The 72,089-nt window shown below is 41.8% G+C and overlaps 1 protein-coding gene across 1 annotated transcript; it reads right to left on the reverse strand.

Moving 5' to 3' along the window:
- Positions 1-6,863: 6,863 nt before the first annotated feature.
- Positions 6,864-51,181, reverse strand: LOC124286186 (melanotransferrin-like). Its single transcript, XM_046722531.1, is given in 10 exon segments — positions 6,864-7,196; positions 7,198-7,796; positions 8,899-9,017; positions 9,987-10,230; positions 10,951-10,983; positions 10,986-11,408; positions 13,079-13,342; positions 14,502-14,637; positions 33,094-33,191; positions 50,819-51,181. Coding segments are annotated over 10 exon segments (2,187 nt in total). The 5' UTR covers positions 50,889-51,181; the 3' UTR covers positions 6,864-6,995.
- Between the last annotated feature and the right edge of the window lie 20,908 nt (positions 51,182-72,089).

Here is a 72,089-nt window from a genome sequence, read left to right on the forward strand (position 1 = left end):
TTTGACTTTGATGATACCATGTTTGATCAAATCGGACTAGGTGAAGATGAGAGTCGTCCCTATGAGTTTAGTCTAAGGAAACAGCGCACATTTGCAAAACATGCAGCTGTTGAAAAAGTGTACAAAGTCAGATTCAATGATCAATGGAGAGGTCAAAATTTAGCTGACCTTCACGGTCGGTTGCATGACATGTTTGATTATGTGCTAAGTCAAGCCAGAGGGAATCTACAGGGGAATGATCTTGGGAGGGTTGTCTTACATCACCAAAAGTTAGAAAATCCAATTGTGGTCCCACTCCAACCACTGGACCAACTTGACTTGATGCAAATGTCATCTTAAGTCATGAAAAGTCACCATTATTTGTAATGGACGATTCATTTGATATCGATGTAGGTATGATTGATATGCCTATAGGAGGAGGTATAAATCATAACATTATCAATGTTCCAGAGAGAGTCAAACTAAAACATAGTATTGTGGAAATCAACAATGCAGATCACCTGTGTCTGGCTCGTGCTCTCTCTGTGTGTTTTGCTAAAGTTCATCAAGTATCTAAGGCTGAATGGCAGGATCTCATCAAGGCTTATCCCTTAGATCAATGTCAGTGTCGGTTTCTGTCAACATCTACCAATGACAAGACAAACACTCATATGACACATCTGGGTTTTGAGCACAAGAAATGTTCCCCACACTGTACAAAAACATGAAAGATTCCAAAAGTAAACAACAAACCCTCTTTGCCAGTCTCCTCTGTGATAAAGCAGGACTGTGTAAAGAAAGAATGGCGAATTTGACCGATATACCTAAATTGGAGGCTGTTTTGGGTTGTCAATTATTTGTGATCAAAGCATCACTGGGAAATAAATTCATCACTAAAGGGATGAAAGATGACAGAAAACAACTGTTTGTATACTTGGTCAATGATAATTATTTTCATGCTATACCAAACATTTCTGGCTTTTTCAGCCAAAGTTATTTTTGTCACCATTGTCTGACCCCATTCCAAAACAAACATGAACATACATGCGACAATTACTGTAGGGTCTGTAAGAGGAAATCGTGTAAGACCAAGGACACTGCAAGAATCTGTCCTGATTGTCACATGCAGTGCCGATCGGAAGCGTGTTTTGTCGCTCATAAACAGCCTAAAAAGTCCAAGAATGGGGACCTCCCATCAGAGTGTGACACTTATTGGCGCTGCAATAAATGCTTCAAAGTGCTGAACATTTGGCAAAATAAAGATGGTCAACATGATTGTGACACTTACATGTGTCAACCTTGTGGTAAGAGGGTGCCCTTAAATCATAATTGCTACCATATGCCATTACCTGTGGATGACAAACCCCAAGTCAAGAAGTTCATCATGTTTGACTTTGAATGTTCCCAAGATGAGGTGTCTACTTGTGCAGAAGGTTATCTACCTTCCCCTTGTTCCGAGTGTGGACCTGAAGAGGATTGTACACATCACACCATGTGTGACAACTGTCACCAATCTTGGTGTGGGCATCAGGAACATAAACCTAACTTTGTCATAGCCCAGTCTGTCTGTGATGTCTGCAAAAATGACCCGTTCACACCTGAGGCCATGTGTAATCATTGTGGTGCTCGTTGTGATGTATGCAACCAATGGCACAAGACATTCAATTGTTTCAAGATGCCTCCATGCCCAAACATTGTGGTCATCGAAAAGTCAAGTTCAAAGGCAAGAACACAGCTGCACTATTCTGTAAATGGCTTTTCACAAAAGCTCACAAAACCTTTTTATGTATATGCATATTCCCCGGGGTTTGAACATTCGACTTTTGGACAGTTTGTCCTTTTTCAACACTAAACTGGCCAATCTTCCCAAGATGCTTCATCTGGAAGAGTTGAAGAAAGGCTATTTCCCTCATTACTTCAACACCTCTGTCAACCAACAGTATGTAGGGCCTTATCCTTATAAGACTACCAGACAGGCGGCAGGGTACACCACCAGACAGACGGCAGGGTACACCAACAGACAGACGGCAGGGTACACCAACAGACAGACGGCAGGGTACACTACCAGACAGACGACAGGGTACACTACCAGACAGACGACAGGGTACACTACCAGACAGACGGCAGGATACACTACCAGACAGACGACAGGGTACACACCAGGCAGACGGCAGGGTAGGTACACCACCAGACAGACGACAGGGTACACCAACAGGCAGACGGCAGGGTAGGTACACCACCAGACAGACGACAGGGTACATCACCAGACAGACGACAGGGTACCCCACAAGACAGAGGTCAGGATACAAGACCAGCCAGACGACAGGGCACAACACCCAACAGACGACAGGATTCAACACCAAGCAGACGACATGATTCAACATTACACGGAAACTATCACTGGTGGATGTAAACACATCCTTGTCATCGTGACTTTCTATCGTTTACAGAATGTACTCATTTCATCTCATTCCAGGTATGTTTCTGTCGGTTGGGATGCTGATACATCACCGTCGACAACGGAAAAAGCATTGAATGTGACTGAACTACTTCTGGTTGAAGAGGTGCTAAATAATCGCATGCATATCTATTTATATCGGTGACGTCACCATCTAGCTGACGGAATGTACTCACGTTACTACAGGCAACAACGCTGTATCCATCTGGCTGAAGTAAGATGATCTTGATACACTTAACAGAAGGAATTTGCAAGCTTGTAAATAGCCTAGATATATTGTGCTGCCTATAGCTCCTTCTATACAGATTGAGTGCGAAATGTACGCTGGTCCTGTTGTCCCTGGCTAGTGAAAACTCATCAGGACCACTAAATGATAGGTTTGCAGTGGTCCTGGTGGCCAGTGAATTTTGTATTGACAGTTAAGTAAATCTACAAATGTTATTTTGGACCAGGGAAGTACAGACAGGACCACTAATTATTGTCCACTCACTGGTCCAGTGGGAAAATTTGAAAGGTTTCTTTTCCGCCACCTAAATTCAGAACTTACTAGTCTGGCGCGTGATGCCTGATGATATGGGACGGTATCTGATTTACTCTTATGGTAAAACTCTCAGAAGCGAGGTGCTTAAAACGTCTAAGGCTGAGTGCAACGACAAGTATGATTATATATACTGACAGAAACAAATACAAAAAGAAACGCAGGAAAATTCAAGTGTTCCTTAAATATTTTCCAGTTTTCATCACCAGCTTTGAATAGCACTGTGGGAGGAAATCTGAGAAAAAATAGAGGAACACTGCCATGAAGTGGTGTTCCCTTATTTGTTTCCCTCAGTATATGTGGATCTGGAAATGGTTGTATAAATGGTAACTGACAGACACATGCACTTTGGTGAAAACAGAACACACAGACTGGCAAACTGTGATAAAACCAGACAACAATGTCAATCGCTTATGTAACTTCTCATACCTTAATTGAAATCAAAATGCTTAAATGTGGATGTGATCATCTTATCAGCCATGAGGTGATGTTCCTCACTTAAGGCAGTATGTTGAAGGTGCATCGACAGTCCCACTTATATTTAGAATATGTAAAACGTTTTCAACATATCCTTCTCCAGCGGCTGTAAGAGTCGACTAACGGGTGGTCAGGCTACATACCCAGCCATATGAAATGCATGCTAGCACGCTTCCATACAAGTAATAGACACATATTGTTTCGTTACAAAGCTCTTCCTCTCATTATACATACTTACTGAAGAAGGGAAGATCCTGGTTAGAAACCCATTTTTGTTGTCTCAGGGGTCTAACGGGATCGGGTGGCCAGGCTCCCTGACTTGGTTGACACATGTCATCGTATCCCAATTGTGTAGATCGATGCTCATGATGTCAATCACTGGATGTTCTGGTCCAGACTCGATTACGACATACCGCCGTTATATAGCTGGAATATTGCTGAGCGCGGCGTTGAAAAACAAACAGACAATCAATATTTCGAGGAAGAGGAGCCAACCTGTTATTTTACCCAAATCCTGACGAGGTGTTTAACATTTACCATATGTGGAAAAAAATACATGAATATGTATATGGATAAGGTTGTACACACATTTATTTATTATAAAAACGAATATACAATGGAATGGTTTAAAACACATGGTAAAGTTTTGCAAAAATTGTCGTGAAATGTATCTAAAGATATATTTGTAAACACGAAACACCAAGCTCTTGAATAACAGTCTCTACTAGTAAGCTTCTAATGTGACCCGTTATGATATCGGTAGAATATGGCTTAAAGCGGCGTAAAGCTATACTTACTCACTCTGAAGAGAAGGAAAAGCATGTCAAGTGATCTGATTTCTATTTAGCCAACGTTTGCTTGGATACACCCCTATGTGATGGGCAATTCCCCCAACATCAAACGGATTGTCATAAAATTCCTTTCATTAAAGCCATCAAGTTTTTGTAACGAATCTTTATTCAAAATTTGGGAAACAACCTGTCTCTTTTACTCACCACTAGTGCATATAGATGTAGCAGGGCGTGGAGTCATCCTATAGATGACATCCTCACCTTGTCAGCTTGCTGACGGGGTTTAACCTCTTTGGTCATGTGGACAAGGCGTCCGACTTCGGATCAGGAGGTCTGTGTTTCGAAGCACGGGACACGGAAATATTATGGCCGCTACATAGACAGAAAACATAACTGGCAGACACTACACTATAATACATAACGTTTCAGGGTGTTTCATCCATGATCCGTCCAGCATCAGATCGCGACCTAATCAGGATCTAACAGAGCTCCAGATAAGCCTTTGGCCATGCTTGCTTTGTTTACAGGACATGTACACAGGAAACAGCAATTTCATTGGTCGCTATTTATAGATTGGCAAGTCAGTGAAGGGTTCACAAACCATGACTGGTATTCTATCTGCGCATCTTAATTGCGTTTAGAATTATTCAATAATATTTGAATCACGAATATTTGGAGATGGAAATGTTTGTTTCGATTGGCTGGAATTGATACGAAACGCACCATATAGTTGATGTATTAAGTAAATACGCATTCTTATTTTGACATAGCGTATAGGTAAATATGTAGTGTTTTTTCATACGCTGGCATTTATTTTTCTTGCGTATTTCAACTTTTCTATAGCGTATTATACGCAAATACGCAGCTTATCTGGAGCTCTGTAGACTATTGTCCAGGTCTCGATCGGACGGTCTTCGTTGTCAAAAGCGAACACTTTAACCACTATCGTCCCGATCGAGAGGAGGTTAAGTTTGAAGTATGTAGTTCTTGTTTTACACATTTAGTTCGAACCTTCGACTTAGGGGTAGAAGTCTGGATAATCGAACATAGGGTATCTAGTACCAACCATTAAAGGACAGACGTTTGACAAAACGAATCAGAGGTATCTAGTACTAGTACCCGTGAAGATCCGGGTTGAATTGATCTTCAGTAACCCATGCTTGTCGTAAGAGGCGACTAACGTGATCGGGTGGTCAGGCACGCTGACTTGGTTGACACATGTCATCGTATTGATGTTCCTGCTGTTGATAACTGGATTGTCTGGTCCAGATCCGATTATTTACAGACCGAAGCCATATATCTGGAATATTGCTCAGTGCAGCGTAAACCTAACCCACTCACTCACCTAGTATTAGTCCTTGAAGGGAAAGTGTTCGGATTATTGGGTTTCGAGAGAACCATAGTTTCACTGTGTAGTATTAATGCACCAAGCAAAGCTGACAAGTGAGTCTTGACGGATATGCTTCTGCTGAAAGTTTTAAAACTTATTTGGGCTCGATTCCCATATTCGTTCCGATTATAAACCATGGTCTTGTCAACACTAATCCTGACATGCTGTGATAAGACTCAAATACTGTTAGTTAGAAATACGGGGCGGTGGGCTAACCTAGTGGTTAAATCATTCACTCGTCACGCCGAAGACCCGGGTTCGATTCCCCACATGGGTACAATGTGTGAAGCCCATTTCTGATGTCCCCCACCGTGATATTGCTGGAATATTGCTAAAAGCGGCGTTAAACCATACTCACTCACTCACTCACACGTAAGACTGACTGACTGACTGAGTTTGGTTTTACGCCGCTTTTAGCAATATTCCAGCAACATCACGGCGGGGGACACCAGAAATGGGGGATTTGAACCCGGGTCTTCGGCGTGACGAACCAACGCTTTAACCACTAGACTACCCCACCGCCCACTCACACGTAAGAAATACATATGAAATATGTAGACAGATTGGACCAGTGGTCAGCGTCTTCGATGACTTCCGACGTCTTATCGGTACACTAAGAACACAATATTCCATTTCTTGTCGATCGATCATGTTATAAACTATAAAGCGACACTTTCTGCAAAAGCACTAAATGAAGCAAGTCTAGATTTCGTCAGGTTCAAGTCTGAATCTTAGAGACCAGTGGGGCACCTTTTCAATAACCCCAGCGTTAGATGGTTCTATCAGAGTTATACATTATATTATTATAGTATACCCTAAGCGTGTAAGACTACATTAACTTGCACCTCATGTGATAATAAAGGTGGAGCCCATCGTTGGGCTGATACGTGCATGGCATAGTAAGAAAGGCCCAAACTTGTTCCAGTCTTACACACGGCTCTTATAGTCTATTGACCTCAAGGCTTAAAAGTTAACATGTGATTAAGTATTATCTCAAACCGAAAAATATGATTTCTTTCCAAAGGTTTAAATATACTCATGCCAATAATGGTTGTCAGCCCCCCATTCACCTCACACCCCTCGCCAATTCAAAAAATTGAAGGGGTGACAACCATTATTGGCATGGGTATATTGTTACAAAGTATTTGTAATATTTATCAAATAATTTATCTTATTAAAACAGATTCCGGATGGGGCCTCAAGGCTCAAACCGAACAAAATGATTTCTTTCCAAAGGTTGTAATATTGTATTTGTAATATTTATCAAATAACTAACTTTAATAAAACAAATTCTGGAAGGGGACTTCATTTGGACCATGTTGTCGACTATATACAGATAACGGTAACATTGTATGTATGTGACTATATGAGATTAAACAACACAAACAGAAACATGATGATATGGGCAGATGCGATAACTCCTTCTCCGCCACTGGTGCACGGCTTCTTGTCCAGCGCTTTCAGAGCCCCAAGGTACTCTTGACCCAGCCACTGGGTGTAGTCTTGTTTGGCTTCCGGTACGGAAGACAGTTTCGAGGTTGCGTCATCAAAGATGGCGTCCTTTGCCTTCGTATGTCGCGAACATTTTAAACACGTCACTGTCCTTCCCAAACTTGAGCTGAGCCTTTCTTAAGATGGTGGTGTAGTGACGTCGTTCCGTCGTTGTCTTCTTGACGCTTGTGACGACGGTGTGGGAGGGGACTTTAGCCAGGTTGCACTCTCGCCATCTATCTACTGACTTCCGAGACCCGTCAGGGCAAAGCAGTTCAAAATCCGCGGAGTTCAGAGTTCGCGCCCAGTCCTCGTTCAGCTTCCCATCGGTGTAGCTTTGAACCGTGGAATGTTTAACAAAAGCAACGTCAGCGTTTTTCTCAACCAAGCATCGGAAGGCTCCCTTGTAGCTGTAATATTTGTTGGAACTGTCTCTCTGACAGAACTGTTTTCCCCCGCACAGTTCACAGAGACTACTGGGGTTCTTTCCGGATGGGTTGTACTTGGAATCCAAGGCACCGGGGACACAGCTCTTGGAGAAGAACGTCCCCACGGCGTTAATGATGCCACACTGTGTGGACGATGACGTTATTGACCCCTCCTCAATCAAGGTTCCAACTGGAATGTTCCAGCCTGAAGTCTTCATGATGCCAGTATGACAGGAGGTCTTCCCTGAAACACACACAACACATTATAGACAAACCCCGTTAATCTGGACAGTCGCTTCCAGTGAAATAGTATAGCTTTACATACTTGCGGATTAACGAATAGTGGGTATGCAGTATTTGTGGTAAATAACGGTAATGACCAGAAACATGGGGTTTTCGGAATCAAGGGGTTTTTATTATACGTGTTACAAATTAGATCAAATCCCTTTGTAACATCACAGATCAAGTCCTACATGGTTGTGTGACAAAACCTATTATAAGTATAAGTATAACCTTATATAAGTAACGTTGAACGGATTGGAAACAAATGTAGGTTTGTGACGTGTGTATATGTTGTTTATGTTCCGTGAGAACAGAGTGAGGGGTTTGTTCGACAAATGTATCGTCAGACTTAGTATGGAGACATAGAGTAGTATCATAAAACTAGTAACAAAAAGATTATGGCCAGAAAATGTACATTTAAATAAATCATGAATCAAACCAAATCAAAGAAAATTAAATTTGTAAAATTCCTTAATAGTTAACAGCAATGTGACGCTACGGACTGACATTCTGACCAGTACACGAGGAGAATGGTTCGAAATAAATCTGGGGCGGTGGGATAGCTTGAAGCGTTGGCTCGTCACGCCGAAGGCCAGGGTTCAATTCCCCACATGGGTGCAAGGTGTGAAGCCCATTTCTGGTGACTCTCAACGTCATATTGCTGGAATATTGTTAAAGGCGGCGTAAAACTAAACTCACTCACACACAACTGAAAGATAGTGACAGGATGAACGCTGTCCGATTGTGGGATTGAGAGCATCTTTGAAGCGCCGTACAATCCCATCCACGTGGCCCTGATCAAGGTGGTTAGGTTTATATGTTGTTTAACCCCGCACTCAGCAATATTCCAGGTATATGGCGGTCTATAAATTAATTGAGTCTGGACCAAAAACAGCATGATCTACGCAATTGGGATACGATGCCATGTGTCAACCAAGTCAGCGAGCCTGACCACCTGATCCCGTTAGTCGCCTCTTACGACAAGCATGGGTTGCTGAATAATAATTCTAACATGGATCTTCACGGATGATAGATACAAGTACCCAAGAAGATCTGAAGGTTACCTTTCAGGTTGGTGAAGCTGACGCCGGTGTTGGACTTCTTGGCGACAGCTACGGCCCAGTAGCTGGCGTCGCTGGTGTCAGGGAAGTTCTCCGCCATCACGGGAACAAGCTTGTGATACCTGAAACAATTGATTGACTGTTGTTTAACGCCGCACTCAGCAATATTCCAGCTATATGGAGGCGGTCATTAAATAATCGAGTCTGGACCAGATAATCCAATGATCAACAGCATGAGCATCAATGTACGCAATTGGGATACGATGACATGTGTCAACCAAGTCAGCGATTCTGACCACCCGATCCCGTTAGTCGCCTCTTACGACAAGCATGGGTTACTGAAGATCAATTCTAATCCGGATCTTCACGGGTCGCTATCTGAAACAAGGAGTGAGTGAGTGAATGTTTCTTACCGCCGCATCAGGGTGAGTGAGTTAATATTTAACGTCACATAATATTTCAGTCATATCGTGACGAGAGCAATCTATACATTAATCATAAATAAATCTAGATTATGAAAACCTGGAGTGGACAGTAAAACAACCAGAGTATCACAGTTAGAATTAACACATGTAACATTAAAACAGAAGTCTCGCAGCTGTTGGCTAAGTGAGTCAGTAAGGTTTTACACCTTTTACCAATATTCCAGGACTATCATAGGGAATGGCTTCACATCTTCTACCCATGTTGGGAATTGAACCCGGGTCTTGGGCGTGAACTCTTTAGCCAATAGTCTACCCCACCACCCCTTTATCTGCTGGAGTCGACTGCAATAAAGACAAGTGGGTGTCAGTGAGTGAGTGAGTGAGTGAGTGAGTGAGTGAGCCATTCACATAGATTTACGACTGTCGTAGCGCTAAGATAATCGTAGCTCGCATACTTTAACATAGACTTACGACAGTCGTAGCGCTAAGATGATCGTAGCTCGCATACTTTAACATAGATACGATCGCTTTGAGGAACGGGGCCCTGATCGCAAGAACGGATCTCAAGTCTGATAAACGTAACGACGTTATTAGCCTACATTAATTCGTCCCAGGTTTAACGGAAAGCATCCAATGAAAGCCTAAAGTCATTAAAAGGGGCCTTACTTGCCGGCAGTGTATACATCCCCTCCATCCAACGTGACCAGGTCCGCATGTCCGGCTTCTATCTTCTCCATACATTCTCTGTGTGACCCCGCACGTACACAGGTCAACTGGCTTGTGATCCGGCCAGCGGCGAACGCTGCACTCATTTGTAAACATTTGTGAGCTTCCGCGTCCGAGACCACGCACCACCTGTTTGTGTAGTCGCACTTTACGTAGTTCTCCAGCGTGTTCAGGTAGCCCTCACCTGGAAACACGTAACGTCGAGGCTGCATTTACTACCACAAGTAAAGCCATTTGGGTTATAGTGATGAACGACATGTAAAGTCATCTGGGTATTTGTGATGTTAAACAACAAGTAAATTAATCTATGTTATTATGGCGTTATACAACATGTAAAGCCAACTATGTTATTGTGATGTTAAACAACATGTAAAGTAATCTGGTAATTGTGATAATATAAAACGTAAAGTAATCTGGGTTGTTGTAATGTAAAGTCATCTATGTTATTATGATGCTATAAATATGTAAAGTCATCTGGGGTATTGTGATGTTATAAAACATGTAAAGTCATCTGGGGTATTGTAATGTCACACAACATGTAACGTCATCTGGGTTATTATGATGTTATAAACATGTAAAGTCACCTCCCTACTGTACTCCCTAACAACACAGTTTCACAAGTTACTGCGAAAGTACGTGTATGCAGGTGTGAGGCTTTGTCTCCATTTGCTACGTGTCACTTAAAGTGCCAAGATACGATGGTGTTAGCATCCAACAAATGATCTTTGAAGATCGTGAATGGATACTTCTTTCAGTGTCAGTGGCATCGCCTTTTCAGTTTGGATCCATTTACCGCTGTCAAGCGTAGGGTTCCATATTGACACAAAGATCTATAGGAGATTGACACATTTGTGTGTTTTTTGTTGTTGAATGTAGATAGACTCAGTCATGTTTGCTCACTTACCTAAATAACTTGTGTAGTTGGTTTCGCTGACTCAAGCAGCCGTTTTGTTCCGTCTGTAAACAACAAGTCAGTTCCTCCAGACGAACTAAACATGCTGAAGGTTCCAGATCCGTTAAACTGCCTGGCGCCATTTTCAAAGATATCACGCAGTTGGTCTATTGTTGCCTGGGGTAACGTTGGTGACGTCACAATGGCGTCAGTAGGTCTGGTTGCCCAGGAACAGGTGTCCCACTCGTCCACAAGTACTATTCGACCATCGGGACAAAGAAGTCGGAAGTCATCCTTACGGATGGCGGAGTTTCCGCGAGCAAGTTCGTCTATGGTGGAATGTTTGGCGAAAGCTACTTCACCTTTGTTCTCAAGGAGACACTGCACGGCTCCTCCGTAGCCACTGTAGGTGTCGTTAGACGGGCACTTAGGGTTGGCACATATAGCACACACTTTCTCTGGGTTGTCTCCTGTAGAGGTACCAGTACACCGTCAGTATTAGGGCTGGGATACGTAACCCGGATACCCGGGACGGGTGGGTAATGATTTGAACCCAGATACCTGTCTCATTACCCGGACCCGTTATGATCATGTGACTAATAGATTAAACAATGTAATATGTTATTCTTTCATGATTAAAAGGCTGTATTGTCTTTGAAGATTTAGACACAATTACAGTCACCTCTTTTGAAGATGGTTACGATATTGAAAAACTCCAAATTTAAGCTTCCGAGCTGAAGAATATATTGCAATTACTTACAAATTTGATGTCAGAAATTAACATAAGGGGTATCAGGGTAGGTTAGGGTAATAGGGGTGGGATACCCGGTTAGAAAAAATGTTGTAAGCCAATTCAGTAATATTCCGGCAAGATCTCGGCGCCAATGACGGCACACATCACAACCTAACCCAGGAGAGTAGCGAACGCATTAATCACTGGGCTAAGCAATAACATTAGCATCCACTAGCCTTGTGTAATGTAAGACAGGTATATTGTGGATGAACATTTGAAAAATCAAAGTTGTTTTTGTACAAACAGTACGTAAACAGAAATGTATACATACTGTTATCAACCACCCCTTGTAACAAGTATAATCAACATCCTACGTTTCATTCTTAAAGTGCTTTTAGATCCGTGAAGATCCGGGTTAGAATTGATCTTCAGCAACCCATGCTTGTCGTAAGAGGTGACTAACGGGATAGGGTGGTCAGGCTCGCTGACTTTGTTGGCACATGTCATCGTATTGATGTTCCTGCTGTTGATCACTGGATTGTCTGGTCCAGATTATTTACAGACCAAAGCCATATATCTGGAATATTGCTGAGTGCGGCGTAAACATAACTGCGTAGATCGATGCTCTTGATGTTAATCATTAGATTGTCTAGTCCAGACTCGATTATTTACAGACCGCCGACATATAGCTTGAATATTGCTGAGTGCGGCGTTAAACAACAAACCAACCTACCAAGCGCTTGAATAATTCATATATGCATAAAACTAAACTCACTCACTCACTCAAGTGCTTTTAAGAACTGCTATACAGTTCAACATTATTCTCACGATGTCACTTGTCTAATTCCAATCACTTCAGGTGTGAAATAGGCTTTGGGGCTGAAGTGTTCGCACAACCAAAAACTCGGGATTGATTACCATTTTGGTGCAGTGTGTGATTAGCACCATCGCCTCTTCCGACAAGGAAGCATTGGATTTATTAACATAAGTCTTTTTTTAAATGAAGTACGTGTTTCAGAAGGAGCAACATATAGTGGCATCTTGAAATATAGTTTTCGAGTTTGGTGCTTTTCCCATCAAGTGAGTGAGTGAAAATTGTTTTATTCCACGTTCAGAAATATTCCAGGAATGTCATGTTTGCCTGCATAACATAAAACTAAGACAAGGCAAACTAGGTCGAACAGTCGATGCACCCGGAGGGTGAACGATGACACACATTCAACCCACAAATAAATCGTAGCCACCCACTTCTCTAAATCGGGTCTAACGACAAGCATGGCACAACAGGACTTAATCCTCCTTAACACAAACATCGTCGCCATTCAGTTCTCTAAATCGGTTCAAACGACAAGCGGTGCCACAAAGAACTTGGTCCTTTCCAGATTCACCAAGATGTACAGTACCTACCCTCAAGATTATTTTTCTCTTCAAACGCGCCAGGGGCGCAGCTTTGGCTGAAGAAGTTGGCCACATTGTCCACGGTGTTGTCGCAATTGCTGATTGAAATGATCCCCTTTGCCTGCATGTTGGATACCGGCACCGTCCACCCCACCGTCCGCCCCACCCCAGTGTGACACGACTTCTTCTGTCGAAGCGCCTCCAGTGATGTGATACTGCTGTCCTTCCTGATGACGATGACAGCCTTGTACAGAAACAGGCCGTCATTTGCATCTGAAACGACACCGACGTAACGTCACTTCTAACAAAAACAAAGTGAGGTTAGACCACAAATGTTTAGCTCATCGAAATCGTAAAAGTCTATTTTACGAGGTTGGGCCGAAACGTAGTCGGCCTCACCTATAAAATTATATAAATGCAGCAGGTTTTATGTTTTATTTTTCGACATGTTATCTGTCAACCTCAAGCAAATTGCTTTTGCCATGTTCCAGCCTCACGATCCCCATTTTGTTTGACTCTTTATCTTGGTACCCCCTAAAACTCAAAATCTGCAATAAATGCATAACAAACTTCAGGAAACAAAATATGCAAGAAACATTTTGTGTGTTTGAGATAGGCAGAAGTCCTCTAGAATCGAACGTAGAGATTAAAGTGTATAAAAATGCAATTTGAAACAACAACGGTTTGTTAAAGTGACTCCCCCATGATGTTTACTGAAAGAGCTTGTTTTAGAAACTAAAACCCCCTTTCAGATGACGTAATCATAAGGACATAACTTATTCTAATGTTTTCAATTATTCATACATGATGCCAGGGGTTCAAACTAATTACTGAATGGTCACACAAATGTCAGCTTTCAAAATATTGTAAACAGTTCCAGCTTGAATATCTGGATACAATGTTTTGGAAAGATGAAAATGGGGGTGTCTTTTAAAAACAGCCCCGTTTAAATATACATCAAGCAATCCAAATCTTTGAATGTTGATTATGAAGGGAAGTCATCCAATACTATAGTAACATATTTTATATGATATTATCTGAAGGCATACCATTTTCCAAGAGGTACAAAATGACAGATCGTTTTTCACTTTCTGCAATTTTTAAAGGAACATTATACATCAATGTCTTGTGATGACTAATATCTCGTTAACCACATTATCCACATATGTAAAATTTTGGATATGGGTTTGCTAATGATTCCTGCAAGATAACATGGAAGCTTTTTTAACATTGGACTTCGAGAATATAGTTAGGCTGACTACTTTCGGAACGCCCCTCAGTTTGCAGTTGTTTAAAATCTTCAGTGAAACTATGTTCAGCAAATATACCAAGTGTGTGAACGAGAATGATCTTGATGCCACTCTCAGCAATAAATATCGAATCTTGGCCTATAAAACCAGTGGTTAACAGTATGAACAGCTATCAGACTTACTCAAACTGCTGGATTCCTTGAGGATTGGGACCAGACCAAAATATTTCCCTGCTGCGTATATGTCTGTGTCGTCGACCCGCATGACCTCCGCCTCCTCGGCCTTGACCTTCTTCATACACTGGTACCGGTCTTCTGCCTGTGAAGGTCAGATAACTTCCGGTCAGTCTGGGGCAAGTTATCTTCAAATGCTTGATTCAATGTTAAGTTAAATATCTACTCAAAAACATGAAAATATAAAAAAACGACGTCCCCATGTGTTATGGCCTGTGTTATGGATTGTGCTATGACCTGTGTTATGGCCTCTGTTATGGCCTGTGTTACGACCTGTGTTATGGCCTGTGTTATAGCCTCTGTTATGACCTGTGTTACGACCTGTGTTATGGCCTGTATTGTTACAACATATATTATGGCCTGTGTTATGGCCTGTGTTATGACTTATGTTCAGACCTGTGTTATGATGTGTTATGACCTGTGTTACGTCCCGTGTTACGGGCCGTGTTATATATTTTGTTACGACCTGTGTTATTGCCTTTGTTATGGTTTGTGTAACAACCTGTGCTATGGACTGTGTTATGGATTGGGTCACGACCTGTGTTATGGACTGTGTTATGGATTGGGTCACGACCTGTGTTACGACCTATGCTATGAGCAGTGTTATGGCCTGTGTTATAGATTGTGTTACGACGTGTGTTACGACTGGTGTAAAGGCCTGTGTTATACTACTTGTATTATGACCTGTGTTATGGACTGTGTTACGACCTGTGTTAGGACTGTGTTACGACCTGTGTTAGGACCTGTCTTATGGATTCTGTTACCACCTGTGTTGTGACCTGTGTTATTGATTGTGTTATGACCTGTGTTATGGCCTTTGTTACGACCTGTGTTACAACTGGTGTAATGGCCTGTGTTACAACCTGTAACCTTTGTTACAACCTGTTTTATGCACTGTGTTAAAACCTGTGTTATGGACTGTGTTACGACCTGTTTTATGGACTGTGATACTACCGTTATGGACTGTGTTACGACCTGTGTAATGTACTGTGTTAGGACGTGTGTTGTGGGATTGTGTTACGACCTGTGTTACGACCTATGTTATGAGCTGTGTTATGGCCTGTGTTATAGATTGTGTTACGACCCGACTGGTGTAAAGGCCTGTGTTACAACCTGTGTTAAAGCCTCTGTTATGACCTGTGTTATAGATTTTGTTACTACCTCTGTTACCACTGTGTAATGGTTTGTGTTATGACCTGTGTTACGACCTATGTTATGGACTGTGTTGTGATACGACCTGTGTTATGGCCTGTGTTAAGGCCTTTGTTATGGCCTGTGTTATGGACTGTGTCACGACCTGTGTTACGACCTATGTTATGAGCTGTATTGTGGCTTTGTGTTATAGATTGTGTTACGACCTGTGTTACGACTTGTGTAACGGCCTTTGTTATAACCTGTCTTATGCACTGTGTTAAAACCTGTGCTATGGACTGTGTTACGACTTGTGTTATGGACTGTGTTACGACCTGTTATGGACTGTAGTACGACCTGTGTTATGGACTGTGTTACTAACTGTTATGGACTGTGTTACGACCTGTGTTATGGACTGTGTTAGAACGCGTGTTGTAGATTGTGTTACCACCTGTGTTATGGCCTACGTTATGACCTGCGGTTATGGACTGTGTTACGACTTGTGTTATGGACTGTTAGGACGTGTGTTGTAGATTGTGTTACGACCTGTGTTATGGCCTGTGTTATGACCTGTGTTATGGACTGTGTTAAGACTTGTGTTAGCGGACTGAATTACGACCTGTGTTATGGACTGTATTACGACCTGTGTCATGGACTGTGTTATGACCTGTGTCATGGACTGTATTACGACCTGTGTCATGGACTGTGTTATGACCTGTGTCATGGACTGTGTTATGACCTGTGTTATTGACAATGTATTACGACCTCTGTTAGGACATGTGTTACGACCTGTGTCATGGAATGTTATGACCTGTGTTATGGATGTGATACGACCTGTGTCATGGACTGTGTTACGACCTGTGTCATGGACTGTATTACGACCTGTGTTATGGCCTGTGTTATGACCTGTGTCATGGACTGTGTTATGACCTGTGTCATGGACTGTATTACGACCTGTGTTATGACCTGTGTTATGACCTGTGTCATGGACTGTGTTATGACCTGTGTCATGGACTGTGTTATGGCCTGTGTTATGACCTGTGTTATGGACTGTATTACGATCTGTGTCATGGACTGTGTCATGGACTGTGTTATGACCTGTTTCATGGACTGTATTACGACCTGTGTCATGGACTGTGTTATGACCTGTGTCATGGACTGTGTTATGACTTTGTTATGGACTGTGTTATGACCTGTGTTATGGACTGTATTACGACCTGTGTCAGGGATTGTATTACGACCTGTGTCATGGACTGTATTACGATCTGTGTTATGGACTGTGTTATGACTTGTGTTATGGACTGTGTTACGACCTGTGTCATGGACTGTGTTATGACCTGTGTTATGGACTGTATTACGACCTGTGTCATGGCCTGTGTCATGGACTGTGTTACGACCTGTGTTATGGACCTGTGTTATGACCTGTGTTTATAGACTGTATTACGACCTGTGTTATGGACTGTGTTATGACTTGTGTCATGGACTGTGTTATGACCTGTGTTATGGACTGTATTATGACCTGTGTCATGGACTGTATTATGACCTGTGTCATGGCCTGTGTTATGACCTGTGTCATGGACTGTGTTATGACCTGTGTCATGGACTTCGTTATGACCTGTGTCATGGACTGTGTTAAAACTTGTGTTATGGACTGTATCACGACCTGTGTTACGACCTGTGTTATGACCTGTGTCATGGACTGTATTACGACCTGTGTCATGGACTGTGTTATGACCTGTGTCATTGACTGTGTTACGACCTGTGTTATGGACTGTGTTATGACCTGTGTCATGGACTGTATTACGACCTGTGTCATGGACTGTGTTATGATTTGTGTTATGGACTGTATTACGACCCGTGTCATGGACTGTATTACGACCCGTGTCATGGACTGTGTTATGATTTGTGTTATGGAGTGTATTACGACCCGTGTCATGGACTGTATTACGACCTGTGTCATGGACTGTGTTATGACCTGTGTTATGGACTGTATTACGACCTGTGTCATGGTCTGTGTTATGACTTGTGTTATGGACTGTATTAGGACCTGTGTCATGGACTGTGTTATGACCTGTGTTATGGACTGTATTACGACCTGTGTTATGGACTGTGTTATGACCTTTGTCATGGACTGTGTTATGACCTCTGTTATGGACTGTGTTATGACCTGTGTCATGGACTGTGATACGACCTGTGTCATGGACTGTGTGAAGACCTGTGTCATGGACTGTGTTACGACCTGTGTCATGGACTGTGTTATGACCTGTGTTATGGACATGTATTACGACCTGTGTTATGCCCTGTGTTATGACCTGTGTCATGGACTGTGTTATGTCCTGTGTCATGGACTGTATTACGACCTGTGTTATGACCTGTGTCATGGACTGTGTTACGACATGTGTTATGACCTGTTTCATGGACTGTGTTATGACCTGTGTCATGGACTGTATTACGACCTGTGTTAGCGACCTGTTTCATGGACTGTGTTATGACCTGTGTCATGGACTGTATCATGACTTGTGTCATGGACTGTGTTATGACACCTGTGTCAGGGGACTGTGTTGAAACTTGTGTCATGGACTATATTACGACCTGTGTTACTACCTGTGTTATGACCTGTGTCATGGACTGTATTACGACCTGTGTCATGGACTGTGTTATGACCTGTGTCATGGACTGTGTTATGACCTGTGCCATGGACTGTATTACGAACTGTGCTATTGACTGTATTACGACTTGTGTTATGGCCTGTGTTATGACCCTGTGTCATGGAATGTGTTATGACCTGTGTCATGGACTTCGTTATGACCCGTGTCATGGACTGTGTTAAAACTTGTGTTATGGACTGTATTACGACCTGTGTTACGACCTGTGTTATGACCTGTGTCATGGACTGTATTACGACCTGTGTCATGGACTGTTATGACCTGTGTCATTGACTGTGTTACGACCTGTGTTATGACTGTGTCATGGACTGTATTACGACCTGTGTCATGGACTGTGTTATGATTTGTGGTTATGGACTGTATTACGACCCGATGTCATGGACTGTGTTATGACTTGTGTTATGGACTGTGTTATGACCTGTGTTATGGACTGTATTACGACCTGTGTCATGGTCTGTGTTATGACTTGTGTTATGGACTGCATTAGGAACTGTGTCATGGACTGTGTTATGACCTGTGTTATGGACTGTATTACGACCTGTGTTATGGACTGTGATTTATGACCCTTTGTCATGGACTGTGTTATGACCTCTGTTATGGACTGTGTTATGACCTGTGTCATGGACTGTGTTACGACCTGTGTCATGGACTGTGTTATAACCTGTGTTATGGACTGTATTACGTCCTGTGTTATGCCCCTGTGTTATGACCTGTGTCATGGACTGTGTTATGACCTGTGTCATGGACTGTATTACGACCTGTGTTATGACCTGTGTCATGGACTGTGTTATGACCTGTGTTATGACCTGTTTCATGGACTGTGTTATGACCTGTGTCATGGACTGTAATGTTACGACCTGTGTTATGACCCGTGTCATGGACTGTGTTATGACCTGTGTCATAGACTGTATTACGACCTGTGTTATGACCTGTTTCATGGACTGTGTTATGACCTGTGTCATGGACTGTGTTATGACTTGTGTCATGGACTGTGTTAAAACTTGTGTTATGGACTGTATTACGACCTGTGTTACGACCTGTGTTATGACCTGTGTCATGAACTGTTTTACGACCTGTGTCATGGACTGTGTTATGACCTGTGTCATGGACTGTGTTACGACCCGTGTTATGGCCTGTGTTATGACCTGTGTCATGGACTGTATTACGACCTGTATCATGGACTGTGTTACGACCTGTGTCATTTTACTGTGTGTTACGACCTGTGTTATGGACTATGTTATGGCCTGTGTCATGGACTGTGTTATGGCCTGTGTTATGACCTGTGTCATGGACTGTGTTATGACCTGTGTTATGGCCTGTGTTATGACCTGTGTCATGGACTGTGTTATGACCTGTGTCATGGACTGTATTATGACCTGTGTTATGACTTGTGTTATGGCCTGTGTTATGACCTGTGTCATGGACTGTGTTATAGATGTGTTACAACCCATGTTATGGCCTGTGTTATAGATTGTGTTACGACCTGTGTGTTATGGCCTGTGTTATAGATGTGTTACGACCTGTGTTATGGCCTGTGTTATAGATGTGTTGCAACCCGTGTTATGGCCTGTGTTATGGATTGTGTTACGACCTGTGTTATGGCCTGTGTTATAGATGTGTTACAACCCGTGTTATGGCCTGTGTTATAGATGTGTTACAACCCGTGTTATGGCCTGTGTTATAGATTGTGTTACGACCTGTGTTATGGCCTGTGTTATAGATGTGTTACAACCCGTGTTGTGGGCCTGTGTTATAGATGTGTTACAACCCGTGTTATGACCTGTGTTATAGATTGTGTTACGACCCGTGTTATGGCCTGTGTTATAGATGTGTGTTACAACCCGTGTTAATGGCCTGTGTTATAAATTGTGTTACGACCTGTGTTATGGCCTGTGTTATAGATTGTGTTACAACCCGTGTTATGGCCTGTGTTATAGATTGTGTTACGACCTGTGTTATGGCCTGTGTTATAGATTGTGTTACGACCCGTGTTATGGCCTGTGTTATAGATTGTGTTACGACCCGTGTTATGGCCTGTGTTATAGATTGTGTTACAACCCGTGTTATGGCCTGTGTTATAGACCTGTGTTACGTCTGTGTTATGCCTGTGTTATGACCTGTGTTATGGATTGTGTTACGACCTGTGTTATGGCCTGTGTTATGGATGTGTTACAACCCGTGTTATGGCCTGTGTTATGGATTGTGTTACGACCTGTGTTATGGCCTGTGTTGCAAACCTGTGTTATGGCCTGTGTTATAGATTGTGTTACGACCTGTGTTACGACCTGTGTTATGGCCTGTGTTACGACCCTGTGTTATGGCCTGTGTTATAGACCTGTGTTACAACCCATGTGTTATGGCCTGTATTATGATTGTGTTACGACCTGTGTTGTGCGATTGTGTTACAACCTGTGTTAGGCTTCTGTGTTATGATCTGTGTTCCGACCTGTGTTACGGCCTGTGTTAGGAGCCTTTGTTATGACCTGTGTTATGACCTTTGTTATGGATTCTGTTACATGTGTTTACGGTATTGTGTTATAACCTGTGTTATGGACTGTGTTACGACCTGTGTTATGGCCTTTGTTATAGTCTGTGTTATAACACTGTGTTAAAACCTATGGCGTGTGTTACGACCTGTGTTATGGCCTGTGTTATAGACCTGTGTTACAACCTGTGTTATAGCCTGTGTTATAGATGTGTTACAACCCGTGTTATGGCCTGTGTTATAGATTGTGTTACGACCTGTGTTATGGCCTGTGTTATAGATTGTGTTACGACCTGTGTTATGGCCTGTGTTATGGACTGTGTTACGACCTGTGTTATGGCCTGTGTTATGACCTGTGTTATGACCTGTGTTATGGCCTGTGTTACAACCTGTGTTATGGCCTGTGTTATGGACTGTGTAACGACATGTGTTATGGAATGTGTTACGACCTGTGTTATGGCCTGTGTTGGACCATGTCTATGGGTTCTGTTACGACCTGTGTTACGACCTGTGTTATGGCCAGTGTTATGACCTGTGTTATAGATTGTGTTACGACCCGTGTTAAGGTCTGTGTTATGACCTGTCTTATGGCTTGTGTTACGACCCGTGTTACGGTCTGTGTTATGACCTGTGTTACGATATGTTATGGACTGTGATACGACCTGTGTTATGGTCTGTGTTAAGGCCTTTGTTATGGCCTGTGTTATGGACTGTGTCACGACCTGTGTTACGACCTGTGTTATAAGCTGTATTGTGGCTTGTGTTATACATTGTGTTACGACCTGTGTTACGACTTGTGTAATGGCCTTTGTTATAGTCTGTGTTATGCACTGTGTTAAAACCTGTGCTTTGGACTGTGTTACGACCTGTGTTATGACCTGTGTTACGACCTGTGTTATAGTCTGTGTAATGGACTGTGTTACTACCTGTTATGGACTGTGTTACGACCTGTGTTATGGCCTGTGTTAGGACGTGTGTTGTAGATTGTGTTACGACCTGTGTTATGGCCTGTGTTATGGACTGTGTTACGACCTGTGTTATGGCCTGTGTTACGACCTGTGTTATGGCCTGTGTTACAACCTGTGTTATGGCCTGTGTTATGGACTGTGTAACGACATGTGTTATGGAATGTGTTACGACCTGTGTTATGGCTTGTGTTAGGACATGTCTTGTGGGTTCTGTTACGACCTGTGTTGTGACCTGTGTTATTGATTGTGTTACTACCTGTGTTATGGCCTGTGTTATGACCTGTGTTATAGCCTGTGTTATGACCTGTGTTATGGCCTCTGTTATGACCTGAGTTATGGATTGTGTTACCACCCGTGTTATGGCCTGTGTTATAGATTGTGTTACGCCCCTTGTTATGACCTGTGTTATGACCTGTGTTATAGATTTTGTTACGACCCATGTTATGGTCTGTGTTATGACCTGTGTTATAGATGTATTGCAGCCCGTGTTATGGCCTGGGTTATAAATTGTGTTACAAACCGTGTTATGGCCTGTGTTATAGATTGTGTTACAACCCGTGTTATGGCCTGTGTTATAGATTGTGCTACTACCTGTATTATGACCTGTGTTATAAATTGTGTTACGACCTGTGTTGTGGCCTGTGTTATAGATTGTGTTACAACCTGTGTTATAGCCTGTGTTATAGATTGTGTTACGACCTGTGTTATGGCCTGTCTTATGGATTGTGTTACAAGCCGTGTTATGGCCTGTGTTATAGATTGTGTTACAACCCGTGTTATGGCCTGTGTTATAGATTGTGTTACGACCTGTGTTGTGACCTGTGTTATAGATTGTGTTACAACCTGTGTTATGGCCTGTGTTATAGATTGTGTTACGACCTGTGTTATGGCCTGTGTTATGGATTGTGTTACAAGCCGTGTTATGGCCTGTGTTATGGATTGTGTTACAACCCGTGTTATGGCCTGTGTTATAGATTGTGTTACAACCCGTGTTATGGCCTGTGTTATAGTCTGTGTTATGGACTGTGTTACTACCTGTTATGGACTGTGTTACGACCTGTGTTATGGCCTGTGTTACGACCTGTGTTATGGCCTGTGTTACAACCTGTGTTATGGCCTGTGTTATGGACTGTGTAACGACATGTGTTATGGAATGTGTTACGACCTGTGTTATGGCTTGTGTTAGGACATGTCTTGTGGGTTCTGTTACGACCTGTGTTGTGACCTGTGTTATTGATTGTGTTACTACCTGTGTTATGGCCTGTGTTATGACCTGTGTTATAGCCTGTGTTATGACCTGTGTTATGGCCTCTGTTATGACCTGAGTTATGGATTGTGTTACCACCCGTGTTATGGCCTGTGTTATAGATTGTGTTACGCCCCTTGTTATGACCTGTGTTATGACCTGTGTTATAGATTTTGTTACGACCCATGTTATGGTCTGTGTTATGACCTGTGTTATAGATGTATTGCAGCCCGTGTTATGGCCTGGGTTATAAATTGTGTTACAAACCGTGTTATGGCCTGTGTTATAGATTGTGTTACAACCCGTGTTATGGCCTGTGTTATAGATTGTGCTACTACCTGTATTATGACCTGTGTTATAAATTGTGTTACGACCTGTGTTGTGGCCTGTGTTATAGATTGTGTTACAACCTGTGTTATAGCCTGTGTTATAGATTGTGTTACGACCTGTGTTATGGCCTGTCTTATGGATTGTGTTACAAGCCGTGTTATGGCCTGTGTTATAGATTGTGTTACAACCCGTGTTATGGCCTGTGTTATAGATTGTGTTACGACCTGTGTTGTGACCTGTGTTATAGATTGTGTTACAACCTGTGTTATAGCCTGTGTTATAGATTGTGTTACGACCTGTGTTATGGCCTGTGTTATGGATTGTGTTGCAAGCCGTGTTATGGCCTGTGTTATGGATTGTGTTACAACCCGTGTTATGGCCTGTGTTATAGATTGTGTTACAACCCGTGTTATGGCCTGTGTTATAGTCTGTGTAATGGACTGTGTTACTACCTGTTATGGACTGTGTTACGACCTGTGTTATGGCCTGTTACGACCTGTGTTATGGCCTGTGTTACAACCTGTGTTATGGCCTGTGTTATGGACTGTGTAACGACATGTGTTATGGAACGTGTTGCGACCTGTGTTATGGCTTGTGTTAGGACATGTCTTGTGGATTCTGTTACGACCTGTGTTGTGACCTGTGTTATTGATTGTGTTACTACCTGTGTTATGGCCTGTGTTATGACCTGTGTTATGGCCTGTGTTATGACCTGTGTTATGGCCTCTGTTATGACCTGAGTTATGGAATGTGTTACCACCCGTGTTATGGCCTGTGTTATAGATTGTTTTTGGACCTATGTTATGGCCTGTGTTATAGATTGTGTTACGCCCCCTGTTATGACCTGTGTTATGACCTGTGTTATAGATTTTGTTACGACCCATGTTATGGTCTGTGTTATGACCTGTGTTATAGATGTATTGCAGCCCGTGTTATGGCCTGTGTTATAGATTGTGCTACTACCTGTATTATGACCTGTTATAGATTGTGTTACGACCTGTGTTGTGGCCTGTGTTATAGATTGTGTTACAACCTGTGTTATAGCCTGTGTTATAGATTGTGTTACGACCTGTGTTATGGCCTGTCTTATGGATTGTGTTACAAGCCGTGTTATGGCCTGTGTTATAGATTGTGTTACAACCCGTGTTATGGCCTGTGTTATAGATTGTGCTACGACCTGTTGTGGCCTGTGTTATAGATTGTGTTAAAACCTGTGTTATAGCCTGTGTTATAGATTGTGTTACGACCTGTGTTATGGTCTGTGTTATGGATTGTGTTACAACCTGTGTTATGGCCTGTGTTATAGATTGTGTTACGACCTGTGTTATGGTCTGTGTTATGGCCTGTGTTACGACCTGTGTTATGGCCTGTGTTACAACCTGTGTTATGGCATGTGTTATGGACTGTGTAACGACATGTGTTATGGAATGTGTTACGACCTGTGTTATGGCTTGTGTTAGGACATGTCTTGTGGGTTCTGTTACGACCTGTGTTGTGACCTGTGTTATTGATTGTGTTACTACCTGTGTTATGGCCTGTGTTATGACCTGTGTTATAGCCTGTGTTATGACCTGTGTTATGGCCTCTGTTATGACCTGAGTTATGGATTGTGTTACCACCCGTGTTATGGCCTGTGTTATAGATTGTGTTACGCCCCTTGTTATGACCTGTGTTATGACCTGTGTTATAGATTTTGTTACGACCCATGTTATGGTCTGTGTTATGACCTGTGTTATAGATGTATTGCAGCCCGTGTTATGGCCTGGGTTATAAATTGTGTTACAAACCGTGTTATGGCCTGTGTTATGTGTTACGAAACCGTGTTATGCCTGTGTTATAGATTGTGCTACTACCTGTATTATGACCTGTGTTATAAATTGTGTTACGACCTGTGTTGTGGCCTGTGTTATAGATTGTGTTACAACCTGTGTTATAGCCTGTGTTATAGATTGTGTTACGACCTGTGTTATGGCCTGTCTTATGGATTGTGTTACAAGCCGTGTTATGGCCTGTGTTATAGATTGTGTTACAACCCGTGTTATGGCCTGTGTTATACATTGTGTTACGACCTGTTGTGGCCTGTGTTATAGATTGTGTTAAAACCTGTGTTATAGCCTGTGTTATAGATTGTGTTACGACCTGTGTTATGGTCTGTGTTATGGATTGTGTTACAACCTGTGTTATGGCCTGTGTTATAGATTGTGTTACGACCTGTGTTATGGTCTGTGTTATGGCCTGTGTTACGACCTGTGTTATGGCCTGTGTTACAACCTGTGTTATGGCATGTGTTATGGACTGTGTAACGACATGTGTTATGGAATGTGTTACGACCTGTGTTATGGCTTGTGTTAGGACATGTCTTGTGGGTTCTGTTACGACCTGTGTTGTGACCTGTGTTATTGATTGTGTTACTACCTGTGTTATGGCCTGTGTTATGACCTGTGTTATAGCCTGTGTTATGACCTGTGTTATGGCCTCTGTTATGACCTGAGTTATGGATTGTGTTACCACCCGTGTTATGGCCTGTGTTATAGATTGTGTTACGCCCCTTGTTATGACCTGTGTTATGACCTGTGTTATAGATTTTGTTACGACCCATGTTATGGTCTGTGTTATGACCTGTGTTATAGATGTATTGCAGCCCGTGTTATGGCCTGTGTTATAGATTGTGTTACGACCTGTGTTATGGCCTGTGTTATAGATTGTGTTACGACCTGTGTTGTGGCCTGTGTTATAGATTGTGTTACGACCTGTGTTATAGCCTGTGTTATAGATTGTGTTACAACCTGTGTTATGGCCTGTGTTATGGATTGTGTTACGACCTGTGTTATGGCCTGTGTTATGGATTGTGTTACAACCCGTGTTATGGCCTGTGTTATAGATTGTGTTACAACCCGTGTTATGGCCTGTGTTATAGATTGTGTTACGACCTGTGTTGTGACCTGTGTTATAGATTGTGTTACAACCTGTGTTATAGCCTGTGTTATAGATTGTGTTACGACCTGTGTTATGGCCTGTGTTATGGATTGTGTTGCAAGCCGTGTTATGGCCTGTGTTATGGATTGTGTTACAACCCGTGTTATGGCCTGTGTTATAGATTGTGTTACAACCCGTGTTATGGCCTGTGTTATAGTCTGTGTTATGGACTGTGTTACTACCTGTTATGGACTGTGTTACGACCTGTGTTATGGCCTGTTACGACCTGTGTTATGGCCTGTGTTACAACCTGTGTTATGGCCTGTGTTATGGACTGTGTAACGACATGTGTTATGGAACGTGTTGCGACCTGTGTTATGGCTTGTGTTAGGACATGTCTTGTGGATTCTGTTACGACCTGTGTTGTGACCTGTGTTATTGATTGTGTTACTACCTGTGTTATGGCCTGTGTTATGACCTGTGTTATAGCCTGTGTTATGACCTGTGTTATGGCCTGTGTTATGACCTGTGTTATGGCCTCTGTTATGACCTGAGTTATGGAATGTGTTACCACCCGTGTTATGGCCTGTGTTATAGATTGTTTTTGGACCTATGTTATGGCCTGTGTTATAGATTGTGTTACGCCCCCTGTTATGACCTGTGTTATGACCTGTGTTATAGATTTTGTTACGACCCATGTTATGGTCTGTGTTATGACCTGTGTTATAGATGTATTGCAGCCCGTGTTATGGCCTGTGTTATAGATTGTGTTACGACCTGTGTTATGGCCTGTGTTATAAATTGTGTTACAAACCGCGTTATGGCCTGTGTTATAGATTGTGTTACAAGCCGTGTTATGGCCTGTGTTATAGATTGTGCTACTACCTGTATTATGACCTGTTATAGATTGTGTTACGACCTGTGTTGTGGCCTGTGTTATAGATTGTGTTACAACCTGTGTTATAGCCTGTGTTATAGATTGTGTTACAACCCGTGTTATGGCCTGTGTTATAGATTGTGTAACGACCTGTTGTGGCCTGTGTTATAGATTGTGTTAAAACCTGTGTTATAGCCTGTGTTATAGATTGTGTTACAACCTGTGTTATGGTCTGTGTTATGGATTGTGTTACAACCTGTGCTATGGCCTGTGTTATGAATTGTGTTACAACCCGTGTTATGGCCTGTGTTATAGATTGTGTTACAACCCGTGTGATGGCCTGTGTTATGGATTGTGTTACAACCCGTGTTATGGCCTGTGTTATAGATTGTGTTACAACCCGTGTTATGGCCTGTTATAGATTGTGTTACAACCGGTGTTATAGATTGTGTTACAACCCGTGTTATGGCCCGTGTTATAGATTGTGTTACAACCCGTGTTATGGCCTGTGTTATAGATTGTGCTACTACCTGTATTATGACCTGTTATAGATTGTGTTACGACCTGTGTTGTGGCCTGTGTTATAGATTGTGTTACAACCTGTGTTATAGCCTGTGTTATAGATTGTGTTACGACCTGTGTTATGGATTGTGTTACAACCTGTGTTATGGCCTGTGTTATAGATTGTGTTACAACCCGTGTTATGGCCTGTGTTATAGATTGTGTTACAACCCGTGTTATGGCCTGTGTTATGGATTGTGTTACAACCCGTGTTATGGCCTGTGTTATGGATTGTGTTACAACCCGTGTTATGGCCTGTGTTATGGATTGTGTTACAACCCGTGTTATGGCCTGTGTTATGGATTGTGTTACAACCCGTGTTATGGCCTGTGTTATGGATTGTGTTACAACCCGTGTTATAGCCTGTGCTACGTCCTGTTTTATGACCTGTGTTATGGCGTGTGTTACTACCTGTTTTATGACCTTTGGTATGGCCTGTGTTACGACCTGTGGTATGGCCTGTTACGACCTGTATTAACACCTGTGTTATGACCTGTATTATTACCTGTGTTATGGCCTGTGTTACGACCTGTGTTATGGCCTGTATTATAACTTGTATTATGGACTGTGTTCCGACCTGTGTTATGGCCTGTGTTACGACCTGTTTTATAACCTGTGTTATGGCCTGTGTTACGACCTGTGTTATGGACTGTGTTCCGACCTGTGTTATGGCGTGTGTTACGACCTGTGTTATTGCCTGTGTTACGACCTGTGTTATTGCCTGTGTTACGACCTGTGTTATTGCCTGTTGAACGACCTGTGTTACGACCTGTGTTATTGCCTGTGTTACGACCTGTGTTATTGCCTGTGTTACGACCTGTGTCATTGCCTGTGTTACGACCTGTATTACAACCTGTGTTACGACCTGTAATACAACCTGTGTTATGGCCTGTGTTATAACCTGTGTTATGGCCCGTGTTACGACCTCTGTTATAGATTGTGTTACAACCCGTGTTATTGCCCGTGTTATAGATTGTGTTACAACCCGTGTTATGAGTGAGTGAGTGAGTTAAGATTTTAAGTCACATCGGCAATATTTCAGCCATATCGTGACTAAAGCAAGTTATAAATAAACTGAGGGGCAAAAGAAACGTCCCCGATCATTTTTGTATCATAAAATGATACAAACACGTGCAATTCAATGTTGAAATGTTTGATATAATTTTTGAACATATTATGCAGACTGTCATTACAGGACAATTGAAACAATTTGCTGTAAGTAGAGTTTTTGTGACGTTTTTCACAGGAGGTTCAAATGTCCGGTTTTCGATCATGACAACACATGCACATCAGTACTGACAGAGTGTCTTTGAGTGTCCAACTCCTCAGTAGCGAGTGTGTCCACCTCTTGCAGCGATACATGCTGCCACACGACGTCGTGCAGAGTGCACAAGACGTCTGATCACGTGATGTGGGATGCGACGCCATTCTTCCTGTAGAGCTTGAGCCAAAGCGTTTCTTGTCTGTGGGGATGTTGACGTTGCTTAACCTGACGGCCGAGATGATCCCATAGGTGCTCAATAGGTGATAAATCGGGGATCTTGCTGGCCAAGGAATGACGTTTACGTTGTTGTTGTTCAGGAAGTTCCGGGTAACAACAGCAGTGTGGGGAGTAGCGTTATCCTGCTGAAACAACACGCCTGGATTCTGCTGGAGGAAGGGTAACACGACAGGTCGTAAAACAACATCAATGTATCGACGGGCATTCAGGTTTCCCTCTATCACCAACAAGTCAGTCTTCCTCTCGCCACAAATCTCCCCACACCATCACACTACCGCCGCCAAACGTCTCAACTTCCTGAACGCAACAACGTGCTGTGCGTTCGTTCCGACGTCTGTAGACTCGTACCCGACCATCAGCTTTGTTCAACTGGAAGCGGCTCTCGTCACTGAAGAGTACCTGGCGCCAGTTCCGCGGCTGCCACTGCCGAACTCTACGTGCCCAAGCCAATCGACGACGTCGATGTTCACGCGTTAACGTCACGCCCGGAATGGTCTGTAGGCTCTGATACCGAATCGGCGGAGTCGTCTGGATATGGTCCTTCTACTGACTGGATGGGTAAGGCTGGTTGTTGCTGATGACGTCACAGTCAGGAATCTGTTGCGCAAGTGAAGCACCCGTAAATGGCGGTCTTCCTGAGGGGTGGTTACGGGTGGCCTCCTGTCCTAGGCCTGTCTGCAGTCCGACCTGTTGTTCTGAAGCGTGTCATCAGTCTGGTGATGGTTTTCTTGCTGCAACCCATGATTCTTTGCAACGTGACTGTGAGAAGCACCCAGCTGCAACATCCCAATAGCTCGTTCTCTCTGTTCTGCCGTGAGTCGAGGCATGTTCTTTGTGTCCAACGTATTGAAGTGATGAATTCGAACAGTCGAGCATAATTTTTATACTGTACTTTCATACGGGTATGTTTCCACAGAAGCATGCAAAAAACGTGAATAAAAGCAATTTTCATGCTTACAAAAAACTCCACGTGGATTTCCTTTCTGTGAAACGTGGGGATGCGTTCGGGAGATGTGTTCCTAAATAAATTTCCGTCATAACGAAAACAGAAGAAATGTTTTTTACAATTTTACTTTGGGGACGTTTCTTTTGCCCCTCAGTTTATATTAACAATTTAAGTGAAATTATAAAATTCTGCCAACGAAGGACAGTAAAACAACTAGATTATCACAGATATATACGTAAAACTAGTAATTGAATCTAAAACATTTTAACTATAGGGGACAACACAATATAAAAAAGGGCTATAGATCGCTAACAACTAAAGGTAGATCACCATACTAGGGACCATGGGGACTTACAGTACATTTGCTTCCTGCATGGGCCCTAGCTGGATTTACATCATCCCCTCAGCTGTTAGCAATTGAGATATATCTATCCATACATTAAAATTACACATATTCTACGATTAAAAAAACGGAAAGTTGAAATTTACTTTGAATGTTTTGGGACTTACGTACCCTCTCAGGAGGACAATAATTTTACAGTACTTTAACCCCCCTCGAGCATACCGCCACAACCCGTGTTATGGCCCGTGTTAAGGCCTGTGTTACGACCTGTGTTATGGTCCGTGTTAAGGCCTGTGTTACGACCTGTGTTATGGCCCGTGTTAAGGCCTGTGTTACGACCTGTGTTATTGCCTTTGTTATGGATTCTGTTACAACCTGTGTTATAGCCTGTGCTACGTCCTGTTTTATGACCTGTTTTATGTCCTGTGTTACGACCTGTGGTATGGCCTGTGTTACGACCTGTATTAACACCTGTGTTATGACCTGTATTATTACCTGTGTTATGGCCTGTGTTACGACCTGTGTTATGGCCTGTATTATAACTTGTATTATGGACTGTGTTCCGACCTGTGTTATGGCCTGTGTTACGACCTGTGTTATGGCCTGTATTATAACTTGTATTATGGACTATGTTCCGACCTGTGTTATGGCCTGTGTTATAACCTGTGTTATGGCCTGTATTATAACTTGTATTATGGACTGTGTTCCGACCTGTGTTATGGACTGTGTTACGACCTGTGTTATGGCCTGTAGTTATAACCTGTGTTATGGCCTGTGTTACGACCTGTGTTATGGACTGTGTTCCGACCTGTGTTATGGCCTGTGTTACGACCTGTGTTATGGACTGTGTTACGACCTGTGTTATTGCCTGTGTTACGACCTGTGTTATTGCCTGTGTTACGACCTGTGTTATTGCCTGTGTTACGACCTGTGTTATGGACTGTGTTCCGACCTGTGTTATGGCGTGTGTGACGACCTGTGTTTGTGCCTGTGTTACGACCTGTGTCATTGCCTGTGTTACGACCTGTATTACAACCTGTGTTACGACCTGTAATACAACCTGTGTTATGGCCTGTGTTATAACCTGTGTTATGGCGTGTCTGACGACCTGTGTTATGGCCTGTGTTACGACCTGTGTTATGGATTGTGTTACGCCGGTGTTATACCTAGGCGAGTGCTTTCTACTGACACGGTTTTTTGCATTTTTTCCTCAATGCTAAGTTCCAAACATAAATATATCAAGTTTGACCACAGGCGGATTCCCACCATCGTCAAAATATACACTCAAACGCATAAGGTGGTTTGGGGAACATTGGACTCATGTAGCTGCGGCAAAATCAATACAAATACAGCGTGTTTACCGTAGGAGAAATGAGCATTTTTCCCCTAATTGCATTCGACAGGTCGACAGAGGTAGTGTCATGGTGTGGGGTGATATATCCAGCACACAAAGATCTGATTTAGTGGTGGTTCAGGGTAATTTGACAGCAAATCGTTACATCAACGAAGGCCTTGCACGTCACATGCTTCCGATTATGGACCGACAGAGGGAGTTGTTCCAGCATGACAACGCTACTGCACATACAGCACGCGTCACGGTCCGCTTGTCAATTCGAACGTCAATGACTTGCCATGGCCTTCCCGATCACCAGATCTAAACCCGATAGAACACCTATGGGATGAACTCAGTCGACGTTTAAGTCAACGTCAAAACACGCCTCAGACACTCCCACAACTGACCATCGCATTGCAGGAAGAGTGGGGAAGAATTCCGCAAGAGCGACTTCGTCGACTTATCCAGTCTGTGCCGAGACGTTGCCGAGCAATAATTGCTGCCAATGGTGGCCATACAAATTACATGAAAAAATTGTTCTCAAACTAATGCAATACATTCTTCTAAATATCGCTTATGCGTTTCTTTGTTTGAAGAGTGAGGAAACAAATATGCAGTCTGAAGCGAGAAATTAATCATAATGTCCCGCAACTGTGAATGGATTGAACTTAAGTACAACTTAACTGACAAAGGTTGAATCAGTGAAGATCCGTGTTAGAATTGATCTTCAGCAACCCATGCTTGTCGTAAGAGGCGACTAAAGGGATCGGGTGGTCAAGCTCGCTGACTTGGTTGATACATGTCATCGTATCCAAATTTTGTAGATCGATGTTCATGCTGTTGATCACTGGATTGTCAGGTTCAGACTCGAGTATTTACAGACAGCCGCCATATAGCTTGGATATTGCTGAGTGCGGCGTAAAACAACAAACAAGCAAACAACTTAGTTGACGCAAACGTTGTATTTCGAAAGTATCAACACTGATATGCACACTTGTATAATTACAATAGAAAATGACGTCATTTAATGAATGTAGCTGATACAGTAGTACAAAATCTGGAAGCGTCTGCTATGACGTCACACCTCCTACCGGGGCGGTGGGGTAGCCTTGTGGTTAAAGCCTATTCCCCACATGGGTACAATGTGTGAAGTCCATTTCCGGTGTCCCCCGCCGTGATATTACTGTAATATTGATAAAAGCGGCGTTAAACTAAACTCACTCACTTCCTCCTCCTACCTTTACACAGCCGATCTGGCGCAGGCCAACTCCATCAAAGGCTGTCTTCATGGCATTACATTTAGTCAGGGCTGGGTCGGAGGTTACACAGAAACGGGCTGAAACAAATACACATACAGATACTCAGACATTATCGGTCACGTCACCCAGAAGGCGACATGTCATCTATAAAGGGAAACCTGACTACGTCATGTGTCCAAACACAGTGACGTGGGAACGCTTCTGAAAAAACGACACATTTCACACTGCCACACTGCACCCCATACAACCTCACCACATCACACACTGCCACACTATACAACATACAACCTCATCAAATCAAACACTGCCACACTACACAACATACAACCTCACCACATCACACACTGCCACACTACACCCAATACAACCTCACCACATCACACACTGACACACTGCACCCCATACAACCTCACCACATCACACACTGACACACTACACCCCATACAACCTCACCACATCACACACTGACACACTACACCCCATACAACCCCACCACATCACACACTGCCACACTACACAACATACAACCTCATCAAATCAAACACCGCCACACTACACAACATACAACCCCACCACGTCACACACTGCCACACTACACCCCATACAACCCCACCATATCAAACATTGCCACACTACACACTACACAACATACAACCTCACCACATCACACACTGCCACACTACACCCCATACAACCCCACCACATCACACACTGCCACACTACACAACATACAACCTCATCAAATCAAACACCGCCACACTACACAATATACAACCTCACCACATCACACACTGCCACACTACACAACATACAACCTCATCAAATCACACACTGCCACACTACACCCCATACCAACTCAATCCATCTCACACACTGCCACACTACACCCCATACAACCTCACCACATCACACACTGACACACTACCCCCATACAACCTCACCACATCACACAATGCCACACTACACCCCATACAACCTCACCACATCACACAATGCCACACTACACCCCATACAAACCAACCACATCACACACTGCACCCCATACAACTTCACCCACATCACAATTGCTACCACTACACCCCATACAACCTCACCACATCACACACTGCCACTACGCCTGGCCTCACATACAACTCCTCACACCACATCACACATTGCACCCACACATCAAAACAACAACACACACTGCCACACTACATCCCATACAACCTCATCACATCACACACTACACCCCATACAACCTCACCACATCACACAATGCCACACTACACCCCATACAACCTCACCACATCACACACTGCCACACTACACCCAATACAACCTCACCACATCACACACTGCCACACTACACCCCATACAACCCAACCACATCACACACTACCACACTACACAACATACAACCCCACCACGTCACATACTGTCACACAACACACCATACAACCTCACCACATCACACACTGCCACACTACACCCCATACAACTTCATCATATCACACATTGCCACACTACACAACATACAACCTCACCACGACACACACTGCCACACTACACCCCATACAACCTCACCACATCACACATTGCACCCCACACATTCAAACAGCCAACACACACTGCCACACTACACCCCATACAAACCCTCTACCACATCACACATTGCACCCCACACATCCAAACAACAAAACACAATTCCACACTAGTAATTCTACAACCACCTCACATCACACACACTCCTCTACACTATACACCCTATACAACCCTCACCACATCACACACATGACACACTACACCCTATACAACCTCTTTTACCATCACACATCGCCACACTACACCCTGTATACAACTCCTCTGACTATAAGACATCAAACACTACACCCTATACAACTCTCACCATATCACCTAATGCCATACTCATAATTCCTATACAACCTCTCATCTACATCAAACACCACTGACACACTATACAAATATACAACTCACCATATCACACACTGACACACTGCACTCCATACAACTCTCAATCCACATCACACTATACACCCCATACAACAACCCTACCACATCACACACTGCCACACTACACCCTATACAACCTCACCACATCACACACTGCCACACTACACCCTTATACAACTCTCACCATATCACACACTGCCACACTACACCCCATACAACCTCACCACATCACATACATGCCACACTACACCTCTATACAACCTTACTACACATCACACACTGCTATACACTACATACTATACAATCCCTACCCATATCACACACTGCCACACTTACACCCTATATACAACTTCATCATATCACACATTGCCACATAACACACTACACACACATACAACTCCTCACCACGTCACACACTGCCACACTACATTCCATACAACCTCATCAAACCAACACACTGCCACACTACACAAACATACAACCCCACCACGTCACACACACTGCCACACTACACCCCATACAACCCCTACCATATCAAACATTGCCACACTACACACTACACAACATACAACCTCACTACCATCACACACTGCCACACTACACCTCCATACAACCCTACTCATATCACACACACTGCTACACTACACAACATATATACCAAATCATCAAACACTGCCACAATACAATACATATTGTACCTCACCACATCACATACACTGCCACACTACACCAACATACAACTCTCATCAAATCACACACTGCCACACTACACCCCTATACCAACTCAAACCATCTCACACACTGCCACACTACACCCTATACAACCTCACCACATCACACACTGACACACTACACTCTATACAACCTTACCACATCACACATTGCCACACTACACACCCATACATAACTCCTCACCATATCACACAATGCCACACAAGCTACACTATACAACCTATACAATCACACACTGGACACACTACACCCCTATACAACTCTCACCATACATCACACACTGTCACACTACACACCACATACAACTCTCAACATATCATACACACTGCCACACTATAATTCCCTATACAACCTCACATCACACACTGTCACATTACACCCAGCCACATACAACTAATAACACACACACTGCACACTACAATCCTATACAACCTCACTAAATCACATCATACACTACACCCCATACAACTCTCACTCATCACATCTCACTACACTGCTATACAACTCACCATATCACACATACAATGCACACTACACACCTGCATCACAACTCTCACATCACACACTCATACACTACTAGCACTCCTATACAACTCTCACATACTAAGCATCACACAATGTCACACTACACCCTATACAACCTTATAAATCACATATTGCTACACGCTACACTATACAAATATACAACTCCTCACCACTGTCACATACTGCCACACACAAACACTTCTATACAACTCTCACCACATCACACACTACACCCCATACAACTTTCTCACCATCACACATATTGCCACACTACACTTCTATAAAACTCTCACCACGTCACACACTGCCACACTACACTGAATACAACTCACCACATCACACACACTGCTTACACACTACACCCTATACAACCCCTCACCACATCACACACTGACACACTACACCTATACAACCTCACCACATCACACACTGACACACAACACCCCATACAACCCCACCACATCACACACTGTTACACTACACAACATACAACCTCATCAAATCACACACTGCCACACTACACCCCATACAAACTCAATCCATCTCACACTCTGCCACACTACACCCCATACAACCTCACCACATCACACACTGACACACTACACAACATACAACCTCACCACATCACACACTGACACACTGCACCGCAAACAACCTAACCACATCACACACTGTCACACTACACCCCATACAACTTCACCACATCACACACTGACACACTACACCCCATACAACTCACTCACATCACACACACTGACACACTACTCCCCATACAACTCACGACATCACACAACAATACACTACATACAATATACAACTCTCACACATCACATAATGCTACACACTACACCACATACAACTGCTACACATCACACACTACACCCCATACAACCTCTACACATCACACATTGCCACACTACACCCCATACAACCTCACCACATCACACACTGCCACACTACACCCCATACAACCTCACCACATCACACATTGCACCCCACACATCCAAACAACAACACACACTGCCACACTACACCCCATACAACCTCACCACATCACACAATGACACGCTACACACCATACCTCACCACATAACACATTGCCACACTACACCCCATACAACCTCACCACATCACACACTGACACAAGCACCCTATACAATATCACATCACACACTGACACACTACACCCCTATACAACTCACCACATCATCACACACTGTCACACTACACACCACATACAACTCTCATATCACACATTGCCACACTACACCTCATACAACCTCACATCACACACTGTCACACTACACCCCATACAACCTCACATCACACACTGCCACACTACACCCCATACAACCTCACCAAATCACACACTGACACACTACACAACATACAACCTCACCACATCACACACTACACCCCATACAACCTCACCACATCACACATTGCCACACTACACCCCTTACAACCTCACCACATCACACACTGCCACACTACACCCCATACAACATCACCAAGTCACACACTGCCACACTACACCACATACAACCTCACCACATCACACACTGCCACACTACACCCCTTACAACCCTACACCACATCACACACTGCCACACTACACCTATACATCACAACTCAGCACATCACACACACTACACCTGCCACTTTACCAATACAACCTCACCACATCACACACTACACCCTAAACAACTCTCACCACATCACACACTGCAAACCACACCAAACCACATCACACCACACTACACTACACAACACCACATCACACCACACTACACAACACCACACACTCATTCACACACTACATTACACCACACCACACACCACACAACACCACACTACACTCACAACGCCACAATACACCACCACACTACATCACACCACACTCACACTACACACACACCCCACACAATCACATCACACACCACACCACATCACACCACACTACACTACACAACACTACACTACACACAACAGTACACACATATCACAACACCACACCACACCGCACTACACCAACACCCACACTCACACACAACAGTACACTACATCACACTACATCACACACACCACACCACACCACACCACACCACATCACCACTACACCACATCACACAACACCACACCACACTACACAACACCACACACACCTTACACCACACACTACACACACACCACACTATCACCACACCACACCACACAACACCACACACACACCACACACACACCACACACACACCACACCACACCACACCACACCACACACACCACACACACATCACACCACACACACATCACACCACACCACACCACACCACACCACACACCACATCACACACACACCACACTACACACTCACACCACACCACACCACACACACCACACACACACACCACATCACACCACACCACACAACACACACCACACACATACACCACACCACACCACACCACACACACACCACACACACCACACCACACACACACATCACACCACACCACACCACATCACACCACACACACACCACACCACACACACACACCACACACACACACTACACCACACCACACCACACCACACCACACCACACCACACTACACCACATCACACCACACCACACCACATCACACCACACCACAATACACTACATCACACACCACACACATCACACCACACCACACCACACCACGCCACACCACACCACACACTACACATCACACCACACACCACACCACACCACACCACACACACTACACCACATCACACCACACTACACCACATCACACCACACCACACCACACACACCACACCACACACCACACCACACCACACCACACCACACCACACCACACCACACCACACACACACCACATCACACACTACACCACACCACACCACACACCACACACCACACCACACCCACATCACACCACACCACACCACACACTACACTACATCACACCACACTACACCACACTACATCACACCACACTACACCACATCACACCACACTACGTCACATTACACCACATCACACCACACCACACCACACCACACCACATCACACCACACTAGTTGTTCAGGGCAATGATATTTTATCGCAATGTTTATGGCACAATGAACAAATTCTCTTGGATAAAAAAACATTCGTGTACCAACACTACGCTAAAATAGGTATAACATATGTAAATGACTTGATAGATACTGATGGAACAATCTATACATATCAAAAGTTTTACGAGCAAACTAGTAAATACTTAAAACGAACATCTTAGAATATGCAAGCCTAGTAAGAGCAGTCAAACAATATTATAAAACATACAACATATCATTTGGAGAAAAACTTGAATTACCATTTATTCTTTATTACATACAGGACATCTTTAAAACTAAGAAAGGCTGTAGGTCATATTATGATATACTTATTCCAATTTCAGACTCTGCTATGTATAGCTATAAAAAGAAATGGGAAGATGAACTTGAAACAGATATAAGTGAAAAAGAATGGAAATCCTATCAAAAGATTATATTTCGAGCTCACACAAACTCAGAATTTAGATGGTTCCAATATTCTCTAGTGCATAGAATCTTATCCAAAAACCTACTTTTGTTTAAGATGGGGTATGTAGAGAGTAAGTTATGCTCATTTTGTAAAAACGCACCAGAAAGCGGAATTCATCTCTTTTACGACTGTCCAATATCTAAAAACATGTGGAATCAATTTTCCAATTGGATAATAACAAAAACAGATATCACATTGAATATCGATAAGAAGAAAATCATATTTGATTCTCTGATAAAAGGAACGATGTCCTTAATCTCCTGATAACAGTTGTCAAATTTACTCTTTTTAAAATACGAATATATACTTGTACACCAAGTTTCGATACGATAAGAGTTTACAATATCGAGAGAACACATGCCATCTCTTCTTGTACTTTTACCAAATCTATTTGATTTTGGTCTGATTGTCACCATTTGTTTGATTAATACTAACGTCCCATTTCCCTACACTGTCATTTGTTATAATATGCTTGCCAAACTCTGTATACAAACGCATGGTTATATTTGACTGTTACTTGATGTCATGGTGTTGTACCCAAAAAAAACATGAATAAAAAAATATAATAATAAAAAATAAAATGTTATGGTTGAAAAAATAAATAAATAAATAATTGTGTGTGTGACCTAGCCAATGGAAGCATGCGAATGTTATGCCCCTATTCAAGAAAGATGACCATTCGGTTGTATCAAATTAGCGCCCAATTTCACTTATTAGTTGTGTTGGGAAGTTGTTTGAAAGAGTTGTGTTTAAGCATGTTTATAATTTCTCTGTGTCAAACGATTTGTTATACAAATATCAGTGTGGCTTCCGTAAGAGGTCATTCTACTGTTCAACAACTTGTACAAATTTATAATCAAATTTGTACATCACTCGGTAACAAAGAATACTATTGTATGGTCTTTTGCGATGTATCAAAGGCCTTTGATAGAGTTTGGCACAGAGGGCTTATGCTTGAATTAGAGATGTATGGAGTCAGTGGAAAACTCCTTGATTGGTTTAATAGTTATGTAACTGATCGCAATCAATCAGTCTTTGTTAATGGGTCGCTATCCGAGCCTATGGTGTTGAAAGCAGGAGTTCCCCAGGGATCGGTTTTAGGCCCATTTCTGTTTATTGTGTATGTAAATAAGGTAGCTGATAAGCTACATTGTATAACTCGGCTTTTCGCTGACGATACTTCACTGGGAACTTTATCAAAGGACAAACAAGTGATGGAAATGAAAATCTAGAAATATTAAGCGATTGGGCAAAGGTCTGGTTAATTTCTTACAATCCGGAAAAAAACTGAAACTATATTATTTACTTTGAAAGATGGCCGAAAAGACATTAATTTGAAGTTTGATAACTGCAATATGAAAATAGTCGATTTTCATAAACATCTGGGTTTAATCTTCACGTCTAACGGGAGTTGGCATCATCATATTGAAAACATTATCAAAAAGACATCTAAAATGATTGGAGCATTTCGGAAATTAAAGTTCCTACTAAATAGGACAACACTAGCGAAAATATATCAGTTTAAATATGAGGCAGTTTAAACCATGATTAAAACCATGATAAATCCAACAGAAACTCACAACTACTTTGATTTAAATTTTAGGACTAGATTTTGTCAAATCGTCCATTGTCGCCTCAAGCTCGGCTGTAGTGATCTGAACGCAGACAGATATAATCGACATATATCAGAAACAGCTAAGTGTTCATGTGGTCATTATAACGAAGACGTCATTCACTACCTTTTTACATGTCGGAACTATCAAACTTTAAGAACAACGGTGTATTTTTATATTCAAGGATACGATGTGAAAACTACGTTATACGGTAACGGCGCATTGGATAACTCAACAAATTGTGACATTCTCAAATCATTACACCAGTTCATTTCTAAAAGTAAGCGCTTCCAGTGATTATCACCTCTACATATACATGTATATTCAATGCAAGACAAGATTTATATAACTTGATTTTCTGCTGCAGCTCTTTTCGTTGCTAGGCACAACCAACACCATAACCAAATATTTATTATTCAATAATTTTTCTGAGTGTAAATTTGTCTCAGTATTATTCTTTTCTTGTCGGACTATTTCAATTATGCATCCAGCTATATTGGAACCGTGTACTGGAGCGACGTTTATATAAGCCACTAGGCTTGTTCGTCTATCCAGGTTTCTGCATTGACGGAATAAAAATATGTTTAAACCAAAATATATCCTGTATTTATAAGGCCACACCTTGAGTACGCATGCGAGGTATGGGATGGACGTTTGATTGAACAAGTTAATAGATTAGAAAAACTTCAACTTGAAGCAGCGCGCATAGTTACTGGTCTTCCAAGGTATGCATCTTCCAGTTGATTGTATTATGAAACAGGATGGGATTTACTTTCTGAGAGAAGGAGAAGACGCAAATTAACATTATTTTATAAAATTCAAAAAGGTCTGACACCAGTTTTTCTTCAGGATTTACTCCCACCTGTAGTAGGCAACCAGACAAGTTATGAGTTAAGAAACTCCAATAACTTTAGTCAACCATATACAAGACTGAGGTACTCAACGTCATCTTTTATTCCATCAACAGTTAAAGTGTGGAATAATATTCCCTTAGCTATTATAAATTGCGACTCTGTTGCATCGTTTAAATCTTATATCCACGTGAAGGAAAAATGCGCACCTATATATTATTAATATGGAATAAGGAAGTTCAATCTTATGCACACTAGATTAAGATATATGACGAGTACACTTACTCATGATTTATATAGAATAAATGTAAAAATGACGCATCATGTCAGTGTGGCCATAGATGTGAGAATGTTTTTCATTACTTCCTTGAATGTCCATTGTATACTATTCAAAGACATAAACTGTTAAAATCTTTAGAACATATTGTCAAAAATAGAACACAGATTGATATTAATCTAATCTAATCTATATCTCTCAAACAAAACGCTTTCTCAGTTAACATCTGTTGTACATATCCTAGCCTATGTCTGTCACTTGTGTACTTTGTTGTAAGATGAATTGTGTAATTATCAGGAGAGGGCTTTTCTAAGTTGGATAACTTGTGCCCAATCCTTTTCTTGAATGAATAAAATATGTTTAAAACAAACAAAACCGGTACACTGACACGTTTTCTGATACATGTACACAGAACGGGACCAGTCCCTGAACAATGTTCAAGTGTGTATTTGTTATTATGAAGTAGGGCGACCTTGCTGTCTTAACAAGCGTGCAATGTCACTATGTGGAGAAACAACCGTCGTTATGTTGATAATGTGTTCTGAAAATAGAGTGTCTCTTGAACAGGTGTGACAACTTACAATGTGCTCTGATGTGCATCTTGACTAGAAGGCCAATCTGTATTGAAATATGAAGCCGGGGTTTTATTAACTACGCAATTCGTGGGCCCTTCACACGCATATGTAGCTACTCCCTCGACGAACTGTTTGTTGAATGTATACTTCTGTCAGAGATAGTACTTTGGTACACTTTAGTGCGTGCGTGCGTCCATGTGTTCGTTCGTGAGTGAGTGAGTCAATAGCGAATCAAGCACCAGTTTCATACACATGAAATAATATCTCCTGTAGTTATGTCCCAAAACAATTATGTTATTTGACATGACAATCCGGGTTTTTATTCTAACCTTAAGCGCAAATCAAACTATGAGCAAATCTTTGACCCAAAACAGATAGTCAACTCAACACATGTAATTGCTGGAATTGTCATGCATTACCTCAGAAAATCAGTTGCGGTAAAATGTCACAAAACACTTCCTGGAACTGGAACAACATTTTTAGGCTATCTAGCATCCATATGTGTTTTTATGGTTCAGAAAAAGAAACCCTTTCCATAATCATACGAAATACATGCATATATCCATTTTGTAACAACCCGTGAGGATCCAGGTGAGAATTGGCCGTCAGTAACCCATGCTTGTCGTAAGAGGTGACTAACGGGATCTACACATGTTGTTGATCACTGGATTGTCTGATCCAGACTCGATTATTTACAAACCGCTGCCATGTAACTGGAATACTGTTGAGTGCGGCGTTGAACATCTAACCAACCTTTGTAAAGTTCTCACGTTAATACATAAAGAATCTCAAAGAAGTGTCTTTTGATATGAAATATATCTCCACGAGTTGATAAAGTTACACCTATCCGATGCTTGCCGAGTGTTGATATATTTGATATCAGGAGACACGAGGGTGAGATTCCATTTATCAACAAAAAACACTCTTCATTAGTTTTCAATGAAAAAATGTACTTCTCTGAACATGGTACTGCCATTAGACTTGCAGTGCAGTGGTGTCATAGCATTGTGACGTCATCAGGTTTTTGACGTCATAGCATTGCGAGTCATGTAATTGATGACGCCAGGGCATTGCACAAAACCTACTGTCAAAACGATACCTCCTAGTAGATATCGTTTGATGTCACACAATCAATACCTGTTGTGGAACAGTTTGGATGATGAAGTAAGACATGTGACATGTTCATCCCTATTTTAGAAACTATACGACACAAGCTGCCCCAACAATAACAACATGATGGCTGAAGTTTATTGCTCTGGGAAAACGTGTAATTCAAAACCTGAATTGCACAATACAGCGCCAGCCAAACTTCCCGGTCCTCGCGTCGGACGATGAACGTCACGTTTGTCATACGATACAGGTCACACTGACCTTGAAGTTCCGACTACATTGTTTTAAATAGGTCATACGCGCGTTCAGGGCCATCACCAGAATGTATTGCTCATGTCTTGTGTATCCCACTTAGGTTGTTTTTTGTTTAATAACATATTGACACCAAACAGGTTTCGCCGTGGTGCTGTGGTGGCCGTGAAGTCGAAACAACTAACAAATGTATATCCCTTTTAATTCATTATTTGGAGGGGCGGTGGGGTAGCCTAGTGGTTAAAGCGTTGGCTCGTTCGAATCCCAACATGGGTACAATGTGTGAAGCCCATTTCTGGTGTTCCCCGCCGTGATGTTGCTGGAATATTGCTAAAAGCGGCGTAAAACCAAAACTCAGTCAGTCAGTCATTATTTGGAACATTGAAAGCTAAATGATTTTGTGTTGCGCATTGGAATACTAATATAATATGAAACTGAACGTGCATAACTTGTCGTGTATCACAACTTATGTCTATAGGGACACGTATAGCCCGTTTGACTTTGTTTAAGACCGATGAATTACTCACTAACACAAATCTAATAAATGCAACAAAATCAAACTTTGCACAGTCACATGAAATCAACAGACCAACTCTGATGATTTGTCTCATAATTTTGAACACCCGAATAAAAAAGTTGTTTAACAAACGATCATTATTTTGTTGTCACTTTTCGCTGTCTCTTACGAGGGAGGACCACTTGCTGGTAGAACAGCCAGCTGAGCGAGTTGTAAGTGTGAAATTGAAATTTCAGTGCACACGCTTGTTGATTACCCCACAAGGGCCCACTTGACTGACATTGTATTTTTTTTAAAATAGTAACACTTCAATGATTGCACTATGATTTAGATCTAACAGTGATGTCCTTTTATTTGCAATTCAAATGGTTTGTCGTATGTCAGTCGTCTTTGCAGTGTTATTGTATAGCAATTGTTTGGTGTTGTCAGAGCAAAACACGTCAACAACGATGAACAAATCTCTATATAAAGGACCTGCGTTTCAAGTGTGTTCAGCATTATGAATCTCTCAAGCGGTATCAGCATGTATATAGTTATAAACGTGTTACATTTCAAAGACTGAACTACTTTGATATATCCTTCTTTGTCGGCACCCTTGAAGAGCCACGTCCTCGTGGTGGGTGCTGGGTAATGCTAAGAACTCTTCAAACCCGTTTGGACCGGCGGACATATTTGTCCTCAGCACCCCATTGCTGGTCGTTAGACCGAATTGGGCAACCTGTTTGTCCTGGGTTGGGCCCCTGTGTCGGCGGAGGACGGGATTTTGGTGGTTGAAGGCAATCGGAGCCTTGAGCCGTTTTCCTTTTGCCGAACACTCCACTTCGGCCCTTACTTCATCAAGACGGGTGGTAGAATTGGCCCGATTCTATCAATCGGCGCTGGTCACGCCAAGTCCTGTGCATGTTTATTTTATTGTTGAGTCTTGGACATTTTGAGTTTCAATACACAAATTATTTATATATTAAATTGCCTACAGTCCTATGCCAGAAGGCGGTGGCTCATGGGCCAATCTGGTGATGCTGACCTCTGAATAATGTACATGTATGTCTCCAATTTCTTGTCAATGGCCGAACAAGTCTGGCATTAAATTGGTAGATAAATGCAGCTATTCATGTCATATTCTCTGGAGTATAACACCCCTGTATCCCTGGTGTCAGCATCTTGGAGATCCGATGCATATTGACACCGTTGTTGAAACTCCATGGTGGGTGGGGAGCAGGGTGTTGAATCATTTCCTTTCGCCATGGGACTATCACATGCTGGTTCGTCTCGTAGTGAAAAGAAAAAACGTTTTGAAGATTTAAGTCCCTCAACTGTAGCACATTCTTCTGACTGTGATTCTTGGCCACGATTTCTAATCAAATTAAATCCGTTTGCCATTTCAAAGGCTGTATCTAGTATTTGTACCTATCTCTTGACGTTTGCTCGGTCTCATATTCCAACGTCAATTAAATCAGGATATTTCAACATCGGAGTGGAGGTGTATGTCCCCAATCCACTCCGGTGTTATAAATGTCAGAAGTTTCGGCCACGGATCACAGTCTTGTCGCAACTCTCTGGTCTGTCGCCGTTGTGCAGACCATCATGAGGAAACAGATTGTCAGAAAGATCACATGTGCGCAAACTGTGATGGTCAGCATCCTGCTTCATCCAGGTCATGCCCTGTGTGGCAAAAGGAGTCCAAAATCATGAGACATAAGTGTGAAAAAAGTATTTCGTACTTTGAGGCACAAAAGCTGTTATCAGGCCAAACATCAACTCCGTCCAATGTCACTTATTCTGCTGCAGTTACACGCTCTGTGGCGACGTCCTCTATTTCCTGTCAGACTGACTTGACTTCAGAGAAACCAGTTGTGTCAGCCACTCTATCTACTCCCACTGATGACCAGTGTGGGAGTGATCACTTCCCCACCATTCTTAAAACAATCAACCCTTGTGATGATCAACCTTTATCAAGGAGGAACTTGGCCAGGGCTGATTGTTCATTATATGAGACTGAGTGTTGAACGCTGGGAGCATGACCTTTTCAGGAACAGTGAAGATCCTACACAGTCGTTTTCGGATATTTTAAATGACATTGTTGACAGAACGATTCCACAGTCCTCTGCAGCTCCACACATTCGGGAACCATGGTTTAATAATGAATGTAAACAGGCCAGAAAGTGCAGGAAGAAAGCGGAAAAATATTTTCGTAAACATCCTACAGTCCATAATTTAGACAAAGTTAAAATTTCAAATGCCAAGGCTCGACGCTCATTTAAACAGAATAAGCGTCAGTCTTGGAGAAACTATGTTTCCAAAATAAATTCACGTACATCTATGTCAAAGGTGTGGAACATGGTCCAAAGAATAAAGGGCAAATGTTCTAAATCTGCTGTACACCATCTGAAGGATGGTGATAATATAGTAACTAATAAGGCTGAAATAGCAAATAAAATTGGCGAAACTCTTGCCAAACATTCTTCTTCATCATATTATGTCCCTGAGTTTCAAAAACATCAGAAACAACAGGAGAAGAAAAGAATCAATTTTAACTCAGACAATGGTGAAGATGATGAATTATTTTCACTACATGAGCTACATACCGCCCTTGAGCAAGTTCATGATACAGCAACAGGGACTGATAATATACACTATCAGCTCCTGAAGCATTTGCCCGAGTCATGTTTGGAAACGCTGCTAAATATATTTGATATGATATGGACTACAGGGAATTTCCCAACTTCATGGCGTAATGCCATTGTAGTCCCCATTCCAAAACCTGGATACTGATACTGATATCCGTCTAATTACAGACCAATCTCTTTAACGAGTTGTGTCTGTAAAACCATGGAACGAATGGTAAACAATAGATGAACTTGGTATCTTGAAACCAATAACCTTATAACCAATATTCAATGTGGTTTCAGGAAAAATGTTTTGGTGCATGTCGTTTGTGTGTACTGTGAAATAAACAAGAAAATGGGTGAGTTACCGCTACAAATTCTGAGCAGGGATTTTGGCTCGGAATCGAGAAATCGCGATTATTTTTCGAGATTTCGAAGACCCTAGCTTCCAAAGTACTGCTTCGATATTTTGTGCTGTATGTCTCATTGTTTAGGTAAATCTATTGGCTTGAAATGTGTGCATACTTTAAATGGGATAAATACAGTGAGCATTGTTGAATTCGCCTTGAAACGAACCTGGTGTGTTGACATCGTTACATCCCTTTCCTTTTATATAGTACTAACACCCTGTTAGTGACAGTACATACCTTGATGGCAGTTTTTAGCGTTTCACGCCCCTGTGGTATTTGCATCATTTGAATTCAGTAAATGTTTAAAATTGTCCAGACATATGGTACATGGTAAAGAGACAATTATTCCATACGGAGACTTTTTTTCATATAATAGACATAGATAATACATGAATTTTAATTGAAGAGGAGCCCCAGTGAGATGGGAAATTCAGAACCTGAGGAAATCATTCAGGGAAAATAATGTGGTTCAGGGACTTTGAGACAGGCTACAGTTATGTTAACGATAGAAACTAGGTCGGCATGGTGACAGAGCCCTGTGACCTTGCCCTTGGGTATTTCCCCTCAACTGGACAAAGCCATGCCCCGTTCCGATCAGATGCTACAACAAGTCAGGCCTTCTTGATTTGTTTTTCATTTCACAATCGAATGCTTTGTTGCCTCGGATTATTTTACCTGAATACATTTCTTCTGAAGTCACGTGACATTACATACCAGCATTATACTTCATGAATCAACCATGGCAACTGCCAAGTTTTGGCCAGATAAGAAGCATTTCTTATGACATGTTTTGAAAACTGATAATGTATGTAGTTGGGAGCGTGCTTCTTCTGTAGGTAATATTTATCTAGTGTACCACGTGACCTCTGTGGGTCGAGCCCGTCTTTGATTTTTTTTAATAAGAAAACTTGTTGCTGATTATATTACTGTTACTTGCCTCTGGTTTTACACTATCAGGCGATCTCTATGTGACTTGGTTAGAAATATTTTGTTGATCATAAAGAGAATCCTCTAAATGAGAATCTCTTGATAGTGAATGAGTGGGTTTAGTTTTACGCTGTTTTCAGCAACATTTCAGCAATATCACGGCGGGGGACACCAGAAATGGGAATCGAACCCGGGTCTTCGGCGTGACGAGCGAACGCTCTAACCCTTAGGCTACCCCACCGCCCCGTCACTTGACAGAGACGGAAACCAAACATCAGTTTATAAGCAATGAAGCAAATCATTAGAAGCTAATTCTCCCGAATATTCCTTGTATCTTCGAGAGTAAAACGCACGGTAAACCAGCTTATAATTTGGATTCTTCAGGCATTTATACAAATCCCAACAAACGTATCCGCTAACACACACGCATCCGACTCATCAGCAGCACACACACACAAACACACATTTGTACAGTTTTATCAAGCAACAGCGCTTCTCTATCATGAATTGCCGTAGGAGTGGAAGGGGTTAGACGTTAAGTTCAACCACGCATGACTTTCGTGGTCCCTGTGGCAATAACCCGCATTCTCTTGATTCCACGAAACAGGACCTCAATACACGCTGAGAGGGATCGAGAAAGACGGAGGGATGGAGAGCGGGAGAGAGGGAGGGAGGAGAGGGTGGGAAAGGTAAGAAGGGGGGAGAAAGAGGGGGAGAGCGGGGAGGAGGGAGAGCGGAGGGAGGGAGGGAGAGGGTGGGAAGGGAGTGGGAAAGGTAATAAGGAGGGGAGAGAAAGAGAGGGAAGGAGGAGGGAGGGAGGAAGGGAGAGAGGGAGGGAGGAAGGTAAGAAGGAAGAAAGAGAGAGGGGGAGGGAGAGGGGAAAGGTAAGAAGGAGGGAGAGAAAGAGAGAGCGGGAGGAGAGCGGGAGAGAGGGGGGAGGGAGAGGTAGGAAGGGAGTGGGAAAGGTAATAAGGAGGGAGAGAAAAAGAGAGGGGAGAGGAGGGAGGAGGGAGAGAGGGAGGGAGGGAGAGGTAGGAAGGAGTGGGAAAGGTAATAAGGAGGGGAGAAAGAGAGGGGAAGGAGGAGGGAGGGAGGCAAGGAGGGAGGGAGGCAAGGAGGGAGGGAGGGAGGTAAGAAGGAAGAGGGAGGAAAGAGAGAGGGGAAGGAGGAGGGAGGGAGGGAAGGGAGAGAGGGGAGGGAGGAAGGTAAGAAGGAAGAAAGAGAGAGGGGGAGAAAGTGGGAAAGGTAATAAGGAGGGGAGAGAAAGAGAGGGGAAGGAGGAGGGAGGAAAGAAGGGGAGGAAGGAGAGAGAGGGGAGGGAGGAAGGTAAGAAGGAAGAAAGAGAGAGGGGGGAGCGGGAGAGGAAGAGGGAGGAAAGAGAGAGAGGGGAGGGAGGAAGGGAGCAAGGTAGAAAGAGGGAGAGAGAGGGTTGAGGGAGGGCGAGAGAGAGGTGGTGAGTAGTGGGAGAGGAGGATGGAGTCCGGTCTCTTCCCTCAGTACCGCATTTTGTATACCCACGTGTTACAAGACGAGTAAAGGTACATTGGACGTAAAGTACTGAATAGTCTGTCTCACAGTCCCTGAACCACATTATTTTCCCTACTGCGCGCCTAGCCCTATCTGCAGTGCTAAAGCCCTAAATAAAGCAAATCTAGATTTCCTCAGGTTCAGAATCTCTGGTCTATCTAGGGCTCCTTTTCAATTTAAATGGGTTTGTTTGTTGCTATCAAAATTATGTATACTAGTATTCAGAAACTAAGCGTTAGTCTAAGTACTTACCACGAACGTCCACAGCAGTTGCCAGGTAACCAGCATTTAGGATGACGAGAGCGACTGTGATGGCGTGCATGTTGATGTAGCGGCGAACCCAGCTGGGGTCTATAACTGTGTACTCTCTTGTGCGGCGGATACGTGATGACTGTCCTCCCCAAACCGGACGCGATTGTTAGTTGACGAAAAAAATCCCGAACGCTGCACGAAATGTTCAAATCATGTTCAACATAACAGTACCTACTTAATCGACATAAACGTGGAAACGGATGGTTTGTACGAAAAGTATTGAGAGCCTTGATTACAAGCAACGCCTGCCCGGAGGCAAAACATGGGATTGTTCAGATATCCAGAGCAGACACGTTGGGCTCGGATTATGCATGTTTGTTTTATTATCCTTTTATGTCATCTGGCTGATATGTCTCGCTTGAGAGATTTTTACTTGAACATTTATTGTTCGGTTCTATGTCGTCGGTGTCTTAAAGCAGTGTATGATCTAGACATGTCGCTGCCCTGAACTACGTAATAACCCACGGGTCCAACCACTTGCAGTTTGCAGTTTTGCAAATATATTTCTTTAATTCAGTACTTGATATTTCAGGCCTATAGTACATTACAATACAAACTTACACTCAGACATAGTATAAAAATATAAACAGAATTGTAAAAGCTCACCCAGCTAGTTTGCAGACTCATTTTGCATTTACGTCATATCTGTACATGGAGGCATGATAAATGAACCTAGCTAAATCTTGCAGAACTTTACCATTTGTATTTGATAACAATAAATACAATTTAGTTAAATTTGGGTATTTAAAGTAATAGGGTTGCAGATATCTTTCTCTATGTTGTAAGTAAACAGGACATACAAGCACAAAATGATACTCATCTTCAACTGAATTTAAGTTACAAACATTGCACATTATTTGGTCCCGACTTATGTTTATATAACGTCCCGTTTCAATAATAATAATGATAAAAATAATAATAAAAAATTGATGAGCAAACGTGGCCGTCCGTGATTGCCGTGGATGCCGTGACAGATTTTTAAACTGTTCAAACATTTGCCATGGCAGTCACGGTACTAATGAGAAAGCTAGTAGGCCGTAGTAAAACGGGGTAAACGCAACAAAGACAGACTCTCAGACAGACAGACAGACAGTTTATTAGGTCTCACCTCGTGCAATGCAACATAAAAATAAATTATTAGACATAAATTCATTGACGAGCCACCCATATAGGGTTACGAGAGACACATAAACAGTTAGAAAACAGTATATACAGTAAAATATATAAAGTGTTTCACCCATTACTATATAAAATACCCCTTCTTCTTTCTAAAATAAACTTGCAGGTTTTGGCCAATAAAAATACAATATCCGGGTTAGACAATATAAAACTGACTTTATCACAGGCGCTTTTGTATGACTATTCCCGTTTTGTCTACCCATGAACATAAACATATAATGGATCACCCCTACACTTAATAATGTACTGTACATGTACAGTTGATTACTCCCAGTTTTCACCTGCGTTTGAATCATCAGAATCTAAATGAATCAGGGATCTTGTGATCATTCATTGTTTGTTTGATATTTAGGGATAACTCCTCTACTCTAGATCCGATTAAAGGAGAATACGAGTTAATTGCAATAATTTGCTGGGTGAAAGATAAAGTCATCAGAAACATATTCCCAAATTTTCAATTAAAAATTATGTATAATTATGTTTTACTCGCGAAAACAGTTTATGTAAATCTCAGCTTCGGCCATTATGCATCTTTCGCTGGAACCCACGTGACCTTTCCGCTCGTGACGTCAAATGTGCCTGGAGTCCGCCATATTGCCAAAGAACAAGCGCTACAGTAGTACAAATCGTGTTGTTTCTGTCGTTTTTGTAAATGGTACGATGGTGTATTCCGTTGTCTGGGGATGCACGGAATCATCGAACAATGGAAAGCCACCAGTTCTTCCGTTTAAAGGTACAGATAATCATTATACTTTGAGTTCTCTACTCAACTTTTCAGGTATAGGGATACAAAATAAAAATGTTCCAACTGTCACATTTATCAACAAGTATATAAGACCCAGTCACAGATATTTTGTGTTAGCTATGGCTGGTGTTCAGCGACAGAGTTTGTCGTATCTCAGAGAAGAGCCCGACAAGTTCTGCATGCAGGACTTCGGTATAAGCTGAACAGGTCTGGTAATATGTATGGCTACTGGAAGTGTGTTGTTCCAAGATATAGAAGTAACTTGTCAACAGCTGGAGATTTTATCAGAACAGTTACTGGAGAGCACAATCACGGCCCGACAATCCAGACACACAATGGCATTGTGTATTTCGAATCCAGACACGCAATGGCATTGTGTATTTCGAATCCAGACACACAATGGCATTGTGTATTTCGAATCCAGACACGCAATGGCATTGTGTATTTCGAATCCAGACACGCAATGGCATTGTGTATTTCGAATCCAGACACACAATGGCATTGTGTATTTCGAATCCAGACACACAATGGCATTGTGTATTTCGAATCCAGACACACAATGGCATTGTGTATTTCGAATCCAGACACACAATGGCATTGTGTATTTCGAATCCAGACACGCAATGGCATTGTGTATTTCGAATCCAGACACACAATGGCATTGTGTATTTCGAATCCAGACACACAATGGCATTGTGTATTTCGAATCCAGACACAGTTAGACTCATGGGCACACTGAAAGAAAGAGCCAGAGATGAGTAAACTCCAATGCCCCAGATCTACAATGAAGAGCTCCGCCAACTGCCTGTTGATGATGCTGCTATTGCACAACCTCTGTCCAGTGTGAAGTCATCATTGTATATCTTTGAATTTATTGAGGCATTCAAGAGCATCGAGGCAATGGACAGGAGAAGGATTGCCCAGCTGGGCCATGGAGCTCCTGCACCACCACCCAGGAAAAGGATGTACAGAGAGCTTGACACTCGCCTACGCCGTTTACAGGGTCAGCTCAAGAGAAGGCAGAAGTCGCCCATTGACTTTGTTCGTGCTGCAAGGCTGGGTGGCAAAACAGTATTTGTAAATCCCCTTTGAACTCTTCCACAACAATGACCTAACGTAACCGGACATGTTATTGTCATGAAGACAAGAAAACCTATTGTTGTGATCATATTCAAATGTTCTACTACGGTCTGATTCGGTGCACGTGGTCTGGGAGGGAGTATAAACAAAATTTGTCTTTGGCCCCCCTTTACCTCGAAGAAGAAGCATTTGCTCGATATAAAGGCCACCGGCCCAACCACAATGTGAGTATATACATACAGGTGCTTAAAGGGGCACTGATCCAGAGCGATTGATATTTCACGCCAACAATCTAACTATGTGACCTAGCTGTCAGGTGCTCCCTCGACCGTGACGGACACGATGACTTGGACAACTGTCCACGTTGGCACTATTTTTTCTACCTAAACAATGGGACAATAAGAACGGTGGATGCCCATCAGATGCCGTTATCTGAAAATATCCGGTAGTTATAGTCTAATAAAGTATACCAGCAGAGTAAGCTTTGTAATACCCCACTGATCGCCATGTTGAGATCTACACTGTGGTGAAATGTCACGTTGATACATTAATATTTTGCAGAATTACGTATACAACCTGTTGCATATGCATGATTTGTGCAAAAAAGACCTAACTCAGACTTGTTCTGCCTCTGAACGGGCATGACTTGTTTGCCTCAAAACTCTTCAAAAAAGGTCTGGAGAACATATGTCAAGCTGGAAGGAAGCTCTGGGAAAAGAGAAAATTACTACAATACTTTGATTAAAAATAGTAAGTGCTGAGCAATACTTTCAAATATAAGAGTCAGAGTATACTATAACAGTGATTTTGTGTGAAAATGGCAATATACTTATGTATATGAAACATATTCAAATGTGGTTTCAGGACTTTGGTTAATTTGGCACAAAATCATTTGAGTCAGGGCTCCAGATAAGGGCCGTGTCGGCGTATGTACGGATAAAAAAATATGCACGATACGGTAGGAAATAATTTAGAAAACGTAGCAGATACGCACCACAGCAATGGTGTACGGTCTTAAAATCATTTACAGACGTACTTATGTGAAAAGGTATTGTTTTATTGTTTATTGACCTGTTTACACAAGACTAGCAACATATATGAAACAAAACACATTGTTACTGATACTCCATTAAATTCCATTCAGTATTCTAAATGTACTCTTAATTTTTTTCCAGTACTCCATACTCCTGATGTTGCAAAATTATCTGGAGCCATACACAAAATACATAAAATATAAAAATACAACATTCAGTCAGTAGTCAAAATATGTAATAAAAGTATTTTTCGAAACTTTTCATCGTAGTCATCACACAGAGGACGTATATAGTGTAATCTTGCCTCACACATAAATGTCGTTTTCAGATTGGCTGAGGGCTCTTCTATTATTTTCAATGTACCCCGCTTACAAGCAAGTAACATTTTCTATGAACCCATTTGGTACTTTGTAGTAGTAATTCTTTATATCGAATGACATCGAATGACGTATGATGTACGGAAATTACCGACGTTTTACGAATGCAAATCGATGGTAGGGAGATAACTCTAAATTTGTTTTTCTTGTATGGTACTCCCTACTATGATCCGATACCTGTGCTTCAAACAGTTCAAAATTACCATTGAGGTGTTCGGTAAGATAAATACGTTGTTCGATGGTCCCTCGGGGCCCATGGGTTGATGTACCCTCGATGTTTCCCCTCGAGACCAGTGAACAACTTATATATGCAGAAAAGGGTTCACAGGGGGCAGTACTCTTCGGGCTTTAATCCCAGCTTCTCTCGTTACACTGTGTCTCCATTACGTCTGTTTATAAACCCGGGTGTGACGGATCTGACACTGTGTCTCCATTACGTCTGTTTATAAACCCGGGTGTGATGGATCTGACACTGTGTCTCCATTACGTCTGTTTATAAACCCAGGTGTGATGGATCTGACACTGTGTCTCCATTACGTCTGTTTATAAACCCGGGTGTGATGGATCTGACACTGTGTCCCTATTATGTCTGTTTATAAACCCGGGTGTGATGGATCTGACACTGTGTCTCCATTACGTCTGTTTATAAACCCGGGTGTGATGGATCTGACACTGTGTCTCCATTACGTCTGTTTATAAACCCGGGTGTGGCGGATCTGACACAGTGTCTCCATTACGTCTGTTTATAAACCCGGGTGTGATGGATCTGACACTGTGTCTCCATTACGTCTGTTTATAAACCCGGGTGTGATGGATCTGACACTGTGTCCCTATTATGTCTGTTTATAAACCCGGGTGTGATGGATCTGACACTGTGTCCCTATTATGTCTGTTTATAAACCCGGGTGTGACGGATCTGACACTGTGACTCCTGTGTCTGTTTATAAACCGGGTGTCCACTGTGTCTCCATTACGTCTGTTTATAAACCCGGGTGTGATGGATCTGACACTGTGTCTCCATTACGTCTGTTTATAAACCCGGGTGTGATGGATCTGACACTGTGTCTCCATTACGTCTGTTTATAAACCCGGGTGTGGCGGATCTGACACTGTGTCTCCATTACGTCTGTTTATAAACCCGGGTGTGATGGATCTGACACTGTGTCTCCATTACGTCTGTTTATAAACCCGGGTGTGATGGATCTGACACTGTGTCTCCATTACGTCTGTTTATAAACCCGGGTGTGATGGATCTGACACTGTGTCTCCATTACGTCTGTTTATAAACCCGGGTGTGATGGATCTGACACTGTGTCTCCATTACGTCTGTTTATAAACCCGGGTGTGATGGATCTGACACTGTGTCCCTATTATGTCTGTTTATAAACCCGGGTGTGATGGATCTGACACTGTGTCTCCATTACGTCTGTTTATAAACCCGGGTGTGATGGATCTGACACTGTGTCTCCATTACGTCTGTTTATAAACCCGGGTGTGATGGATCTGACACTGTGTCTCCATTACGTCTGTTTATAAACCCGGGTGTGATGGATCTGACACTGTGTCTCCATTACGTCTGTTTATAAACCCGGGTGTGATGGATCTGACACTGTGTCTCCATTACGTCTGTTTATAACCCGGGTGATGTGTATCCCTATTATGTCTGTTTATAAACCCGGGTGTGATGGATCTGACACTGTGTGTCCCTATTATGTCTGTTTATAAACCCGGGTGTGACGGATCTGACACTGTGTCTCCATTACGTCTGTTTATAAACACAGGTGTGATGGATCTGACACTGTGTCCCTATTATGTCTGTTTATAAACCCGGGTGTGACGGATCTGACACTGTGTCCCTATTATGTCTGTTTATAAACCCGGGTGTGACGGATCTGACACTGTCCCTATTACGTCTGTGTATAAACCCGGGTGTGATGGATCTGACACTGTGTCTCCATTATGTCTGTGTATAAACCCGGGTGTGATGTATCTGACACTGTGTCTCCATTACGTCTGTTTATAAACCCGGGTGTGATGGATCTGACACTGTGTCTCCATTACGTCTGTTTATAAACCCGGGTGTGGCGGATCTGACACTGTGTCTCCATTACGTCTGTTTATAAACCCGGGTGTGACGGATCTGACACTGTGTCTCCATTACGTCTGTTTATAAACCCGGGTGTGATGGATCTGACACCGGGTGTGTCTCCATTACGTCTGTTTATAAACCCGGGTGTGATGGATCTGACACATTACGTCCCATTATGTGACACCCTATTATGTCTGTTTATAAACCCGGGTGTGATGGATCTGACACTGTGTCTCCATTACGTCTGTTTATAAACCCGGGTGTGATGGATCTGACACTGTGTCTCCATTACGTCTGTTTATAAACCCGGGTGTGATGGATCTGACACTGTGTCCCTATTATGTCTGTTTATAAACCCGGGTGTGATGGATCTGACACTGTGTCTCCATTACGTCTGTTTATAAACCCGGGTGTGATGGATCTGACACTGTGTCTCCATTACGTCTGTTTATAAACCCGGGTGTGATGGATCTGACACTGTGTCTCCATTACGTCTGTTTATAAACCCGGGTGTGATGGATCTGACACTGTGTCCCTATTATGTCAGTTTATAAACCCGGGTGTGATGGATCTGACACTGTGTCCCTATTATGTCTGTTTATAAACCCGGGTGTGACGGATCTGACACTGTGTCTCCATTACGTCTGTTTATAAACCCGGGTGTGATGGATCTGACACTGTGTCTCCATTACGTCTGTTTATAAACCCGGGTGTGATGGTGTGATGGATCTGACACTGTGTCTCCATTACGTCTGTTTATAAACCCGGGTGTGATGGATCTGACACTGTGTCCCTGTGTCCCTATTATTGTCTGTTTATAAACCCGGGTGTGTGTGATCTGATCTGACACTGTGTCCCTATTATGTCTGTTTATAAACCCGGGTGTGATGGATCTGACACTGTGTCCCTATTATGTCTGTGTATAAACCCGGGTGTGATGGATCTGACACTGTGTCTCCATTATGTCTGTGTATAAACCCGGGTGTGACGGATCTGACACTGTGTCTCCATTACGTCTGTTTATAAACCCGGGTGTGATGGATTTGACACTGTGTCTCCATTACGTCTGTTTATAAACCCGGGTGTGATGGATCTGACACTGTGTCCCTATTATGTCTGTTTATAAACCCGGGTGTGATGGATCTGACACTGTGTCCCTATTATGTCTGTGTATAAACCCGGGTGTGACGGATCTGACACTGTGTCCCTATTATGTCTGTTTATAAACCCGGGTGTGATGTATCTGACACTGTGTCCCTATTATGTCTGTTTATAAACCCGGGTGTGATGGATCTGACACTGTCCCTATTATGTCAGTTTATAAACCCGGGTGTGACGGATCTGACACTGTCCCTATTACGTCTGTGTATAAACCCGGGTGTGATGGATCTGACACTGTGTCTCCATTATGTCTGTGTATAAACCCGGGTGTGATGGATCTGACACTGTGTCTCCATTACGTCTGTTTATAAACCCGGGTGTGATGGATCTGACACTGTGTCCCTATTATGTCTGTTTATAAACCCGGGTGTGATGGATCTGACACTGTGTCTCCATTACGTCTGTTTATAAACCCGGGTGTGATGGATCTGACACTGTGTCCCTATTATGTCTGTTTATAAACCCGGGTGTGATGGATCTGACACTGTGTCCCTATTATGTCTGTTTATAAACCCGGGTGTGATGGATCTGACACTGTGTGTCTAAACCATTACGTCTACGTCTGTATAAACCCGGGTGTGATGGATCTGACACTGTGTCTCCATTACGTCTGTTTATAAACCCGGGTGTGATGGATCTGACACTGTGTCTCCATTACGTCTGTTTATAAACCCGGGTGTGATGGATCTGACACTGTGTCCCTATTATGTCTGTTTATAAACCCGGGTGTGATGGATCTGACACTGTGTCCCTATTATGTCTGTTTATAAACCCGGGTGTGATGGATCTGACACTGTGTCCCTATTATGTCTGTGTATAAACCCGGGTGTGATGGATCTGACACTGTGTCTCCATTATGTCTGTGTATAAACCCGGGTGTGACGGATCTGACACTGTGTCTCCATTACGTCTGTTTATAAACCCGGGTGTGATGGATTTGACACTGTGTCTCCATTACGTCTGTTTATAAACCCGGGTGTGATGGATCTGACACTGTGTCCCTATTATGTCTGTTTATAAACCCGGGTGTGACGGATCTGACACTGTGTCCCTATTATGTCTGTGTATAAACCCGGGTGTGACGGATCTGACACTGTGTCCCTATTATGTCTGTTTATAAACCCGGGTGTGATGTATCTGACACTGTGTCCCTATTATGTCTGTTTATAAACCCGGGTGTGATGGATCTGACACTGTGTCCCTATTATGTCTGTGTATAAACCCGGGTGTGATGGATCTGACACTGTCCCTATTACGTCTGTGTATAAACCCGGGTGTGATGGATCTGACACTGTGTCTCCATTATGTCTGTGTATAAACCCGGGTGTGATGTATCTGACACACGTGTCTCCATTATGTCTGTATATAAACCCGGGTGTGATGTATCTGACACTGTGTCTCCATTACGTCTGTGTATAAACCCGGGTGTGATGGATCTGACACTGTGTCTCCATTACGTCTGTGTATAAACCCGGGTGTGATGGATCTGACACTGTGTCTCCATTATGTCTGTGTATAAACCCGGGTGTGATGTATCTGACACTGTGTCTCCATTACGTCTGTGTATAAACCCGGGTGTGATGGATCTGACACTGTGTCTCCATTATGTCTGTGTATAAACCCGGGTGTGATGGATCTGACACTGTGTCTCCATTATGTCTGTGTATAAACCCGGGTGTGATGGATCTGACACTGTGTCTCCATTATGTCTGTGTATAAACCCGGGTGTGATGGATCTGACTACGCGGGTGAAAAACTTTGACGTTGAGCACTACATTATATAAAATACAATGATATGGAGCAGTGTGTTCAAACGGTTTCAATATTATTCAAACTATTTGTGAAAGGATTATATTGATATATACAGATGATGTGATTTTTAGCATGATCACTTTATAAAGTGTAATTAAAACATTTTTAAGCTCTACTAATATTACCACCCAGTTGTTAACTTCAGTGTATCATCGACACTTACGTTTGCTTGTGGACTGAAAAAAATGAGCATATACCTGGTTCAGACCCTTAACTTTCGTAACGACTCTGAATCAAACCCCAGTGCATGGTAGGTGTGTCTGTTTATTTCGTTTCGTGTAATGTATTCTTTGATGTGTAACAGATATGGAGATATACCAGGCAAGTTCATATCACCTGACACTACTCAAGAGGCCTAGGCAGGTCACCATGACATTCCCCGCGGCTGTCTGGGTGGAGTGCTACTTTCTTCCAGGTGTAAATATCCGGGGTAAATATCATCACTGTAGATAAATTAAGTGAGCGTTTTTGGTGATACCTGTAATATATAATATAATATACTAATAATATAATATAATGAGGATATTATATGAGTGCCCATGTCATACTATGTTTACGACACGATTGCCTAAATGTTGGTATTTCCCGAGTGAGAGCGAAGGATATTCCGATATTTAGGCACGAGTGTCGTAAACATAGTATGATTTGGGAACGAATATAATATTCTGTTTATTACCGAAGTCATCAAATTGAGGAAAATAAACTCAAATCTACTTTCAAACACAGGCTGGCTACCCGCAGTCGCCGTATGTAGTACCCAACGTCACAGAAAAAACGTGTTCATGACGTCACGTCACCATGACAAAGTGATATTTTGCCCTAGGGCATCGTATGAAAAATATGAACCTCGATATTTTCGCCCTCGTAGGCACTACACTACACTACACTACACTACACTACACTACACTACACTACACTACACTACACTACACTACACTACACTACACTACACTACACTACACTACACCACTACACTACACTACACTACACTACACTACACTACACTACACTACACTACACTACACTACACTACACTAATATTAATATAATATAATCGATAAGGATGAATTGTTTATTACAGTTTGATGTTCAGAATGTTTTACCTTTGAATAAATTTGATTATAATTCTAATATGGAGATGTTTTATCACTCATTATGATGGCTGATGGTAGTACTGCAGTCTGTAAACCAATGGAAAAGGGTTACTAATCCTCTCAGGTTGGGATGAGTTTAAGAAAAAAATACATAGTTTAAAACGTAATATTCCTCTCAAACGTTCACCAGAAGAATGTGCAAAGGGTACATACATATTTTTTAATATTTGTCATAATTATTGACGTGTTATTTCTTGAAATGATTTTATGCATTATGTCTTTGGTTGTTTTGCTGCTCACGAGAAATATCCCGAACTTAGGTCATTCTGCCAGAAAACGGAAATTCAAGAATCAGTTTTGGCTTTATAATTCTGAAATTATTTAATGAAACAACATTTAAGTAAAGCATGATGCATTGTATCCCACCACGCAAGTCTAACAAAGAAAACAAGGACCTTTCCCCAGTAGGTTTGAAGCTACCAGCCTTGTCTCTTCTGAAAACCTACAAAACGGGATTTAGGTCGTTTTGCTTCTCAAAATATTTAGCAGCGTTCAACCAACTATAATCACTTCCAAAATGAAAACACAATAGGATTATCTCCATTCTACCATGACATATGCACTATGAATAAAACGCGTTTTAAATATGCACTCATTACCCTTGCGTAGTGTTTTGACACTACGCGCAGTGAACCGGCTCTCAGAAGTGGTTATTGAAAAATTTTCACTTCTATTTTTCTAGTAACAGCCAATCAAAAACGAACATACTTAAATGTCATGGTAGAATGTTTTATTACCGTCTCACTAGTGTACATGTTAAAATTCATAATATATGTACATAGTTATAAAATTACACAACCAATCGCACAGCGATTTACGTCAGACAAATATATATAGTAATATACTAAAACATTATAAGAATATGGCATAAACGTATCTAACAAAGACAAGCAGCAGAGATAAGACATTAAAATATGCACATAATAAAACGGGTACCAAAAAAGTTTAGTTATACAAAATACTCCTTTGTTTGAAAAGTATATTATGGCAGGCCCTGGAGGTGTGAAAGACTAGATCCGGGTGTCCTAAAATATTGCTAAAAAACTGGCTGGTTGACAGGTCTGACCAGTTTTCCTTGCTAGCATTGACGAGCTCCTTCCGTCCAAAGTTGTAAGTCAGGCAGGTTAAAAGCACATTATCTCGTCCTCTAGACAGTCTTTAGGGCAGAATTTGTAAATATTTTTTGTGTGTTTCTCTCCCGACCGACCCTAATTCCATTGCCGACCACGAATAAAAAAACCTTTCTTTTGTCATTCCAACACCGCCGACTCGAACCTAGGACGTACAGTCTCGTCATATAAAATGTTACCACACAAAGAAAATCAGAGTTATGACCTATGACAACAGACCGCACATGATGTCCGCATAGCAGACGAAAACGAAAACAAACATCTGGTCTATTTTGATGTATCACCTCCATATCCCTTTTAAGGTGGGAGTAGTGTCAGCTTAATTTGATAACCTTTTAAATTATATGAATTCTATAAACTCATTCAAGCACAATACATTTGTGTTAGATACACTGGCCTCTAATATTTGTCTTTATATAAGGGCAGACTATACTGTTGTTTCGTTGATCTTAAAGCTACATTAGATTTCATCAATAGAACAAGTTTCATGTATAAACCTTGGACTGGCAAATGCCAAAGATAATTTGTTTAGATTAATTAGAAATATGCACACAAATGTTCAATCATGTATATCATTGCAAGGTGGCTACACACAACTGTTTGACTGTGTGACTCCACTGCTATTTTCATTGTATGTTAATGATATTACTGCATTTCTTGGTGTTGATGACTTTTTATGTTACTCTTCGACGATGATATGTTACTCTTTGATAGCACAGTCTGAGGTTTACAAAATAAAAAGAATAATCCTGCAATATATTGTATGAAGTGGTCTTTAACCTTCAATATTAGTAAACTAAATGTATGTTTTTTCAGGAAAGGTGGTAGATTAAAGAAATACGAAAAACATTATTTTGATGATACCCAACTAGAAAATTGTGTCTTCTTACACATATTTGAGTGTTCATTTCTCATGGAGTGGGTCATGACATATAACACCAAAAATACTTTGTCATATCCAGAAAGTGTTAAATATTTTACGTTCCCATCTATCAAATTTCAGAGAATTAACATTATCTGTTCTTCTCAAGATCTTTGACCACAGAGCATCACAACTCTGAAATATTGGGATTTCATCCCTCACTGGATGCAGACAGTATACAATAATTTCTTAAAGCAATTTATTTTTCTTGGTAGAAATGCACCGAACTTCAAAGATGTTTATCTTTCAAAACTAGACAATATATAACAATGGTAAAATATTGGACACGGTTATTATACCAAAAGGATAATGGAATATTATACCACACCTACCGTTATCAATATAAATTAGCAGAAGTTGGTAGACAATGTTGAGCCCATATTGTAAAACAATTGTTAAATAAATATGGTTTTAGTTATGTGTGGCACAATCAGGATGTAAGTTGTATAAATAAGTTCTTATTTGATTTTAAACAAAGGTATATATCAATAGATCAACAGACATCGTTTGAATTAATATGTTCGTTTCCCAAATGTATTGTATATCAATCTCTAAAGAAGGAATAATGTAGTGAAGAATATTTGTCAGTTGTGAATGTTACGTTATATAGAATAGCCCGTACTAAAGTTTAGGTGTTCAAGTCACAGATTAATGATAGAGGAAGACAGAAAACTTCATATTGCTAAGATCAACGATTATGTCATCTATGCATTGTTTCCTGTGTTGAAACAAAGTACCATTTCTGCTTAACAAGTCCTTTTTTGTCAGATTGATAAAATTGTTACCTGAATATTCTATTGTAAATCCAACATATCCCACATTTTCTCAGCTATTATCATCCAAAACCCAGATGTTATTAATTGTCTAGCAAAGTATGTTTTTCTTGCCATGAATAAAATAAATAATCAGTTGCAATTGTAAAGAAGAATATGCATGGCACCCTCTTATACATTGTGCATACACGTTGTACTACTTGTATAATGGGCCGGTCGCAACCTTAGTGTAACAATATATCTCTCTCTTGATATCGATTGATCTACAAAGATTCCATTACATGTATTTATTATTATATTATTTTATTCTTCTCGACGGGAATGCCAGGTTTCTGTACTAAGTTCTAAGATGTGTTCTTATTCTAAAATTCAAATTCTTTTTCGTTGAAGACTCTGCCCATGTAAACAGTCTCTTGTTAATTCTTCTTGGACCTGTGTTCTTCTTGGACCTGTGTTCTTCTTGCCCAGTGTCCAGCTGCGCTTGTCCACTTGTTTGTGAATGTCTTGTGTTCATCAATGCGAATGTTGAGTGGTGTTGATGTTTCCCCGATGTAGTTGCTGCCACAGTCGCAGCTGATGTTGTAGACCACACCTTTAGGCTGTTGTTGTGTTGCGTATTTCCTACCGTTAGTCCTAATGGTGGTTTTGAGTGGTGTGGCAGTGGTGAAGTAAGTGTGGATGCCAGCTTGCTGCGTTAATTAACGTGACGTGACGTGACGTATTTTCCAGCACAATATGTTTATCTCCAATTTACCATAACAGCGTTATAAAGAGTTATAAAATACATACTGTGTTGGTAAAATAGAGGTATATAACGTGTATATTGATTATATACGTGTATATCGTGAATATACATTTATAGTAAAATAAAACAATTTCAGCATGGTAAAATGCATTGGCCACCATAAAAGTTTATGAGTGAACTTTAAACCATAAGAGGCTATATTAAAATATAATATAAAATAAACACTTTCACGCAAGTAACATATTTGTTTTCAAGCATTCAAACACCTTCACCCGGTTAATATAAATATATCAAGACCATTCATGCTACAACATCACACACACACACACACGCACACGCGCACGCACGCACGCACACACGCACACACACACACACACACACACATGTTTTATAAAGAGAGGCTAAATGAGGTTAATGCTTCTTGCAAACATCTTTGAAATACCATCAGCATTATTGAATTAAATTTATCTGTTGATGAGATAATTGTAAAATCCAGCCCTATTTTGTTGCAATTATTACATTTTGTGTTAGTGAGCAATTCATCGGTCTCAAATGAAATCAAACGGACTGTAGTTTCCGTGAATATAAATGTTACATAATAAATAACAGTCGAGATAAGAGAGTCAAAACCTCGGAAAAACACTTTGACATGGATGATCTTATTTGTTATGCTACGCATCTATTTATTTTGTTTTACTTCAGACCATGCCGGAATTTTAAGTGATTATAAGAACCCATGTTGGAAGGAAGCACCGAGTCCGTCGTCTCACTGTAGACTTGTACTACCACAGCAAAGACATTCGCAAGTTCCAGTCACTACGGTTCTCCGTTGCTTGCCGTACCTTATTTTCATTGGTCAACCCAAATGTGGCACAACTGGCATATACAATCGTCTTAGAAAACACCCGGATGTGACTCTACTCTACATGAAGGAACCTTTCTGGTTCAACAGGAAGCGGTTTTGTGAGTTTCACATGTGATGATACAAAAATTATTAAGCAATTAGTAGTAGTACACAACAAACATCTATTGTACTACATGTGTAGAAGGTTAGAATTAGTCTTCAGAAACCCATGCTTGGCTTAAAAGGCGACTAACGGGATACAGTGGTCAGACTCGCTGTCTTGGTTGACGCATGTCATCGGTTCCCAACCGCGCAGATCGATGCTCATGATGTTGATCATTGGATTGTCTGGTCCGGATGCGATCATTTACAGACCGCCGTCATATAGCTGGGATATTGCTTAGTGTGGCGTTAAACAACAACCAAACCACATGTCTAGTAAATTTGATAAATTTAGATTTTAAATTTTTGTATCCAAAGTTTCTTTATGTGCCTAGTATGCATAAAATATAAATGATAAATTACAAAATAAATAGAAATAGCTCACTATTACTGTATTCCCATAAAGATAACTGACTACATCTTGAGCAACTTCTTTAACATTGCAGACAAACTGATTTGATTATCCTGCCATGTGCATCCTGCCATGTTATATGAGAAATAACCAGGGTTCCCAGAACTAAGAGCAAGGCTTAACAGACAATCCACCCTGAATTGCCTCCCTTAATAACAAGATACTTAAAATTAATGAAATGATAGGAATTTATCTCCCTTTAACTAATAACTTTAAGGAACAAATGAACTAACCTATTCAAGCTTAAAATAGGAAAAAATATAAATATCGTAAGATGAAAAATAAATAAATATACTTATATTTCATAACAGCTTATTCTTAGAAAAAATGTAAAAAAACTGCTTTACTAGAACAATTAACATACTGATGAACTTGAAGACTTAATAAAGATAAAATTAAATGAAAATGGAAGAAAATCATTTTTTGGCCATTACACACAGTATAACGGCATTCGCACAGTAAATGTGTCATTGTTTCAGGAGCAGGCACCCGTGAAGAGCCACCTCCTCGTGGTGGGTGCTGGGTAACGCTTAGCGCTCTTCAACCCCCCGTTGTCGACCCGGGGGTATATTTTGGTCCGTGGGTTGCGCCCCTGTGTCGGTGGAGGAAGGGAGTCTGGTGGTTGAGGGCACTGGTTCCAGGAACAGTGTTCCTTTGCCCAACACACCACTTCGCCCCTGACTTCACTTAGACGGGTGGTAGAACTGCCCCGGTTCTATCAATCGGCTGGTCACGCCAAGCCCTGTGCTACATCTATGTACTATTGCACAAATTTTTTAAGTCTTGACGAATTTTTGAACACAAAATTTCAAATATACAATTTCATGTATGTTTTTGCCTAGAGTCGTATGCCAAGAAGGCGGTGGCTCATGGGCCAATCTGGTGGAATCATTCATCTTTCTGCTGGAGTATATCATCCGGGTATCCTTAGTGCTGCAAGTCGGAGATCCGCTGTGATACTTCGTGGTGGGTGGGGAGCTCGGATGACGAACCTTGAAAAATTAACCATGGCTTACGAAACCCCCTTAAAACCAAACGTCCACTAGACACTGATCCAGTTGATAATGATCAAAGACTGTCCACGTCCACTGAATACTGGCCACGATTTCTTGTTATTGAAATTGTTGACAACACTCCATTGAAGTTGAACCCTTTTGCCATATCTAAGGGTATACAGGTCATTGCTGGTGATGTCAAGAATATTAAACGTTTACGTTCCGGTGCTCTGTTGGCTGAGTGTGGGAAAAGGCAACAAGCCACCAACCTAATGAGTACAGAATCGTTTGTAAGCGTTCTGGTCACCGTCACGGCTCATAAAACATTTAACACGAGCAAGGGAATTATTAGAGACCGTGATCGATTGTTTGCAGATATGTCGGAACTTGACATCGTCTCTGAGATGAAAGATCAAGGCGTACTCTATGTCAAACGTTTCAAAACCCGGAAAAACGATGCTGTTATAAAAACAAATACCTACCTGTTTTCATTTTCGTCACCAAATGCTCCAAAATCTCTAAAGGCAGGATATTGTAACATCAATGTTGACACGTACATTCCGAAGCCTCTAAGGTGCTTCAAATGTCAAAAGTTCGGTCATGGCGTCAATACTTGCACATTGTCTGTTGTATGTGCTCACTGTGGTGAAAAGACACATACAACAGACGATTGTGACAAAAAATGTACCAACTGTGAAGGGGATCCTCCATCTTACTCTAAAAATTGTCCCGTTTGGAAACATCAAATGGAGATAAATAGAATCAATTTTACCCTAAAGATTAGTTTTGCCGATGCCAAAAAACTAGTTCAAAGCTCAGAGCATAAGGAGAGCTATGCTTCTATCACCAGAACACCGTCAGAAGCAACCACTAGAATAACAAAGTCATCTGCATGCTGTCAGACAAACTTGACCTGGGTTAAATCCGAATCTCCTCTGATATTCTCACCTGCAATATCTACCCAAACAACAGAATCAGTTCCTAGTACGTCTCAAAGCCAATGTGAAACATCCTCTGATCTTGACGCATCATCTCAGTCGACATCAAAGTCTACACAGCCCCTTAAAGGCAAAGGTAAGAAGCAAGATTCTTTGAAAAACTCAGTGGCAGAGCCCCAAAAGGGTCAGAAAATGAAATCAACTTATACAACAAATATGGTTCCCTTGAGGACATGGATGTGTCTGAAACTGTTCGTTCTAGGGCGCACAGCTTGTCGCCCATCAAAAAAGTACGGGGAAGATCCCCAATAAATCCTCCAAAAAGATAGTTTATCACAATCATATTATACAGTGGAATTGTAGAGGACTGAGGACTAATTTCAGTGAATTACAACTTTTAGTCCACGATTTAACACCATCAGCGTTCTGTCTGCAGGAGACCTATTATAACAGACAGATGCTTTTGTCCTGCGTTCTGTCAATGCATACCATTGTTTTTCACCCCTGGGTGACTGGGCCACTGAAGGATCTTCCATCCTAGTCACACAGAACGTTATCCATAGCCCTGTTGCACTTACTACTAATCTTCAGGCTGTTGCAGTGCGACTAACTTTGCACGTTGCGTTTACATTATGCTCTCTCTATATATCTCCGTATTCAACGTTTCACAAAACCGATCTTCAAGCTCTACATGACCAACTCCCGAAGCCCTGTATTATTATGGGAGATTTAAATGGGCACAACCCACTCTAGGGTAGTGCAAATACAAACGCTAAAGGTAAATTGCTAGAGGAGTTTTGTTCAGATAATGATTTATGTATTTATAATGATGGTTCCAACACAAATTTACACCCTGGTACAGGAACCTATTCTGCTCTCGACTTGTCAGTCACAAATTCAGAACTACTAAATGAATTTGAATGGTGAGTCCACGACGACCTTTGTGGAAGCGACCATTTTCCTACTATAATAAAACCTGAAACTCCATCTGATGTACCTTCATCATCAAGGCGGAATTTTAAGAAGGCTAACTGGGCTTTAGATGAAACACTGTGTGCTACAAAACTGAAACCTGAACTTTTTACTGACGTTCCTGATGCTGTCAACTGTTCTTCTGATGAACTGAATATCATAGCTGATTAATGTATACCACAGTCCTCTGCAAATCCACATATCCGAAAACCATGGTTCAACGATGAGTGCAAACAAGCTAGGAAAGCAAGGAGAAAAGAAGAACATTATTTCCGTCGCCATCCTATGGTGCATTATTTAATTAAATTTAAAATGTTAAATGCTAAAGCGCGGCGTACCTTTAAACAGAATAAACGCCAAACTTGGCAAAATTATGTATCCAAAATAAATTCTCGAACGCCCATGTCCAAGGTATTGAACATGGTCCAGAAAATTAAAGGTAAAGGTACTAAATCTAGTGTCCATCATCTTAAACATGGAGATAAATTACTTACCAACAAATCAGATATTGCGAATAAACTGGGTGAAACTCTCGCTAAGCATTTTTCCTCTTCTAGTGCCTAAATTCCAACAATATCAAAAACAAGAAGAAAAGAAAACTATTGATTTCAGTTCAGATACTGGGGAAGATTATAATGAAACATTTTCTATTCATGAACTCCATACTGCTCTTGAGCAAGCCCACGATACTGCTACAGGTTCTGATAACATACATTATCAACTCCTGAAACACTTACCAGAATCTTGTTTAGAGACGCTCTTTCACATTTTTGATGATATTTGGACGTCAGGGAAATTTCCTTCCTCATGGAGTGACGCTATAGTAGTACCAATACCTAAACCTGGATGTGATCATACGGATCCGTCTAATTATCGACCGATTTCACTAACAAGCTGTGTTTGCAAAACCATGGAACGCATGATAAATAATCGACTTGTTTGGTACTTGGAAACTAATAACCTTATAACAGATATACAATGTGGTTTCCGTAAAAACAGAAGTACTGTCGATCACCTAGTGCGTTTCGAATCATTTGTTAAAAACGCTCTAATTAATCAACAGCACGCTGTATCTTTGTTTATCTTGAAAAGGAATATGACTTTTCCACTACGTGGAAATATGGCATTTTAAGAGATTTACATGGCTTCGGATTGTGAGGCCGTTTGCCTCAATTTATAGCTCACTTTTTAAATGACAGACAATTTCAAGTCCGCGTGGGTTCTACCTGTCTGATCATTACAATCAGGATCAGGGTGTCCCACAAGGCAGTATTTTGTCTGTGACTTTATTTAGTATCAAGATCAACAGTTTATCCAAGGTTTTAACTGATTCATCGATGGATGACTTTTTGTGGATGATTTTAATATTTCTTGTCATGGTACAAATATGCATACTATTGAACGGCAACTGCAGTTGTGTTTAAACAAGATAAATAAATAGTGTCTTGAAAACCGCTTTAAATTTTCTAAATCCAAAACTAATTGTATACATTTCTGCCGTAAATACAAACCGCATAAAGACCCTGAACTATCTCTAAATGGAACACCTATCAAAGTTGTGAAGGAGGCCAAGTTCTTGGGTATTATTTTTGACTCACACTTAACGTTTCTACCACATATTAAATCCCTTATAACTAAATGTCTGAAGGCACTTGACTTGTTGAAAGTCGTTTCCAATTCTAAGTGGGGAGGGGATCAAGCTACGCTCCTACATCTATATCGATCACTGGTACGTTCCAAACTTGATTATGGTTCCAACGTTTATGGTGGAGCCCGCAAAAGCAACCTCAAACTATTACATTCTGTCCACCACCAAGGTCTACGACTTGGGTCCTTTAGAACTTCTCCTGTTGACTGTCTCTACGTCGAGCCCGTGAGCCATCTCTTACACAACGCTGTATAAAATTATCCTTGCAGTATGTAACAAAACTATATTCTTATGAGTCAAATCCTGGATTTAACTGTGTTTTTAATCCTCTTTATGAGGATCTGTACAACAAAAGCCTTCTCTTGTTCCGCCTCTTGGTTTGAGACTTAAACCATTCATTTCTGCTGCCGGCATTGAGCTGGAAAATATATCTCCTTCCCGTCTTCTTCTTTCTTCTCCTCCTTGGCAACTGGTGAGGCCTGAAGTTGACCTTACCCTGACAAAGTTTAAGAAATCTGTAACTAATAAATTACAATATAAACAAGAATATAATCAATTAAAAATAACTATAATACATACAAATCCTTATTTACAGATGGGTCCAAGGATAGTGGCGCGGTGGCATGTGCCACTGTCATTGGATCCTGAACAATATCTTCTCGACTACCAACAGCTCACAGCAAAAGCTAACGCCATATTAACAGCTCTTAAATGTATCAATAAACACCGTAAATATATACAATACATACTATTTTCCGATTCTCTTTCGTGTCTTCAGGCTATTAAAAATCTCTCTTGTAAACATCCACTTTTATTAGAAATTGTTGAATTGTATAATGAGCTTGCTACTGGACAATGCGACATCGTCCTCTGTTGGTTACCCAGCCACGTTGGCATTTCTGGGAACACAATGGCCGATCTTGCTGCTAAGGCAGCACTCAACAAATCTGTGACACCACTTCTGATCCCATACTCTGATTACAAAGCTGCTATTAGATGTTATATCCGTGATCTGATGCAAGAGAAGTGGGACACCCAA

Source organism: Haliotis rubra, unplaced genomic scaffold, assembly GCF_003918875.1.
Source record: "Haliotis rubra isolate DU_JTF1 unplaced genomic scaffold, ASM391887v1 Scf378, whole genome shotgun sequence".
Taxonomy (NCBI): Eukaryota; Metazoa; Mollusca; class Gastropoda; order Lepetellida; family Haliotidae; genus Haliotis; species Haliotis rubra.